Genomic DNA, 70,646 nt, shown 5'->3' with positions numbered 1-70,646 from the left:
AGAATTGATGACCCCTGGACCTTTAATCCATGAGCTTAGCAGGTCTCTGCAGAGGGCCTTGTAGGCAGAAGAGTATGAAACAGCCAAGTTGCTATGGATGGAACCTGGGCTTCTGGGCCAAACACGGCTTAGGAAAGAAAGAAAGAAAGAAAGAAAGAAAGAAAGAAAGAAAGAAAGAAAGAAAGAAAGAAAGAAAGAAAGAAAGAAAGAAAGAAAGAAAGAAAAATCCCCCAGGGAGGGGTAATCTCTTCCCTGCTGGAGGGAAGGATCCAAGCCTGCAGCTTGTTCCATCTCCACTACCCCACCCTTAAATCTGGAGCTCCAGCGAATCAAGGGAGTAGGGACCAAGGACTACTCTGGAAGAGGAGGAGGATGGAGGAGGAGGTACCTGGATGCCGGTGGAGTCCTTCTCCGTGCCTAGGGTGAAGACGGAGTGAAGGGCAGCTCGCAAGAGGTGGGTCTCTAGGGCTGGCTCCAGGGCAGGTTTCATGGTGCTGGCAAGAGAGAGGAGCTGGTATTAGACTGTGCAGTACTGGGTGGGACTGTCGCCAAGACAGACACCAAGCCACAGGGATAGAGGCACAGTCTGGCGAGAATGGAAACTGAGGCACTTCGCTAGGGAATGACAAGGCCAAGGTGTCCCAGACAGACAGTGGCAGGACAGGAATAGCTGCTGTTCCCTGGAGCCTGCTGCCCCTCCTGTATCGGAGCCCGGGAATGAGCCCCTCCCCAAGGCCCCTGTCATGTTATGGGAGTGAAAAGAAGAGCCCTGCCAGGAGAGAGTGACCCTCACCACCCCACCATCTCTGCCAGAGGCGCCACTCTTGGGAGGTGACTTGGGAGGGACAGTGATGGTGACTCCCAGCCTTGGGCCTGAGCAGCACTGGGGTGAGGGGAGCCGGCAGGGTTGTGGGGTGGGGCTGTCTCAGTACCAGAGGTAGCCCACTGCAGCCAGGGAGTGGGCGAGGACGGCGCTGGGTGACGAGTCATCGGGAAGCTCCTCGATGAGCTCCTGTGAGACGTGAAAGAGACAAAGAAGCGTGTGAGATTCAGGCCCGACTGACGCCTCCCAGTGAGGAGATGACACAGCCAGTGCCCCACATGGCCAGCAGGATCCCCCACCACCTCCCGCTCCTCCAATTCCTTCCTGCCCATCCGACTTGTCCCCCTTCTCGGATTCCTGCCCAGCTCACTCCCAATCCCCTTCTCTCCTCCTCCCTGTCAAAACTGCCCCCATTCAGCCCCATCCCGACGACTGAGCTGGGACCATGAGATTCCTTGTCCCCCACTCTCAGCTGCCCCCCAGCCCCACAATTCTCCCCCTCCCTCCAGCTGCCGTATGGCGTGTCTCACTCACCACGATCCTCTTCACCACAGCCGCCTTGCAGCAGCGCGGCTCCAGCGTGTCCTCCCCTCTCTCCCGTGCAGCCAGACATGCGGGGTAGATGGCCTGAAGGAACAGGAGCTGCTGCCCCTCATCCTGTACCCACCGGGAGTGGGGTATAGCGAGAGAGAACCTGTTAATGAGGGACCTTCCTGCCCCACCCACACCAGCTCCAGGGCTCAGGCCTCAATGGGGGATTGTGGGGACCCACCTATTGTCCAAATCCCGCACCACTCCTACACAAGCAGGATCAGGAACTGGGACAGTGCCTGTGGGGGGAGATGACTTTGGCTGTTGTGGGACACCCCCATCTTGGGGGTCCCACATCATGGATGTAAAAGGGTCCCATTGGGGGTGGTGGATCAGGAGGCACAAGATCCTCGGCAGGGGTGGGGATGCTGGGAAGGGACAGGGCAATCTTGGTTCCAGCCCAGTGGGGAACATTTGTACCTTATCTCTGCACTGGAGCTGCTCTCGGATGACCTTGAGAGCAGCTTCATCTTTGGCCACGTCCACCCCTTCCTCCTGCTCCGAATCCAGGGGGGTCCCTGCACCAGGGAGGGAAGGACAGGGGCGTGGTGGGCAGAGCAGGATTCAAGACCCCCCTTCCCACCTCAGGCACCCAGGGCAGATGGGGCCCCAAACCTCCCTCTCAGGGATGCCTTCAGCCCCCAACAGCTGCAGAAGCCCAGAGAAGAACCCCCCCTCCACTGGCCAGGACTCCAGGGGAGGTGCCGATTCCCCCGGCCCTGGAGCAGCAAGGACCAAAGTGGCAGCAGCTCTTCATGCCCCCACCCCCAGGTCCCCGTGCGGAAGGGGCAGCTGTGTGATGGCTGCTGCTGTCCGTGGGGTTCGCGGGGCTCAGGCCAGACACCTGGGTTGGGGACCTCCCCCCCGGCCCCGTATCGCAGGGAGAGCGTCTGGACCCAGGGTGTTCACATCCCGTCCTCACCCCTCCCTCAGCCCAGCCCGGCTCCTCACCTGGAACAAAGCAGTGGCCTCCATCGGCCTGGCTGCCGCCAGAGGCCCAGGTGCTGCTACTGTCCCATGCTGAGCTGCCGGTGCTGGGACAGGGACCTTCCCCCTCCTGGCCAGCGGGGGCTGGAAGGTCCTCAGAGACCGGGCAGGGCGATGCCTCCTGATGGGAACGAGGTCTGGGCTCCTGGGGCCGCTGCTGCCCACACAACAAGCCCCAGAGCCACCCTGCCCGGCGCCCCTCCTGGGCTGGGTCCTGTCTGCGAAACCGCAGCCTGGGCCAGCTCCATTGGGGCCTAGTCGGGGCCTCTCCCAGCTCGGCGCCGGAGCCGGGGTCCTTTTCCAGAAGGCCGGGCACTTCCGCCGTCTGGCCTGGATGGGACCTGCTTCCCCGCCAGCAGGGATGCAGGGGTTGCTCTGCCCCTTGGGAAGACGGCAGCTGCTTCCCTCAGGCTCTGGGGCCACCTGCAGAGCCTTCCTCCGCAACATCCGCAGGAGCCTGGCCATCCTGGAACCGAGCGGGGAGCAGGGGTGAGACTGGGCTCAAGGCAGCCTTTCACTCCTGGGCCTTTTCCGTCCCTCCTCCTCCCTGCTCCAGCCACAGCCGCCCCCACTGCCCGCACAGGAGTGCAGGGAGTGCCATCTACACACACGGGCAGGAGTTCATTGCATGATCCGCTCCCAACGTTCCCCCTCGTAATCCCTGCTGCTGCAATAGCCAGGAAGTCTCATCCTTTTCCAGCAATGAGGTCAGTCCCAAAGACCATCGGTTACTCTGGAGAAGCAGTCCCCTCCTGTCGTCCCAGGCCACTCTCCCACCCAGGCTAGAGAAGGAACAGAAGCCAGGAGTCCGGACTTCTCCTGGGAAATCATTCCTCACATCAAAGTCACAAAGGCCCTCGGCACAGGAAGCACAGAGCCCTCCTCATTCCCCATTGATTTCCAGGCTCAGCAGCTCACAGGGTCTGGTTCACCTCAGAGACTCTCAGCCTGGGGAAGGGTTGGGAGGGAAGGGCTGGGAGGGGAAGGGCTGGGAAGCCCCATTCTGGAACCTTTCCAAACACACTGGAGACGGCTCTGGAGAAGCCCCTGCCTGGCCTAAGAGTGAGGGGCTCTTGGGGGCTGTTTGCAAATGAAATCCCCCTTTGGAGATAGTCTCTCCCCCAGACAGAGAGGGGAACACACCGAGGAACCCGAATGCCACTCACGTGCTCTCAGGGATGGTACAATGGATGGCGGATGTTCAGGGTCAGCAGACGTCCCTCACCCTCCTCCTCACTCTCCAAGCCCAAGGCAGGCTGGAGAGGGTGGTGACCTCAGGAGTTACCCTGCCCAGCCAGCAGGCAGGGTGATGACACGAGGGCGATCGACTGGCTGTGAAAACAAGAGTCTGTCTGATTGCCAAGGGACGGAGAAACTCAGCCAGCAGCAGGGGGTGCAGAACACGGCCCTAGGGCGGAGGTGACAGCGCCTCCGGGATCCTGACATCCCAGCACTTTACTCACCTTCCTGGAGCCTCCCAAACCCACTGGGCTGTAGCCATGGGACCCCAACCCTACTGACGGCAAACGGGCCTCAGCTGCGACCACAGGGTCACACCGAGTGTCAGAGCCATGGATGGACCCCTTCACTGACCACTGCCGCACACTCCCTCCCACAGCTGGCAATTGCAACCAGGCCCTAATGTCTGGTCCCCCTGCCTTTGAGAGAGAGTGTCACTCCTGCTTCCATTGCTGCATCTTGATCTGTGGGACTTTGGGCAAGTTGCTCCCCCTCTCTATGGCTCTCTGGGACTCACATTCCTGAATGGGCTTTATAGAAGACAATGGTTAAAGTTTGGCCCCAACTAGTTCTTGTTTCTCGAGACTATCCATTTTAGCAAAGTTTAGAGTTCTTGACATTCAACACCTGGAAACATCCCTTTCTCCTTCGCAGATGGCCTTAACATCCCTTATCTCACCCAGGCTTCCTGCTGCCTGGAGTTAGAGAATTGACCCTGTTCCCATTGGACCTACCCAAGGTGTCACACAGCGAAGCGGTGACGGAGCCAGAAAGAGAAGACAACTGTCCTGATTCCTGTTCTAACTAACAGACAACAACCCCCCAGAGGCGGATAAGGCCCAGGAAATAAGGGGTGAACATTTTCATGGAAACCTTTTTCTGTCAGAAAATCCATTCAAACGAAACCACTTTGTTTCTTGAAATCATAACAAGTAGGATGAAAATTCTTTGCAAAAATATCTGTTTGCAAAACAAGAGCATCTCCTGTCCGTCACAGTGCATTCAACTGTCTCGTCATACACAAAGGGGAGACACTATGCTCTAGAAAATTGGATGAGATGCTTCACTCTGAGCTAAGTAGTTGCTGCTTTTCACAATTTCAAAACAATAAAATACAAATCAAATTGAATATTAGGTTATAATCTGATATGGCTCAGTGTGATAGGACACCCCCTAGTCTGCACTGCTCCGAGTGACACTGTTCAGTGGATCCCCAGCATCCACCCATGGTGAGGTAGGTGGGAGAGGATTGTTATTCATTCTTGACAGAAGGAGAAACGAAGGCTGAGAAAGGAGCAGGGACTTGTCTTAGCTGATGCAGCCAGTCAGTAGCAGAATTACTCTCAAATGAGCTACAGACCAACAATTGTTCATAGTAATTATTCAGCAATTATTTCAGAAGAACTGGAATGTTCGAGAAGATCATGAACTGCTCCGAGACAATGAATGGAGAGCAGCATCCACATTGGTCAAACGTATAACTGATTGCGACTTATTTGCTTGGTCATAAAAGAGAACAACAAAGACCAGAGTTTCCTCCCTGTCAATAGCCCCCTCCTCAGCCAATCAAGGTTGAGACTTTGAGGGGTGGGAGGCTAAGGGTTCTCATTAAATAGCCCAAAGAATGGCCCCGGTCACCACCGAGGGGATCACTCTCGGAGCACTAGTCCAGTCTCACCTCTCTGTGAGGGCCTCCCACAACCCCCCCAGACCCCGCTCCACACACAGAGCTCCTGGTGGTGGGAGGAGAGCAGAGGAAAAGGACAAAGGAAGCAAGAAGAAAAAGGTAGGAGGGACAGAGGAAAAGGGAAAACAAAAAGGAGAAACCCCAATGTCCCCAGTAATTCTAAGGGACAAAATCCTAGGTCGGAAATAAAATACTGCCCCCACAATCTAATGTTTTCCTTTCCTAAAAATCAGCCAGCACCTGATGGATCAGACTGAACAGGTTCCAAACCTCTCCGAGGCTCTTACCTTCTATACAGGGACGTCTGTTTTCGAGCAAATCCACTAAAAGAAAAGGAGAAAACTCCAAAGAGGGTCCTCCTTGCGCTCACGTACGTGCAAGTGAATGCTCTCTCAGTCCTCCAGGAGAGACCTCGAGAAGGAGACGTGCTGAAGCAAAGCCACAGGGATCTCCGAGGTTGCCCCTGTCCTGCACCCCTGTCCTGCCTGGCTGATGTCAAGTTCTCTCTGTGAGGTCATCGCCTCCCCACCACCTTTGTCCAATAGGCTGAGGTCCTGCCAAAGGCTCTTGTGATGTCACTGCCACACCCACCACTCCCCTGCAGTGCTGATGTCCTGCCCCTGTCCAGCCACATTGGATGTTTCAGCCGCTTCCCCTGGATCACCCCACTCAATGTCACTTCCTTGTAGGGTGACACCGACTACATAGTAGAACACAGAAGTTCTTCCCCAGGCCGCAATTAGGTTTTCACAAGTTAGTTGACTTTATGGCCAGAAGGAACCATTCGAGCATTTAATCTGATCCCCTGCGTATCCTAAGGCCTCCTGTATGTCAGAAGAGCTGGGCTTTTCTTTTACTCAAACATTTTCCAGAAAGGCATCTAGTCTTTATTCGAAGAGATCAAGAGATGGAGAAGCCATCATTTCTCTTGGTACTTTGTGCCAATGACAAACCACCTGTTAGGATATAGATATTCAGGCCTGTCTGAAAAGGCCTATACTCTAAGAATTTAGGTGTATTCTTATCACTTGGCTAGTGATAGAGGTATAAAAGAAAGAATCAAAATCACTGTCTGCTGGTGTAAGGGCCTTCTCTTACTGTGACAGTCTGAGGCCCTGTTCTTAGGCTAAGGCCTTTGGCTAAGCAGCAGAGGCAGCCATAAGCTGGGAAGCGAACGGTCACATCCTCACATTCCAAACTAGTCACATTGAAATAAGGTGCTATTGGGCTGTTAGGCAGTATCAGGACAGGATTGTATTCCTATCACCTCCAGAGAAAGGGAAGTGCCTAGAAAATGTGAAAGGAAACTTAGTTTGATAGCATCCTGTCTGGCAAGAACTCACTTATCAATAGCTGGGATGTGAAATCCTCACTTCTGTATTGTTTTGTCATTATAGTTCCCACTTTGCTGTTGTTTGTCTGTATAATCTCTGTCTGGTTCTGTGATTGTTCCTGTCTGCTGTATAATTAATTTTGCTAGGTGTAAACTAATTGAGGTGGTGGGATATAATTGGTTACATAATCATGTTACAATATGTTAGGATTGGTTAGTTAAATTTCAGGAAAATGATTGGTTAAGGTATAGCTAAGCAGAACTCAAGTTTTACTATATAATCTGTAGTCAATGGGGGGTGGGGGGTGGGTGGGGGTGGGCATGTGGGTGTGTGAGATGGGAACAGGGAATGGGGGTAAGAAAATTGGAATCATGTTTTGCTAAAGGGGGAGATGGGAACAGGGAATGGGGGTAAGAAAATTGGAATCATGTTTTGCTAAAGGGGGAAATGGGAACAGGGAATGGGAGTAAGGAAGTTGGAATCATGCTTGGCTAAGGGCAGGAATCGGAACAGGGACATAGGTGTAAGGCTCTGTGGTATCAGAGCTGGGAAGGAGGATACTAAGGAAGGAAACTGGAATCATGCTTGCTGGAAGTTCACCCCAATAAACATCGAATTGTTTGCCCCTTTGGACTTCGGGTATTGTTGCTCTCTGTTCATGTGAGAAGGACCAGGGAAGTAAGTGGGTGAAGGAATAAGCCCCCTAACACCACCCTCTTACAAATCTGGGTCTTATTGTCATTATCCTTTTTCTGATTTCTGCTTCCATCCATGGGGTTTTGGCATGCCTTTCTCTGAGACATAAAAGAGCCCTTTTATACTCAACATTTTCTCTCCATGAAGTCAAGCAACTCACTTCTCATTCTTCTCTTGTATATACTAAGCAGATTGAGCTTTTTCAATGTCTCATAATAGGGCATCATCCCCATCACTCAGTTATGAATCTTTTCTGCACCCTCTCCAATTGTTTTAACATAATATTCAAAATGTGGACACAAGAACTGGATTCAACATTCCAACATCAGTCTCACCAATGCTCTTTCACTTCCCTTTCCATCCTCACTACTCTATCCAGCCAAGAATGGCTTTAACCTTTTTTAACACAGTTTCACATTGACAGCTCATGTTGAACAGCTTGTCCACTATGACCCCAAAATCCTTTTCAGGGTCACTGCTTTCCAGCGGATTGTCCCCAATTCTGTAGGGTGCCGCCTGACTCCTTTGTTACTGGAGGTATGGGGTTGCATTTGGCTTTATTAAAACCTAATTCTTTAGTAAGTATTTTAGAAGAACTAGCCCATTAGAGAGAGAATCGTGAATTACTCCAAGACAATGAATGGAGAAAAGCGGCAAGAGCAATCAAATACATGTTTGGTTACGCCCTATTTCCTTGGTCTTAAAAGAGGGTCACAAGGACCTGAGCCTCCTCCCTCACAATAGCCCCAAACTCCCCCAATCAGCATTGAGACTCTGAGAAGCAGAAAGTTGAGAGTTCTCACCAGATGTCCCGGGTCACCACCGGAGGGAGTCACTCTTAGAGCACTATTCCAGCCACATGTCTTTGGGAGGGCCTCCCGCAATGAGAGTTGGAGTGCAACCCCCCCTCCCCCCCTCCGTCCCCAACTCCACACGCACAGACAGGTCCTGGTGGTGAAAGGAAAGCAGGGGAAAAGGACAAAGATGCAAGAGAAGACGAGAAAGGAGGGAGAGACAGGAAAAGGGAAAACAAAAAGGAGAAACCCCAATGTCCCCAGTAATTCTAAGGGACAAAGTCTTAGGTCGGAAATAAAATGCTGCCCCCGCAATCTAGTGTTTTCCATTCCTAAAAATCAGCCGACACCTGATGGATCAGACTGAACAGGTTCCAAACCTCTCCGAGGCTCTTACCTTCTATACAGGGACGTCTGTTTTCGAGCAAAACCACTAAAAGAAAAGGAGAAAACTCCGAAGAGGGTCCTCCTTGCGCTCACGAATGTGAAAGTGAATGCTCTCTCAGTCCTCTAGGAGAGACCTCGAGAAGGAGACGTGCTGAAGCAAAGCCACAGGGATCTCCGAGGTGGCCCCTGTCCTGCACCCCTGTCCTGCCTGGCTGATGTCAAGATCTCTCTGTGAGGTCATCGCCTCCCTACCACCTTTGTCCAATAGGCTGAGGTCCTGCCAAAGGCCCTTGTGATGTCACTGCCACACCCACCCCTCCCCTGCAGTGCTGATGTCCTGCCCCTGTCCAGCCACATTGGATGTTTGAGCTGCTTCCCCTAGATCACCCCTCTCAATGAGCGTTCATTGTGGGCTCAAGCCGAACACAGTAAAACATCAGAGGCTTCTCCCCATGCTAGGCTCATTTTTCATCAATTAGCAGACTTTATGGACAGAAGAGACCATTAGAGCGTGTCATCTGACCCCCTGCATATCACATGCTTTCTGTAGAGCATAGGAGCTAATTTTTGACTACACACGTTCCAGAAAGGCATCTAGTCTTCATTAGAAGACATCAAGAGGTGGGGAATTCCCACCACTTCCCTTTCTAGTTTCTTCCTTTGGTGATTCGTCCTCACTGTTGAATATGTGTGCCCTCTTTCTAATACGAATTGGTCTCTTTTGAGTTTCCAGCCACTGGGTCTTGTTATGCTTTTCTCTGATAGATTAATGAGCCCTTTAATACCCAATATTTTCTCTCCATGAAGTCACTTCAACACTTCTATGATGTCACCACCCAATCTTTTTTATAATCTAAACAGGCTGAGCTCTTTCAATAGCTCACTAGCATCTGCCAGGAAGGGAGTCCCCACAGAGGGACACCATAATCTCCCAGGGAGGGAAAAGGCTCTCACTGCCATTTCTTAACCTCATGGGGTGTTCTCCTGCTCTGACAACCCCACCCCTTTTTCAGTATCTCCAGGTGCCTGAGGGAGCAGGAACCAGAGGCCATCCTGCAGCTGGGACAGAGATGGAGGTTGATGACCTACCTGCCCGTGGTGACCATGGTGCAGGACAGCCCTCAGGACATGCGAATGCAGCTCCAGATCTGGGAGCAGCTTCCCTTTGCTGGCATGAGACCTTGCAGGTTGCGATGGGTGAGACAGGCACTAACTTTTGGAAACCCTCAGTGGGATCAGAGGGTAATGGTTTGTAGAAAGTGGTGTTGGAGAGCTTTACAAAAACTAGACAAGAACGGTGCATGTTCCAGGGCAGCTCCAGCCCCGGTGCTGTCAGTGAGACGTGTCCTCCCAGCCCTGCCTGACGGGTCTTTCTGTTTCAGACCCTCCTTGGAACTGCAAGAAAAGTCCAACCTGTAGAGTTGTGGTTGCAGTGATAGTTGTATGGTCTGCGTTGATTGCTGCCATCATTGCTCTGGCAGGTGAGTTCCCAGCTTCCGCCCCGCTCCCTTCCCCTCCATCTACGATCTCCGCGCATCCCATTCTCCCGTGACCTGCCACACTCACTCTCTCCTCCCGGCCTGTCCGGCTTCTGCCCCTGGGGCAGAGGATTCCTGGGGGATCTTCCTCCCAGACCCCTGCACCTGGGCACTCTCTGTGTCAGGACGATCTGACTGACATTAGCCCCCCCAGCCCATCTCTGAGCACTTTGGACCCAAGTCACCTTTGCCACGCGCCATGAAGCAGTCCCTGACCAGGGTGTCCAGTGGGACAGGATGCAGTGCAACCCTGAGCCCTTTGCCTTCCCTGTGTTACTCTGAGGTTACCAGCTTGGCCTTCCTGGATCTTCAGGTCATGCCTGTGGCCGGGCGGCAGGTGCTGCCGTGTTATTGAAATGAGCCATAGAATTAAGTCAAGACCCCTCCACCAGCGCAGTGTGGAAACCCCCCAATCGCTAAGCTTGGCCAGGAAGGGTCCCTTAGCACCATTCACTCCCCCGGGCTGCCCAGACAGCGTGTGCTCATGCAGAGGGCGTCTGTTTGCGGTGAACATGAACCCTGTTGTATCCCCCCGTTGTCTGGGGCAGGGCGTGCTGGGGAATGTCGGGGGTGGGATTTCTCTATTGCCCTGGGATCTGATCACTGGGCCCCAGGAGGGTTTAGCAGCTGGCAGAGGGGATTGAATCCAGGTCCGTCTGCATTAGGAATCCTCTGTGCCGATGTCATGACGTCCGTGTAGTTGAATTGGTGCAAACCGCTAAAGCAGACGCACTGCACTGGTGCACAAAGGAGCTTGCCTTGGTGCAGTTTGCTGCAGGAAGTTACCAGAGCGAGCCGCACTGCTCCAGCGCATCTCCAGGAGGTGCTTGCCCGGATGTCACTGCAACACTGTGATTATACTGGTGCAGATTGCTCGGATACAGATGCGCCCTGAATCCCAGCTCCCTGCTGTAATGGCAGGCTGTTGCAATGGGCAGCATTGGTTCTCGCTGTGTAAGGTGGGATTCTGTGAGCTTAAGGTTGGTTACACACCTGCAGGTGCAGGGAGCTCTGCAGAACATGTGGCATCTGAGCTGGAGATGGATGGTGGAGACAGCCTGTGCCATCAACTGTTAGTCACTGACTTCTCTGCTCAGTTCAGTAGGGCAGGGGTGTGGGCTACCGTGCACTGGACAGTGAAATCTACAGGGTCAGACATGCCTTGTGAGTGAGGTGAACACATGCTCGCTTTCTGATCACCGCTGCCACGTTTCCTAACTCTTCCCAACTTAGAGTGTCTGTTCCTCGCTGAGCGCCAGCCACATGGGAAGGCTTGAAAACCAGCTACCGAGTTACTGTGGTGCAAACAAAAGTGACGTGCTCGAAAACATCTGGAGGGGTTTGAGTCCAACTCCTCTCAACTAGACAGGCCTTTCAAATCCTCTTTGGTGTCACTTATGGGTGACCCCACTGCTGCTCTTTCATGGCTCTGAAAGGGTTACACTGTCATGAGGGCTTCCAGAAAGTGCCTTTCTTGCTGCTGTGTTTGGGGAGAGAAAAGTCTGCAGGTAGGAGGTGAATTAAGTTCCATCATTCCTGGCCCACAGTGCAACAGGTCACTTCCCGTGGCTGTGGTTTCTGGCGCCCCCTTGTGGTTTTCATGTCCCTGAGTGAAAGTTCCCACATTCTTCTCAGTTGTTCACCTGCTGTTTGTTGCTAGGTTGAACGTCCAGCTGTCGATCTTGTGCCTGGGGTGAAATGCTCTGAGCTGTGTCAGTCCCTCCCAGGCTGGGAGTGTCCCTGGAATCCTTCTTGCCAGGCAAATTTACAGTGACAAACGTCTCCGTCCCCCTGCATCTGATTGCAGTGGACCAGCCCCAGCTGGGGGTCCCAATGGGCTTGGCAAGCCGGTCAATTGACTGCCTGTTTGGCCGCAGTCAAATGCTCCAGCGAGAGCCCTGGGGGTAGGAGGCAGCCTGCCTTTCGGATTGCGTCTTGGAGCCTCACTGGTGTTTTCCAGAACTTGGTTTCATTGTTTTGCCTTTTTTTTCTGAGCTAAAATAACTCAGTGAAGTACATTTTTTAAAAAATTAGGTAGATCCATATCTATCAAAAGCTAAACCTACTGGAGACAATGACGTCTTGCTCTTTTTTCTTCCTGGCGGGAGGTAACCAATTCTGATAAATTGGTATTTTAAAATATCTGACCACTCTTTGACAGATTTGACTGGTCAGTTGACCAATTTTTGTACCAGTCAAATGCCCAATTCTCGTTGCAATTCTTACCCTCCATGTGACTGTCTCATTCTCAGCGCTGACCTCTCAGCTTTCATCAGCTGATCTGTGCCCCCCTGCGAGCCCCTCGTGCCCGGACGGCTGGATGGGATACCGAGGGAAATGCTACTATTTCTCAGAGACGGAAGGGAGCTGGACCGACAGCCGAAGCCGCTGCTCTGCCCCGGGTGCCTCCCTGGCTGGGATCGACAGTGAGCAGGAAACGGTGAGAGACTCTCGAGTTGCCAGACACTAATCTGGGCACAGGGATGGCTGCTGCAGCAGGACCTGGGCTCTGCCCCGTGGGGTGAGGAGCAGCTGTGAGCCCTCCCGTGCTGGGAGGCCGGAGTGAATGAACTTCCAGCCGCTGAACGCCAGCCCTGGCTGGGCCCAGGGCCCTACTATCTGTGTGTGATCACAGGGATTGCCCATTCTCCGCTGCCCCCCTCCCCAAATAGGGAGACAGCTTCTGTCTAGGGCAGGGCTGGCTCAAGCATCTCCTGGCCTGCTGGCTGCTGGAGTGGGACTGAGAACCCAGCAAGTGCTCCTGTTGTGGGGATGGGAAAGGAGCAGGCAACTGAGGAGGCGGGGGAGGAGGGGATCCTTTCACATTGACCCCTCCCACTTCAGCTTGCCTCCCTCCCTCCTCCTGCCTTGCTGGGGTGAGCGGTGGCTGCTCTGTGAGAAGAGACGTCTCTGCAGAGAGCTCAGACCCAACAGCTGCCCCCAGCTCAGGGGGACTTGGGGTGTGGGTGACTGGGAGCACTGGGGTAGGGCTGCTGTGTGCGGTGGGAGGGTTAAGACTGCCCGGGAGATCTTGTGCTTTGCAAGAGGGAGGGGAAAATCCCCCCTGAAAATAAACTGAGCACCCTTCAATATGTGACTGGGATTCTCTGCAGCACAGAGCCCTGGAGGGGCGGTGGGGGGGAGCATGGGAGGTGGGGCTGATACCTGCTGTCCCTCAGCTTTCTTTAAGGCGTTCCTGCTGCGCCATAAGGGTGTCTATGACCACTGGATCGGCCTCTGGAGGGAGCAGGGTCAGCCCTGGAAATGGGCCAATGGCACCAAATTCAACCACCTGTGAGTCTCTCTCACCCCTCTGGACTAATTCCCTGGGCTTGGGGATTCTGGTGTCTGAGCGGTTTGAGCTCAGGTAGATCCACCATTCAGTGCTAGTGAAACCACCAGACACGACCCTGGTCCGTTCGCGTCCTGCGTGTATCGGAGACCGATGGGAGCCGGCGTGTCCCTGAACTCTCAGCTCCTCCCCGCAGCATGGTGCTGGGCCGGAGACAGAGCCCGCCATAGCCAGAGATGCCCTCGCAGCGTGCTGGGATTTCAGCTGGGACACTCGCTGTTCTCCCCCAGCCCTCTTCAGCAAGGTCCCTGGGGTGTCTGACCCCCCCTGGGGAAAGGAGGCAGCAGGGAGCTCAGGTTAACAGTGGCTGCTAGAGAGGGCAGCATGCCGAGCACTGCATGGCAGGTGCAGGTCCCGCTGGGGATTGCAGCCGGCAGGTTTGAGTGACTTGGCTGGTGAGGCCTCTGAATCCGCAACAAGGCACCGATGTTAAAGGAGCCTGCGGTTCACAGGTGCTGGACGCCTGGGGCTCCCACGGGAACGGGGTACAGTAGTGATGGCTGCCCAACACCCCGCGATGGGTTTCAGTGGGCTCCAAGTGTGATCACAAAACCAGCGCTGCTTGAACCCTGGGACTTCAGCAGTAGAAGCATGAGCCTCTGCCATAGGAGCGAAAGAATCCACTTCTTTAACTGAAACTCCCCCCCGGTTGATAAAGCTCTTTTGCAGGCCAGCCATTAGAGGGGGATGGAGACCCCCCCCCACTTCTCTGGTCTGGGTTACTTCAGTACTTTGAAAAATCAGGCTCTTTTGGCGCTGGGTCAGGGCTCCCCAATGGACAGTCCCCATTCTGCTGTATTGGACCCAACCTTTGGATCCCACCTGCTTCCAGCCTCACTGGGTCTGAAGAGCTACCAGACACTGTCCTGAGTTCGAGCCTCTGTGGCATTCTCCTGGGGTACAGACTCCCTGTCTGGTATGCTCCTTAGGATGTGGGACCCTGCAGATCAGCTGCTGTAGGATCCAAAACCAGTGCTGAACCCTCCCAAATCTCCCGAGAGGCATGTTGTCCCTAGAGCTCCACCCTCCACACCAGATGAACTCTGGGAGACTTACGTGAGGGTTACAAACAAGGAACACATGCTTTCACAAAGGAACTTCTTCAACACTCTCTTTTTCCCCCATGCCCAATGGAAAGCTCAAGAGTTATAGATCAACGGAGAAGGAAACCCCTGAATGCAATTTCTTCTTTCAGTGTCATCTTGGTTCTGCTCCATGTGTTTCAAGGAGGCGAGATCCTTCCTGTCCCCCGCTTTTCCTGCTCAGTCGTCTGGTTCTGGTGATGGTCTGCCCCTCTTGTTAGAGGGCCGGTCCCTTTTGACAATCAGTCTAACAAATTCTCTCTGTCCTGCTGGGGACTGTCCATTCTTCAGCACCCCTGTGGGCTGCTCAGCATAGAGGGTCAGGAACAGTCAGCGGTTCTGCAAAGCCCCTGCTGTCCTGAGCTCTGCTCCTGAGGGGCTGGGAGAGTAGCTGCTCCACACTCAGGCCTGCACTGTGGAGAACGGCTCCCCTGGCTGGGACTGGTGTGAAATGCCCAGCCTCTGCCTGACTGCAGCTCCCTGGCTTCTGTGTGGCAGGTTTCACTTAAGAGGAGGAGGTGACTGTGCGTATCTGAACGACGAGAAAGGGGTCAGCAGCTCACGGTGCTACATGGGAAGACGGTGGATCTGTAGCAAACCTGAGATGTATGTGATGGTGTCATAAATATAAAGGGAAGGGTACACACCTTTAAAATCCCTCCTGGCCAGAGGAAAAATCCTTTCACCTGTAAAGGGTTAAGAAGCTAGGATAACCTCGCTGGCACCTGACCAAAATGACCAATGAGGAGACAAGATATTTTCAAAAGCTGGAAAGAGGGAGAACATCAAAGGGGTCTGTGTCTGTCTGGGTGAGGCTTTTGCCAGGGACAGAACAGGAATGGAGTCTTAGAACTTAGTAAGTAATCTAGCTAGATATGCGTTAGCTTATGATTTCTTTAAATGGCTGATAAAATATGTTGAGCTGAATAGAATGAATATTCCTGTCCGTGTGTCTTTTTGTAACCTAAGGTTTTGCCTAGAGGGATTCTCTATGTTTTGAATCTAATTACCCTGTAAGGTATTTACCGTCCTGATCTTACAGAGGTGATCCTTTTCTTTTTACTGTTTCTTCTATTAAAATGTTTCTTTTCAAGAACTGAATGCTTTTGTCATTGTTCTAAGATCCAAGGGCTTGGGTCTGTGGTCACCTATGCAAATTGGTGAGGATTTTTACCAAACGTTCCCCAGGAAGTGGGGTGCAAGGTTTTGGGGAGGATTTTGGGGGGAAAGACGTTTCCAAACAACACTTTCCCAGAAAGCCGGTTAAACGTTTGGTGGTGGCAGTGGAAGTCCAAGGGTCAAATAGTTTGTACCTTGGGGAAGTTTTAACCTAAGCTGGTAAAGTAAGCTTAGGAGGTTTTCATGCAGGTCCCCACATTTGTACCTTAGAGTTCAAAGTGGGGAAGAAACCTTGACAGATGGGAAAAGAGACCGCACTCGAAAGGGGCTCAAAATGAGACTCCTAGAAGTGACACTTATACAACTCACACCTACTTGAACAAGCCAAGATCTCAAAATCAGGCAGTGGGGCCCTCAAGCAATAAGTGTGTCTCGTTTAAACTCCGTATGTGCCATCTGCTTTTGAACCTTTTAAACTCAGGGTTACGTTGTCAAGCTTTTCTCTGCAGCTGAGAGGGAGTGATCTCATGAGAAGGAGTCTTACCTCATTTCCCCAGCATGTGGCTAAGGGAAGGCCTTGTTCATTTAGACTCCACAACAGCATTTCTCAAATGCAGCCAGCAGCTGATTGTTTTGCAGCCACAAGAGCCTCCAAAGTGCCCCAACAATCGCTCAGATGTTAAGTATTAAAGGTGTCTTCTAAATGCCATAAATCCTCATGCGTGCTCCCTTTTAAATAGTACCATGCCGGCAGAGCTGAGCTACATAGGTGTGGTTTTCTTTCAAGTCACAAAGTGTATTCTTTGGCTAAGAACATAAGAACGGCCATACTGGGTCAGAGCAAAGATCCATCCAGCCCAGTATCCTGTCTGCCAACAGCGGCCAACGCCAGGTGCCCCAGAGGGAGTGAACCTAACAGGCAATGATCAAGTGATCTGTCTCCCGCCATCCATCTCCACCCTCTGACAAACAGAGGCTAGGGACACCATTCCTTACCCATCCTAGCTAATAGCCATTCATGGACTTAACTTCCATGAGTTTATCCAGTTCTCTTTTAAACCCTGTTATAGTCCTAGCCTTCACAACCTCCTCAGGCAAGGAGTTCCAGAGGTTGACTGTGCGCTGTGTGAAGAAGAACTTCCTTTTATTTGTTTTAAACCAGGTGCCCATTAATTTCATTTGGTGGCCCCTAATTCTTGTGTTATGGGAACAAGTAAATAGCTTTTCCTTAGTCACTTTCTCTGCACTACTCATGATTTTATAGACCTCTAACCACTGTGTTTACATCTCCTGTTATTGTAGCTCTGTAAGTGGCTATGGGCCATCTCACTGCATGGTGTTTGGGCAGGTTGCGATTGTTCATGGGGCTGGGGGGGGAGAGGTGAAAGAGTTATAAATGTGACTGGGTATCAGAAAGTATTTCAGGTAATCTAGTGCCAGAAAATGACCTTGAATGTGACAGCAGGTGGCTCCTCTGGGACCTTCTGCTAAGAAAAGCAAAACATAGAAAGAAAAAGAAACACTTCAGCACCAGGGGGAAAGGCAGTTTCCTGTGTTTCCGAAGCCATCTGATTCCATTTCTGAACAAGTTGCAGTGTGAGAGAGAAATTCATCAAATTGAAATGTATGTCATGCAACGTCCCTTCAGCACTTGTGCAAGGGAAGTTGAACCAAATTACTACGGTGAGCTTCAGAGGCGCAAGCTGTTAAATGATGCAAAAACCAAGCTGAAAAGACAACAGCAACGGCTCAGATTTTGTTGTTACTGTTATCATTATTATTACTGGGCTATGTTGACTATGGTTTTTTTTGTGTGAAAGAAACTTTGGACATATTGGCAGATACATTCTTTCGTTATTAGTCATTATCCTTTCTATTATGTAAAGCATTTTTAAATTTAGTTCAGAATTGTTGTACAGCCGTCCACCTTTGACCAAAAAAGCAAAAGAACAACAAAAAAGACAAGACTGTGCAAAGCACTGGTTTGTTCTGTGTTTAGGTCCAGTAAAGATAAGACATAACTGTACCTTATATTTATAATTGAGTATGCAAAAAATCCCTATGTAAATATGCACATGTAATTTATTTGTTTGTTTTTCCTACAGTTAGTTAAGTATTGTCAGAGCCTCATTCTGAGGCTGCCAAAAATTTGTGAGAACCCCGGCTCTAGAAAGTGTTAGAAAACAAAATCCTATGTTACCATTACTTTCCAGTATTTGCAAAAAGAAAAGGAGGACTTGTGGCACCTTAGAGACTAACCAATTTATTTGAGCATAAGCTTTCGTGAGCTCCAGCTCACTTCATCGGATGCATTCAGTGGAAAATACAATGGGGAGATTTATATACACACAGAACATGAAACAATGGGTGTTACCAGTATTTATTCACTCTCGCTTGCATCTCTGTTCTTTGATAATAAACTCATTCCTGTTTTCTGTATATCTAATTGCTGTGTTCTCAATAGAGTGGTTGGCCTGAATTGAATCTTACAAGCTGCTGTGGACCGCGCCTGTGGGATTAGAGTCACAGTTCTGCATGTGCTCCGGGGAACGGGCTGAGCACTCCCGAGGGACGCTCAGAGGTTTTGGGAGTGTCGATCGCTAACCTGTACACAGAGAGCGAGGCCTGCAGGGGGCTGGAAGGTCAGGCTTGCGCTGCCAGGGGTGGTGGTTTGAGAGAGCTGACCCATGGCAGGCCTGGACAAGGCTCCCCCAAAAGTGCCTCGTATGCCTGCTATGGATCACTCAAACGGGCAGACGTCCCCGGCTCATTCCACCCCTGCACCCCCCAGGTACAACCCACACAAGGCATTCGACCAGGGTGAGGAGAACACCTGCAATGCCCTGTCACCTGACGTGCTGAATTTGCCTCTGAGCCCATTTTCCCTTCCAGCTTGGGACTCCAGAACCCTGCCTTGTTGAGCCAGACATGCTTGCCAGCTGCAAACACAGACCCAGGTCTGGGCCACACCCCCAACGCTGCAGACTTTAACCCAAAACTGCTCAACAGGTCACCTGTCTCCAGCAACTAGCTCCCAATGGGATCCAAACCCCAAATAAATCCGTTTTACTCTGTATAAAGTTTATACAGGGTAAACTCAAATTGTCCACCCTCTATAACACTGATAGGGAGAGATGCCCAGCTGTTTGCTCCCCCAGGTATTAATCACTTACTCTGGGTTAATTAATAAACAAAAGTGATTTCATTAAATATAAAAAGTAGGATTTAAATGGTTTCAAGTAATAACAGACAGAACAAATAAGTTACCAGGAAAAATAAAACAAAACACGTAAGTCTAAGCCTAATACATTAAGAAACGGAATACTGATAAATCTCACCCTGAGAGATGTTCCAATAAGCTTCTTTCCCAGACTGGACTCCCTCCAGTCTGGGCCCAATCCTTTCCCCTGGTACAGCCTTGTTCCAGCTCAGGTGGTAACTCGGGGATTTCTTATGACTGGCAGCCCCCTTTGTTCTGTTCCACTCCCTTTGATATCTTTGGCACAAGGCGGGAATCCTCTCACGGTCTCTCTGGGTTTCCACTCCTCCTTCTAAATGGAAAAGCACCAGGTTAAAGACGGATTCAAGTATCATGTGACATGTTCACATGTCCTGTGAGCCCCCCTCCATTCTTTCAGGACTGGCCCGCACGTATGCGGTGAAGGCTTGCAGGTGAACAGAGCCATCTACAGTCAGTTGTCCTAGCTAATGGGAGCCATCAAGATTCTAAGCCACCATTAATGGCCCACACTTTGCATAACTACAGTAGGACCTCAGAGTGATATCTCATATTCCTAATTTCAGATACAAGAATGACACATTCATCCAAATAGGATGAACACACTCAGTAGATTTGTAAGGTCTCATTACAAAACTTATAGAGACCTTTTGCATAAAGCATATTCCAGTTACATCGTATTCACACTTAAACATTTTTATAAAGCTTATGAAGTGCAATGTCACAGGGTCAATACCCTCAGAGGATACCTGCAGATAGAGGCTTCCCTGGCTGGTGGAAAGGCCTCAACTGCCCTGCTTCCCATGGCCAGAAGGCATTGTAGTACAGCTATTCTCAGCTTACCCGGGCCTATGTGGAGCAGAATGTACATTAGAGCAGCCCCAAGGCTGCTCTGACTTAGACCTGGTCAGCACAAAGCCTGACGATCATTTGTCTACTCTGCGATCAGCACTGGCTGCCAGTGAGTTGGCCACCCAGGAAGCCTAGCCCTTGGCCCTTCCCCTTGTGCCTGAGGTCCCGCCACTCCCCTTCTGCCCGCCTCCCTCCCCTTCTACCTACCTCTCCCCCGCAGGAGCCCAAAGCACCCTCACCACAGCCCACAGCCCCAGCACTGGATGGCAGAGGTCGGGGGGCGAGACCCCAGCCCCGGGGCACTGCAACCTCCGTGCCCACAGCCCCATGACACCTGCTGCCCATGCTGATCACGCTGTCTGGATTGAAGAGATTTGATGCACGTTACCCTACTGTTCCCGTATCGTGTCCGAATCCCAGAGCTGTTGGCACCACTGGAAACGGAACATTTATTCATTCCTAAATCTGCTCAAAGTGTGTAAGTGCAAAGAAGAAAGGAATAATAAAATATATATAAGAGAACCCCTGAGATGCCTAGCTCTCTAAACAGTGAGAGGTGAGGAAGCCCCTCTCGTGTGGGTGCATCGTATGGTGCCATATGCACACCCAGCACTTCTCAAATCCGAGATGTTCTAATCCACATCCATCTCCTCGCCCTCCCATTCTCCCATCTCCTCCACCTCCATCTCCTCCATGTCGCTGCTGTCAGGGTCGTGTTGGGGCTCCGTCGGAGCCCTGGCTTTTGGGCTATCTGCTGCTCCATAGAAATCCCTGGCAGCATCTCCCATTGGCAGCTGCAATGTGATATTCACAGCAAAGTACGAAGCATGGTTGAAATCTACAAGCACAGAGCCCTGCGGCTGGGTTAGAGGCCAAGTGCACAGAGGTTTGTGCTGCTCATGCAGGTGGAGGGATGAAGGCAAAAACATCAAACTAGGAACCGAATTGGACAACCATTTCACTGTAGACAAAGATCTCATGCCCCTCATCCCGACCAGCAGCTCCCTGCTAGCCCAGTTTTGTCAATATTCCTTTGCCACCCCAGAGCCCCCTGCGGTTCTGGCCTTAGGTCACCCCAGACAGCTCTCTTGATTCTCTTCACTCCTTCTGTGGCAGATACAGGATACACAGCGGGGCGGTGTGCGGGTTTCCTTGGCACTCACTTCGAGTGAGCTCCATAACTCAAGGCTTCACCGTTCATTAGTAACACGCCAATTGCAACCCCACACCAGCCAAACCCATTCGCAGCTCCAGCAGGGCTTCCTTTCTGTTTCTTACCCGCCTTACACACACTCCGCCGAACCCAGAATACACTGGCGAGGAACATCTCTTCCTGACCCCTGCATGTGACCAGCTGAAGCAAGAGACTTGGGACCATAAGACATATACCAGACAAGACCCTCAGGGTTGCCCAGTCCACCCCCATCCCACAAGCAACCCTCTCATACAGTCACACTCAAATGTGTCCAATGCTCTCTTACAACTAATAAAGTTTGCCCCTATTGGGAGGCTGTTCCAGAACCTCCCTCCTCAAATGGTTAGAAACTTTCTAATCTCCCAGCCTGAACTTGTTCTTGGCCAGTTGATTCGCCTTTGTTCTTGGGCCTACATTGTCCTTTAGCTAGAACAGCTCTCCACCCTCCCTGGTCTTTACCCCGATGTATTTATGGAGAGCCATCAGATCCCCTCTCAGCCTTTGTTTTGCTAGACTAAACCAGCCCAGCTCTCCCAGCCTTCTCTCGTGAGACAGGCCCTCCATTCCCTGATCATCCTGAGAACTCTTCTCTGTACCTGTTTCACTCTGAATTCATCTTTCTCGAATGATCAGAATCATACACAGGATTCTAGAGGAGGGCTCTCCAGGGCCATGTACTTTCGTACTTCTCTGTCTCGACTGGAAGTGCCTCAGCTGATGTATCCTAGCATCACATTTGCCTTTTTCATGGCCACATCACATGGGTGGCTCAGTCACCGTATAATCGACCAACACATCAAGGTCTCGCCCCTCCTCTGTCGCCTCCAACTGATGAGCCCCAGCATCAAGAAGAAATTCTTCTTATTAGACCCTAAGTGCAGGATTTTGCACCTGGTACCTTTAAATGTCATCCTTCTTCTGGTACTCCAGTCTTCAAGGTCATCCAGATCTTCCTGTATAATATTCTACCCCCTCTGGACAGACCATGTTTCCCAGCTTTTTAATCATCAGTAAGTTTTGTTATCACTCTCCTACTTTTTGGGTTAACACCATTAATAAAGAGATTAATGAAGATGGATCCCAAAACAGATCCTTGAAGAACTCCATTAGGAACTTCCCTCCGATCCCATAGTTGAGTTTCCAGACTTCTCCCCTTTAATTGGTTCCTTACCCGCCTTACAATTCTTGTACTGATCCCCGTCTTCTCTAATTTAGCTAAGAATTTCCCACGTGATACCGTATCAAATGCTTTACTGAAGTCCAAGTATATTAGATCTGCTGCATTTCCCTTCTCTAAACAACCAGTTCTCAGCTCAAAGAAAGAGCTCAGGTTAGTCTGGCCCCATCTACCTTTGGTTACATCCCCTTTTCCATTTACCTCTGTTGGAGACCCCAGGGCATAGCCACTAGTTAAGTTGAGGAGATGGAAGGCCATAAGGGTCGAAGAGGTCTCCCTGCTAAAGGCCTAAGGGCTTCTTCTCAACCCCCCTTAATAGAATTCAGGCCTGGCTGGTTTGAGTAAGCTCTTTTGCTCTTAAAACAATGTTGCAGATGCAGACAATGCCCCATAGTGTAAGGTTTGCTGACGCCAAGTTAAAGATAATAGGAGAGAGAGCTACAAGGCCAGACAGGATGTGCTGGTTCTTTAAGTTGCTAGGAATGCTTGTTAGAGGTTGCAGGAAATAAACATTGTCCTAACCCATATAAGAAAGGCAGAGTATTTGTGCAAAGTTTTGATTGGCTGATGTGTAGTGCAGTAGCATTGAGGAATATAAATGTGTGTAATGACCTGCTCTGATGTGCAGGATTTGAGATTCTATTCTCCCTGTACCTTGTTTGCAGCTGCAAATAAACTTTTCTGCTTCCCCACCCCATTGTGATTATTGAGTGACGCACACCGGGTAACGAACCCCCCCCCCCGCTGTTGTTCGCCTCTGGCACTGGGTGCCGGCAACAGCTTTTGGAGTCCCAACGTGGGGTGACGAGGATGCAATTTAGCCTTGCCCAGATCCCTTCTGGAAGTCGAGGATTGCAGCAACAACCGACGCCCAGCACACACCGGTGAGTTCATTGGGGGCCTCAGAGGAGAAGGAGTTTGATCAACCCCGGAGGGAACGACGGTGCAAGACACTCACATAGTGGAGAAGCAGCTGTGGGAGACGGTGAGGAACCTGTTCCTTGGATATAGGGGAGGAGCAGCTGCGGGCGATGTTGGGGAACCGGTCCCTTGGATAAGGTAGGAACCTTTTGAAATCCGGATTATATGCTCTGTTGGAACCTGGGGACGCCCACAGTTACCCTGTAGGTATCGGACAGGAACAGAGCACGGGAGGTACGGTACGATGCACGCCCCTAGAGTGTATTTTAGTAAATTGGAAGATATTTGGATCAGATCCAATGACTAAGGGTAAATTAAAGCGATTTTGTACAGTTGACTGGCCTCAGTACCAATTAGAGGACCAAGAACAGTGGCCTCCCGGAGGATCACTAAATCATAATACAATCCTCCAGTTACTCCTGTTCTGTCAGCGAACGGGGAAGTAGAATAAGCATTCGTATGCTTACTTGTTTATAACCTTATAGTCTCGTACTGATATTTTACAATGCTGTAATTTAACCCCGATTGGCCCTGTAGCAATTAATGTCAGTCCCCGGATCCCCACCCCAAATGTAATGGCAGATCCGGTGTCTCCTTCGGCCCCTACACCCACACAGAGCGAGGCTCAAAGTAAGATTCTTAGTGAAGCTCATAGTGGGGTTCAGGCTCCATCTGCTGGATTATACCCGTTACTTACCACGACTAAAATCGCCCCTAATGCAATAGAAAGGACAAGCTCTTACCATGCAGGTCTATACTCATGCATCTTTTAATCCTATGGACCTCTGGACCTATGGACCTCTGGCCGCTTTCAAAGCACAGGATGGAGAATTTTCTATCAACCCAAGCAAGTTGGTATCGGTCTTTGAGGGATGTCTTAGCAGCTACAAGCCAGGCTGGGATGATTGTAATGTCCTTCAGCAAACATTATTGACTGAGGTTAAACAAGAACAGGTCATAGCTAAAGCAAGGAAAAAAGCGAAAAGGTGATATGACCAAGACCGTAACAATGTCCCGATCCCAGATAATCAAGTTCCTATAAAAAATCCTAGGTGGGACCCAAATGACAATCAGGCTATGACCCACCACACCTTCTATAAGGAGCTGCTACTGTATAGACTCCGTCATGCAGCTGTCAGACAGAATAATTAAACTAAACCATAGAAGGTAGTGCAGGATCCAAAGGAAAGCCCTGGAGCTTTTTTGCAGCACATTCGAAACACGATCCAACAGTATACCAATGCAGATCCTAATAATCCACAAACTGAGGCAATTATTAAAAAACTATTTACAAGCAGGGCAGCCCCCGACATTAAGAGAAAGCTACAGAAAAAGGAGGATTTGATAAGTATGACCATGGCACAGATTTTAGAAGCAGCAAATCAAGTGCATAGTTTAAAAGAAGTAAAAAAAAAAAAGCAAGTAAAATTAATGGTAGCGGCAGTGCAGGCAGGCACGAAGAAAAGTAAACAAAAAAAAGGGGGCCGTGGCCACAGACGTCCAGGCCCGCGAAAAAGACGATTGGGGCGCAATCAGTGTGCCCTGTGTCGGCAAGAGGGACACTAAAAAAATAAGTGCCCAAACAAAAAGAAAAGGGGAAGTACCTCTATGATGGCGATAAAAAAACAAAAATAAGGGTGTCAGGGGAAACAGATCATCCTACCCCCGGAACCCCGAGTAAAAATGCGGGTGGGAAATGAAGAAATAAATTTTTTAGTCTCCTGAATTTTGTGGGACTCCAAGGATATCGGGTAGCACGAAGTAAGGCTCAGATTGCTCTCCCGCAGGTACAGTACCTCGGGTTCTACATACAGCAGGGGGAACGCCAGCTTTCAAATAAAAAAATAAAAGCCATATGCCAAGTTCCTATCCCGAGTAATCGCAAGCGGCTCAGAGCATTTCTGGGGATGGCAGGCTTCTGTAGAATATAAATCCCAGAGTTTGAACTATAGGCTAGACCCCTGTACGACTGTGTAAAAGGAGCAGACCATGACCCCTTTCATTGGACCCCAGAGGCTGACAGGGCATTTAAAATCCTAAAAAAAAAGCTAATGGAAGCCCCGGCTCTAGGTCTGCCAGATCTCTCCAAGCCATTTCAGTTGTATGTACATGAACGAAAGGAGGTGGCCCTGGAAGTACTCACACAGCTGCTAGGAGCATGAAAACGTCCGGTGGCATATTTTTCGAAATAACTGGACCAAGTAGCCAAGGGCTGGCCAGCGTGCCTGCGGGCAGTGGCAGCCACCGCCCTGACCCTGGCAGAAGCAGAGAAACTGACACTAGGGGGAACAATACAGGTTTTTACACCAAACATGGTACGCGCTTTACTGGATGTTAAGGGCGGCCTCTGGCTCACACAAGCGCGTATGGCAAGATACCAAGCAAAGCTCTTAGAGAACCCTGAGGTCACGCTGCAGCCTTGTCCATCCCTTAACCCTGCCACCCTCTTACCAAAAACTGAGAAACAGAAACATGACTGTTTAAAAATCATAGATGCCCAATATTCTAGCCGCCCGGACTTGAAGGATGTGCCCCTCCCAAATGCAGATTATGAGTGGTACACTGATAGTAGCAGCGTGGTAATAAATGAGCAAAAAACGGCGGGTTATGCTATTGTAACCCTCAGTGACACCGTGGAAGCTGAAAGTTTGCCCGCTGGGACCTCTGCCCAGTTGGCTGAGCTAGTGGCCCTGACCCGTGCACTCGAACTGTTCAAAAAAAAACAGGTCAATATTTTCACTGATTCCAAATATGCTTTTGGGGTGCTGCATGCTCCTGCTGGCCTGTGGAAGCAGAGGGGAATGCTGACAGCCCAAGGCTCCCCAGTCAAGTACGGGCCCCAAATCCTCCGGCTTCTAGAGGCAGTGCAACTCCCTTTGGAAGTGGCAGTGGGACACTATAAAGCCCATCAGAGGGAGGATCAAGATGTGACCAGGGGTAATGCCAGGGCAGATAAAGAGGCAAAGCATGCTGCCACCCTGCTGTTCCCTCAGACTAAAAACACCTATATGCATGCCCTTATCCCATCAGTGGGGAAGCTCCCGACCCCTCAGTATTCTGGGGAGGAGAAACAGCTAGCTGACAAACTTGGTCTCCAGGAAAAGGAGGGATGGCTTCATTCCCCAGAAGGGAAAGTCCTCTTACCAAAGGGCCTAATTCTGCCAGTATTACAAAAATTACATCAAACCACTCATGCTGGCAGGGAGGCACTTATCCAAGTAATAAAAAAGTACTTCATAACCTCCAGACTCGGAGCCCTAGCTGCCCAAGTACAAACAAAATGCCTAGTCTGTCAAAAGAATAACCCCCAATCAGGACACCCAGTACCACCAGCGGCCCTGGAACCCACTCCAGGCCCCGGACGGGTGTGGCAAATAGACTTTGCTAAGTTTCCCCGGACCCAAAAGTTCAAGTATCTCCTTGTCATAGTAAATGGATTCAGCAGATGGTCAGAAACCTTTCCATGTCTCAATTGCACTGCCAGGACAGTGGCTCTCAAGTTTGTTAAAAAGATTATTCCTCCCTTTGGACTTCCCCAGTGAATAAAATCTGACAATAAAACACACTTCACGTCAAAAATCGTCCAAAGCATCTCAGACACCGTACAGATTCCCTGAAAACTCCATACACCCTGGAGACCTCAAGCCAGTGGGGTAGTGAAGTGGATCAATCAGACCCTTAAGCAACATCTCTCGAAAGTATGCCAGGAGGCCTCCCTACTGTGGCCTGATGCCCTGCCCCTAGTTCTGCTCCGCAGCCGTGCTCTTCCAAAGGGTAAATTAAAGCTCAGTCCCTTTAAAATTATGTTTAAAAAAACACGGCCTATAAATAGTACACCGCTTATGTCAAAAAAAAAAGTAAAAATTAAAAAACAAGTTTCTCTCTCAGTATATGTGTTCCCTGTCTGCTGTTCTTTGTCTCTTCACAGGTATGCTAAGGATTCCCAGCCTCTACCCTTGGACTCACCCATCCACTCCCTGCAGCCTGGTGATTCAGTGCTTGTACGTACCTGGAAAGACGAGCCCCTCCAGAAAAAGTGGAAGGGTCCTGTTGGTCTCCCACACGGCAGCAAATGCCGAGGGACACAAGAATTAGATTCATTATACCCAGCTGAAAGACGTGTCAACCGCCCCCCCCTCCCGCCCCCCGGCTGAAAGGTAGACCGTGCATTCAGCCCCCTCCAGTGAAGATCTTAGACTAAAATTACTATTTAAACAGCAGCCCACCAAAAAAGCAAAAAAATAAATAAAAAAGTATATTTTATTCCCCCTCTTAGCCATGTGCCTAACCGGTACTGCTGTTTCAAGCATTGTACCCGTAGATACCTGGCTGGCACTGGCCCAGAGTGCAGTGAACGCAACGTCGTTCTCAGAGAACCTTATTCTCAGAGACTAAGGCAGCAGCTCTGGCCTTTTCTTTCGTTAGTATCCCTGGGCTTGTGGTGCATAATTACCACGCAGTAGAGCACCTTGCCTGCACAGTGGCAAAGGCCATTAATTTAACCTCAGCCGTCCTGGCCCAACTCTCACATGAGTTGGGGGAAGTACGTCAGGGCATGCTACAGAACAGGCTGGCTGTAGACTATTTACTTCTACGCCATGGTCACCTATGCCAGGAGTTTGCAAGCATGTGTTGCTTTAATATAACAGATGCAGAGCCGTCCGTAAAAGCTGATTTCCAACGCCTAAAGCAGCTAGCAAAGAGCATTCATCAGCAAACCAGAGAAAATTAGCTAAGCTCTCTATTTTCTAGTTGAAGCCTTTCCCTGTAGCTAAATAAGTTATTTAGCCTATTATTTAAGTTTTTTTTCCTGTATGAATCATGTTGTATTTACTATGTTATATATAGTCCTGGTAAAAATGCTTATTTTGCATAGTTTTAAAAATCTTAATTTTATGCATAGCCCGCTAGTAAGTAAATAAAAATAAAAAAACTCAAGCAATAAAAATAAATAGTCTCAAAAAAAAAATGTTAAAAACCCCAGGACATGGCCACTAGTTAAAGTAAAAAAATAAAAGGCCATAAAGGTCAAAAAAGTCTCCCTGCTAAAGCCCTAAGAGCTTCTTCTCAATCCCCCTTAATAAAATTCAGGCCTGGCTGGTTTGAGTAAGCTCTTTTGCTCTTAAAACAATGTAGCAGCCGCATATAATGCCTCATAGTGTAAAGTTTGCTAACGCCAAGTTAAAAATAATAAAAAAAACAGCTACAAGGCCAAACAAGATGTGCTGGTCGTTTAAGTTGCTAAAAATGCTTGTTAAAAGTTGCAAAAAATAAACATTGTTGTAAACCATATAAAAAAAGCAAAATATTTGTGCAAAGTTTTAATTACCTAATGTGTAGTGCAGTCGCATTAAGGAATATAAAAGTGTGTGTAATGACCTGCTCTAATGTGCAAAATTTAAAATTCTATTCCCCCTGTACCTTGTTTGCAGCTGCAAATAAACTTTTCTGCTTCTCCACCCCGTTGTGATTATTAAGTGACGCATACCGGGTAACAAACCCCCCCTGCTGTTGTTCGCCTCTGGCACTGGGTGCCGGCAACACCTCCATGAATTTAATTCTCCTCCCCTCACAGTGTCTTCTACAGCGCCTTGCCTACTGCTGAGCTCACTGACAGAAAAGCAAGAGGGAGCGAAAAGCTGGGATGTGGCCACTAGATGGGGACAAAGAGCTGCATCCGCTGGCCAAGAGCAGCTGGGGGAAGCCTGGGAGCAACAGGTATCAGAATAAGCAGGTCAATCTCAGACCGTGGCCTAGTTTCCAGACATCTCTGGGCCGATTCTTGGAGGACACAGCTCCTGGCAAAGCCACCCCCCAGAGTCAGGCCCTCAATGGTTCTCCCAGCGCAGTGGGCCCTGGGTGCAGCAATGGTGCAGAGATCGGTGTGAAATAGGAAACCCTGCAAGATGCTGGCTCTCCCTGCGGTCCCTGACCCCTCCAGGGGCTCCAGTGCAGCTCCCCCATACGCAGGCAGAGCTCAGAGCAGAGTCCGCAGCAGCCCCACCCCAGCGAGAGCTCCCAGTGAAGGCAGAGGCCTGGCAGAGAGAGGAGAGGGGCACAGGCAGGTCAGCGGAGAGCTGGAAGGTGGCTTCCACCCCAGGAGGATTAACAGAGAAAGAAGAGCGGAGCTGGGAGAGCACAAAACAGAGACACCCCCCAGCAAATCCCCCCCGCCCCCAGACACCGAGATCCCGGCCTGGGAGAGCCCTAGCAGAGGGGTTCATTCCCCGATACTTACTCATGACAGTTGCAGCAAGGGGTCGTTGTGGGGTGGGAGGAGGTGCCACCCCGCTCTGGCTGGCTGGCTTTGGAGAGATACAAGGGTGAAGAGCGCGGTGAGGAGTTGGTGCCCTGGGAAAGAGGTGGAACAAGAGTAGGGGCTAAGGGCCGAACAGGGGTGGAGCATCTACGGGGAAAAATAAGTCAGTGCCCGTGGAGGGGAAGGCCGGGGGCTCTGTTCCACGAGGGCTGAGCATGTCAGAGCAAAACTCCTGAGCAGCGTCATTGTGGCCTCCCCCTGAGTGTCCCTGATTCCTCAGGGTATACTGCATTTCCCCGGCTCCTTCCCTTGCTAGGTGTAATTTCAGAAAATCACTCTCCTGTCCCTAACTCCCACAGCCGCTGTGTATGAGCCACTGCCAGGCCTCTCTAGATGGGCTAACATCTGGATCCTGCCCAAGCTGGTTCTATCCCACGTGGCCAATTGCAAGTGACCAAAAAAAAAAAAATCACAAGTCAGAGCCCCCCTGAAAAACGATTGTTTTTAAAGTCTCGTTGGTTTTAAGCCAACAAGTTTGGGTTCTGTTCTCCAGCTCCTGGTGTTGGAGCCTTTTGGGGGGGGGGTCACCTTTTCAAGCTTTTCTCCCCATCCAGGAGAGCAAGATCATGAAAAACTTCTGCCAAGAATGGCCAACCCCGCCAAAACCTTCTACCAGCACCGGAAAACAGTTAGTCCCAAATTGGGGAAGAAACAAAACAAAAAACCCCACATCATCCAAACCATTTTTGGTTTTTGAATTTTCCAACAAAAAATTGATTTTTTCCTGTTAAAATGACACTTTCCACAAAAAATTGTCTTTAATCGAACACCCAATTTTCCCTAGCACAAAATGTTGATGGAAACATTTCAGTGTATTAGTTAAAGTTGCTGTGAAATCCCCACCTCCCCATACCTCCCTACCAGCACCAGCCCTAGCACCTATGGGGCGTGCAGCTATGCAGCCTGCCTGGCTGTAGGGCCCCTTCCCTGCCTCCCAAACAGCAGCTGGAGCCAGGGAGCCATCGGGGATCCCCACAGGGACTGGCTGCACTTGCTGCTGCTCAGCTCAGCCCCACAGGGTCAGCATCAGCCTCTCCCCATCCCTTTCCTGGGCAGAGAAGCGGCAGTACCTGGAGCTCCGCTGCCCTGAAGATGCCCCACGGGCTGCGGTGCCTTGGCGCAGGGAGAAGCTGCTGGATGCGGCTGGGCTGGGGGTGAGCGCTGGGCTCGGGAACCTCTGGGACAGCCGGGCGGTCGGTTTGCGGGGCTGGTCCTGCTCCTGTGAACACAGCGCGCTTCTCTCCAAGGGGAGCTTGAACAGGGCCTCCAGCCCCAGCAGGAGGAAGCGTCTGCAACAGCCCCGGGGACCCAGCACAGAGACACCCCCGACCCCAGTGAGCTCCCCTGGGGCAGCAGCAGCCTGGCCTGAGGGGAGAGAGGGAGAGAGACACAGCAGGGGAGAGTAATGGGATAGTTCTGGTTTTGCACCAGGCAGCTAGGGAGAGCTCAGCTGAGCACCCAGGGCAGGCAGGGTGTTAGGGCAAGGGGCTGACAAAGGAGGAACTAGAGAGTGCCTGAATCCTGTACAATCCTCTGGTAAAGCTCAAATCTTGACCGCCTCAGGAAGCAAAGCATGGCTCGGAAAACTCTCCTCCCATTGCAAAGCCATTCCGGAGTTGTTAAATGAATCTCTAACCGGCTCTGTTGATCGTCTGGTGGAACTGCCCATGCCCCGTTTACACCACCAGCTTACTGCGCTTTCGTAGAGTCAGGTGACGGGGGGCTGGCCTTAGCTTTTGGTGAAGTTGCCGCCGATCTCGCCCGTTCCTTTTGCGCCTCTGCCATGCCGTGGGTCGGGGTGTTTCTGGGGCTCTTCCTTCCAGCCCGCCCCTCTGGGTTTTTGGATGGCACTTCAGGGAAGAGATTCCATCTCCCGTCTGGACCGTTCAGTGGGGCTGGAGTCCGAAGCAGAAAAGGGGAGGGGGAGGTGTGTTGTCTGGGGGTTAGAGAAGGTAGAGCTGGGGCGGGCGGGGGGGGGGGCATGGCGGGGGGGGCAGCTGCAGGGCCCATGTGTTCCCAACACCTCCGCATGCCCCTTTCTTCAGGCCCTGTCCCGCCCAGGGGCGCTGGAACCATTTGTACAGTGAGGGGGCAGAGAGCCACTGAGCCAAACTGTAAACCCTGGATAAGATGGAAACCGCTTCAAGCTGGGGCGGGGGGGCGGCCCCGCTAGGTCCAGCACTGGTGGTCCTGCCCATGTCGATTTTACAGAAAATATTTGGGGCTTTTTTGTCCAGTTTTTTTATTTTTATTTATTGATTTGCAAATCCCCAGCTGCTGGCTGAGCAGGCGAGACTGAGAGGCGCAGAGAATAGGGACGGAGGGAAGAGCGCATGGAAAGAACACACAGAGGAGGGGGGAGGGATTATTTTGTAAACTTTCTTTGAATGCAGTTTAGCAGCTGGAGACAGAGAGGATTGGCCAGCGCCTTGCATCCAGCCAGCCCCACTTGATCACAAGCAGAGAATCCCCTGGCAAGCCCCAGGTTAGGGAACTGGGGCTGCGGGGTGGGGCAGGGTTGAAGCGTGTCTTCTCGAGCAGGGGGAGTCGACCTTGGGTTTTAAGGTCTTGGGGCTGGGGGGAGCATGTCCTCACTGCAGAGTTAACTGGAGTTATGGACCCTGGGGGTTATAATCTGCTTGCAGAGATGTGCTGTGTAAATGCATGAGATGAAATCAGATCTGGTGCCGGCGTGAGAGGTGTGCATGGCGTGATGGGGGGTGTGTGTGTGAGTATGAGAAGCAGCCCTTGTTAATTGCACGCTGCCCACTCATGGCAGGGAAACCCCAGCACTCACCTCTAGATCTTTCTGTGATCTACCTACAGGAAGGAGCAGGTGGATGTGACACCCCTTCATTCCCTGTCTCAGGATCTTCCCAGGCCTTCCTCACCTCTGACTCCGCTCTCCCGGTTGATTGTTAGGGCTGAGCTCTGGCTCTTTGTCCGGACAAGCCCCAGCAGAAAATGCACAAGCCCCATGCCTGTAGAACGAATTGTAAGAAGCTTGGGGTCACATTCTTTTAGATCAAAACCCCCTTTGTTCTGCCACAGCAAATATCTCAAACTTTTTGGTAGCAAGTTGTTCGTTTAAAATCTTTTTGTTTAAGAAGAGTCCTACCTCTCTTCGAGCCAGCATTGTTGATGTTCCTGGAGATGTTTTGCTCAGTCATGGAATGTCGGGGGTTTAAAAAACGCCATGGTTTGCTACGAAAAAGCTCTAAAAGTCTTGAGCAGGTTTTGCAAAATAATGCCCAGAGTTCGGCTCCTAAATCCAGGTATAAATGGGCAGCGCCCTGCAAATCTGCAGAGATCCGCTTCGTAGCCGTGGATCGTGTGCAGAAACAAATGTTGTACTCGCACAGGGCTCTATAAACGTGGCCTGATGCACAAGAGTGTGAGACCCTCTCACTCTCACTGCAGCTGCTGAAGGCCTGGCACTTCAGTGTCCTTACAGGACCAAGAATGGACGGAAGGACATGAGAATAATTGCATTGCACGCTTCCCGTTGTGCTGCCCTGCAGCAGAATTGCATGAAGTGCAATGGGTGGGGAGTGAAGGGTTGTCAAGGGGAGAGGTACCTTCAGGAACAAGACCACCTGAAGGGGGAACCGGCACCTATAACTGAGCTCCTCCTGGTTAGCAGAGCTCTGTGGTTCGTTTTCCGCTGTAGTGCTAAGATTCTTTCCTAGTGTTACATGGGGAAGATCTCAGCTGAGCATTTCCTGGTTTTCTAACAGCTGAGTTTGGGGCAGTGACACCCCGGAAGGGCCTGGGGAGCAGAACTGCCTGTTGGTCAGCAAAAACAGGGTGGATTTGATTTTAAATCAAATTGATTTAAATCACTAGTCAGGACGACTCGATTTAATCATGGATTTCTACATAAAAGTGTATTCTTGTTGGTTGTTATAACCTTAATACATGTTCTTCACAACTCAGAGATAGATGTAGGTTTCATTTTTAGAAGGTACACACTATACATTTTTAAAGGGTGATTTATTCTGAAAACTTTTCAGATGAGTTTTACAGCTATCTCAGAAAATGAATGATTGTTTGGTTATTTCATTTACCCAAGGTTATTGAAGCAGATAGTTCCCCTCCCAATGACTTCATAAATATCTCCAATTCAACAGGTTAATCGTTAATATTTGGAGGATTTTCTTGCCAGGCTGTATATCACCTCTCCATATTTATTTATTTATTTATTTGAAAACATTTTTGCTGTTAACAAGCATGTTACCTCTGGAGACACAAATCCACAGTTTGAGAACTGCAAAACTAAACATCTCTGATGGTATCTTCTAGACTGAGCACTGAATCCCATTGGGTAGATAGAAAGATTAACCTACACAATCTATACAGAAGCCTGTGGAACCCCATAAGATTGGGTCCTTCATCCATGAAGTATTGGAACTCATTTACAAAACTTTTCTTAAACATTACATGAATATATTGTCTCATACTATAGAATTAGAATTTATCATCCCTATTCCATGATGAGAGATCTTGGAGCTAGAATGTATCTTAATTAAAACTATCTTTAAATAGCTTTTTGAGGGGCAAAAACCATTTTATCAAAAAAATCCAATTTTTTTGATTTTTTTTTTAAATCATTGATTTTTATCCACCCTGGTTGCAAGTGAGTAGCAAAGGTGGTCCCAGCAGGGAGCCAGAGCGTCCAAATTCTTCGCTGGTGGGAGAGCCTGTCTGTGAGCATCTGTAAAGCATCTCACTTCAACAGTGACTGGTTGAACGATTTATTGTAAGGGACGCCCTTTCTCAGACCCTTTCCCTTTATTGTCTCCCAACCCCTCACGTCAGTCCCTGACCCAGGATTGCCAAGCCAAACTCAAACACAACTTGTTTGAAATCTCACAGCTCGCCAAGATTACCTAATTGTCCAGGTGGCTGAGCCCGTTTTCCACAGGGTCAGTCTGAGTTCAAGTCAATGCCGCAGGGCATTTCAGGCTGCTGTCCTGTCTGGTCCAGCCCAGGGGACAATATCTGATGCTTCAAGGAAAAGCAAGAACCCGCTGTAACATACATGGCTAGTTTTACCATGCTGTAAATGCAGGTGGGGAATTAATTACTGACCTCGGTGGCGTTCAGACTATGTCCTGAAGCATGGGATTGGGCCAGAGGGACAGCTAGCGCTGGACACAGTGTGTAGGGTCTCGGAGTGGGAAGTTCCTTGGAGAATTCCACTGGGTGGGAGACTCAGCTGTGAAGGGAGGGGGCGGGCAGGAGCATCTCATAAACCCAAGATTGGAATAACTGAAGTATAGTTCCTTTTACATGGAGCCTCAGCTCTCTGGAAACTCTGCAAACACTTTAACCACATGTTCAACTCCATCTGTAGGAGTAGCCTTGGATCGCAGTGGGAGGGCTCAGGTGCGTAAGTGTTTGCAGGGTGGGCGCTCAGGGCAGTCCCTGACACCAGGGCAAAGCGGATGTGACGTGCCACTGTCTGGATTTGGGAGCCTGCCTGCACACCAAATTCACTAGGTGGTGGGTGCATGACTGCAAGGTGCTGGGCTGGGGAAAATCAGCCCCGAGTGGTTATTTTGAGTAGAAAACCAGAGCCACTTCTGGGGTCTTTCAGCTTCTAATGCCCTTTCTCTTCTGCAGCTGGATGTAAGCCTATGATAAAATCCTTCTCAATGCCAAGTCAGTGCCATAAATCACTGGACTGGGTGCAGGAATCAGTAGGCGACGTTCTCTGGCCTGGGTTATGCCAGGGCTCAGACTAAATTATTCTTCCCAAAACTTTTAAAAGCTGAGACCCTCAAGGCAAAGAAACCAATCGTGCCCCTCACCCATCAGCAATGTGTTAGTGACCCCAGCCCCCATTTTCCTGTATACATCTTCAAACCCCACCCTTCCCACCATGGCTAGCCCTTCCCCATGCTTCAGGAGACGCTGGAGGAGATGATCCTAACCGTCCCCTCTAACCTTAAGAACCTGAGGGACCCCATCTTGGAGCATCTTAAAAATCCCAGTTCCCAGACTCTGGAACAGGGGCTGCTTTGCCTGGCTCACCTTTCTCCCTCCGTCAGGTTGGCCGATGGGGATAATGAGCCTGGAGATCTCATTCCCGCTGCTCTGAGTGCTGCCCATGTGCACTCGACCCAACTCAGCTCTTACTGTACCCCAGGAACGTCTTCATCTTCTGGGATCCTCATGGCAGCAGTGGGATGATTTAACGGAGTCCCTTAGTCATGGGGCCTTTCTCTCTCTTTTGTTTCAGAGCCAGCGTCCTGGAATCGTCGCATGGTGCGTGGAGTGGTGGGGGTGGTGGGGGTGCTGGTCTCACTATACCTATGTGGGTTTTGGAAAGGTAGAGGGAAAGTGTTTGCCTATTCGCAACTTGTCCTCAGGAAGCTGCTGACTCATCCCTCCCAGTAGCCTGGAAGTCCGCAGGATTCCCAGGAATCTGAGCTCCCCGCAGTGTGTGACAGGGACGGGGACCAGGCCCAGGGAACCAGAAACAGGAATCGAGACCCAGCCCTGGAGAATGGGGAAGGAGACCTGTTTGCGATTTCGTATCCAGTCTCCTGAATTGTTCACGTCCAGACCCTCCCCCTAGTTCTTAAAAAGTCGAAGCATTTCATTTAGACACTTTCCAAACAAACCATTTTGATTTTTCAGTTTGAAACTATTTTTTATTTAAAAATGTCCTTCACTTTTATTTTAAAAATTCAAAAAGTTATAACCCTTGAAATGTTCCTGGGTCTTTTTCTTTTTTTTAAAGCTTTTTGGTTCATCAAAAATTTGGAAAAATGTTAGTTTTGTTCAACCTGAAACCGTTTTTTTTCCATCTCTTTTTTGGAATTGCCAGTGACCAAAAAATTCTGTTGCCCAGCTCGAGGGGCGGGTGAGCATTTTGGCGGTTATATGGTGGGTCTCTAAGTCCCCTTGTTGCTCAAAGTTTTCTTACTGCAACAAATTAATTTGGGATGAGGGCAGGATGGGCAAAAGCTTCCTAAAAGTGGTGGTGGGGGGCTGCTGGCACAAAAACTGTGGCCCACCCCCTGTGCCACCCTTTCTCCTCGAGGTCCTGCCCCCTCAAACTGCCCTTTTCCTTGAGGCCCTCCCTCACACCGCCTTTCTCCCTGAGCTCCCACTTCATGCCGCCCCTTGCCCCCAAAACACTGCCCTCCCCACTCCCTTCTCTCCCCCATCATCCAGTCGCTCACACTTATGGCCAGTAAAAAGTGGTGGGCCCTGGTCTCCCCTGTTCTGGCACCCCTGGATGAGAGTGGGAGAGGATGAAGAACTCCTTTCAAATATAACTCCCCGCCACCCTCAGAAAAGCACAATTTGCCAGCAACAGCAAAACATGCACCTAACCAACACGGGCCAGTCGAGCTGTGTTGTGTGTGACATTCCCGTCTTGGGGCGGTTTATGTCTTGGAGAATGTGAACCCTGCCGGCCTGGGTGTTTCTCTGCGTAATGTGACCTCAGTGCTCCTGATGAGAGCCATTGTTTGTAAATGTTTCAGTAGCAGACATATTTATCATTCATGTACAGACAGACATTTATTCACAATTAGAACTGGTCAAAAATAGGGAGGGTGGAGAGGGTCATGAAAATTGAAGAAGAAACCACTCCCCCCCCATATTCTTCCAAACTTATTTGGAAATGTTTTTAATGATCAAATTTTTGTTTCGTTTTGGTGGGAAAAACTCCATGTTCTCTCTCAAGTGGGCAGAGAAATCCAAAATGTTTTTTTTAAAGAGGTAACTTTTTTCAAATGATCAATGTAATCCAAAGTGGCATTTTTAGTTCAAAGGTTGCATTGTCAGTGTAAAACCCTTTTGAACCAGCTCTGTTACTGTATAACAAGATGAGTTTATTTTTCATGATGCATTGTTTGGGCCAGGTTCCAAGTGGCATTTCAGTTTTTGCACAGCTCTTCTCTTCTTGCATCTGCACCTCTCATAAGCTGTGGCCTTAATCTTGGGCCTGGAAACACTTATGTGCATGTTTAACTTTAATTACTGCTGTGAATAATTCCATTTCAATGGGACAACTCTGAGATCGGCTTTACACTACGGCCCTATATCGGTGTACCTATGTCATTTATTTAATTTTCTTTCTTTTATATGTGAAAGTTCTTGAGAGGTTAAAGCAGGTAAAATACATGAACAGGTTCTGACAGTCCGAGTTTGTCCGTGCAAAGTGACAGCAGAGATGTGGGATCTGCTAGTTTTCCATAAGTCTCTCAGGGTTACCCAGGATAACTTTGGGGATCTCTGTCTTGCATCGGGAATGTTCCCTGAAAGTGTCCAAACAGCTCAGAGCTACAGAACCATTCCCTGGATCCATTCTTCTGTCTTCCCCAGAAAGCAGTCTGGCAATTGTTCCTGTCAGCTCATTGCTAAGTTATCTGTCAAAACACTAGAGTTTTCAGGTGCCTAAGTAGCCCCTGGAATCATGGTGAAATTATCCTCCCCGCCACCACCAAAATTGGAAATGGTGCCCCGGAGTGCACGGTACCCTACCGTGCTTCCCCCATAGGAACTGCATGAACAGGCAACTCTGCAAGTTCTCTGCATGCCTCTGCAAGTGACCCCCATGCCTCTCCATTTCCTTGGCCACATGTATCCTGTCCCCATGCCGGCGGTGAATCCAGAAAAAGAGGGAAAAGCTCACCACTGCGACCACCTGAGGGCGGTGTTGGGTTGAGATCAGCTGGTCAAAGCAGGCAATAGGGACAGAATCTGAGACTTGAAGCTCCTCGAGCGACCTCTGAACTTTCTAGACCTGCCCTTCAATCAGACACAGCGATTGTAAAGTTGAATGTGATAGTAACTAGACCCATTTTAAACCCTTCACCACACAAGACAAAGCCCGTAGGATTCATCATGAACTATTTATTTCTCCTCCCCTGGCTCCATGCAGCCACCAGCCACCTTGAAGCTTTCTCTCGTCTCTCCCAGGCTGGGCTCACTTGATTGCAGGAGATCAGCGGAGGGTCCAGCTTTGCTCTTTCGCTTCCATTCTTCACGTCTTTGGGTGGCTGCATTGGCAACTGAGCAGCCTAATGGAAACACTGAGTCCTCTGTCTCGGCAGGCAGGCCCAGCCGCCAAAGCCAAAGCCTCCCTGAGAACAGGGGGAGGTTCGCCTGAACTCTCAGGAGTGGAGGCTGGGCCCATAGGGTAGGGATACCATATTTGAACTTTCAAAAAAGAGGACACTCCGGGGGGGGGGGAATGGTAGCCCTGCCACCTATCTACTCCCTCCCACTTCCTGCCCCCTGACTGCCCCCCACACAATTGCCAACCCATCCAACCCCCCTGCTCCTTGTCCCCTGATCGCCCCCTCCCAGGACCCTGCCCTCTATCTAAGCCTTCCTACTCCCTGTCTCCAACTGCCCCCTCCTTAGACCCCTCCACCCTAACTGCCCCCCTAGAACTCCAGCCCCTACCTTTCCACTGTCTGCCCTGCCCCCTATCCGCACCCCCACCCCCTGACAGACCCCCGGCTCTCCCACACCCATCCAACCACTCCCTGTCCCCTGACTGCCCCCGCAGAACCCCCAACCCATCTAATCCCCCCTGCTCCCTGCCCCTGACTCCCCCCCGAACCTCTGCCCCGTCCAACCCCTCCCGCTCCCTGTCCCTTGACTCCCCCGACACCCTTTTCATATGCCCACCCCCTGACAGGCTCCCCCCAGAACCCCTCATCCATCCAACCCCTCCTGCTCCCTGTCTCCTGACTGTCCCTTGGGACCCCATGCCCCTTCTCCAGCCCCCCCGGCCCCCGTACCCTGCTGCTCAGAGCAGTGTGTCTGGGGTGCGGAGCCAGACACAGTGCCGTGCTCCCCCACAGAGCGCGCAGCTCCCCCTCCGCCCCCAGAGTGCTGCACTGGGAGGGAAATCCCGGCCCTTTGGAGAGTTTTACCAATTCCTCCCTGAGGGCAATTTAAAACCCAAAAAGCCGGACATGTCCGGGAAACTCCGGACGCATGGTAACCCGACCACAGGGACTTCAGGATCTGCAGCTGCTGCCACCTGTATGGTGAATCCTCGGACTCGTCACCAAACAGCTCTTCCCCATTCTGCAACCTGGCCCCATGGTCTGACCGTGCAGGAGAACAGAAACCCTTTGGGACAGCAGGAGAGTCTCCTCAATGCCGCACTCTTCGCATGACTTCCCGCGGTCATCGTGAAACACGACTACCCTGCCCCCAGGAGTCTCTCAAGGAGCTGCCGGCACAGTCACTGGGCACCCACTCGTAATGGTCTCGGGCAGTGGCATTGCAGAGAGAGCTGAGCAGACCATCCCTCTGTGACTTCCTGAATTGCTGCCAGGACGGATTCTCCTCTGAGCTAGGGAGAGTCCCCGAGGACAAGCAGCTGTGGTGGGGAAGGGGGCAAGACAAACACTCCCCATGAGCCCTTGACTAGCAGGTAAGCAGGACTCTAGGAGCCAAGGCATCGGTGTGTCTTGCTGGGAGAGCAGAGCTGGAGAGCAGAAAAGGGCATTGGAGGAATTGTAGAAAAGTCATTGTCATGGCCGGGTCATGGGCAGCCAGACCTAGTGGTCAGAGGCAGAGTCCACACTCACAAGACAGGAGTCGAGAGTCAGCTGGGTCAGGACACTGGAAGAGCAGAAGCAAAAGAACAAATTGTGTTCAGAACCTCAAGTCAGGTGAGTCACCCTGAGTCCAGATACCAGGAAATCAAGCCTGGGGAGTGGGAGCAGGAACAGCCAACACACGGTCCAGAGCCGGGGAGGTTCTCGGCTGTTCAGACAGCTTCTTGTTCCTGCTGCTGGTTTAAGGAGGTCCCGGGGGCCGATTAGCTGCTCTGGGACTCTGCCAATAGGAGCTTCAAACTGGGTCTGGACTTCGTCAGTCCTAGGTAAGCAGTTTTTCGTAGGCTTCCAGGTGGCGTGCTGGAGGGTGGCTGCTCCCAGGAACCCTGCAGACCCGGGTTAATGACCCATGGGTCAGGACAGTGAGTGATCTCTCCCTGCTCAAACCTCCTTCACGAAACAGTCTCCAGGGTCCCGGGCGCATCCTCTGAGAAGAAAAAAACACAGTCATGAGGACAAATAGGCTATGGAACAGGAGCCCCCTCTTTGTTGCAACAGCCCCAAGTGCCCAGAAGAGTGGACGGTTCTTACCTCCAGGAGATGCCTGGGATCTTCCATCTAAGCCTCAATGGGACCCCTGTTGCTTGGTCTGACAGGAGGAGATCATCTGTCCCCACTGCTCCCTGCGCTGGGCTGGCTGCAGCACACATCTGTGTAAGAGGCTGGGCCAGAGAGATGTTACAATCAGGGTCCAGGCACCCCAGAAGGATAACAGAGGGTCTGAAACCAGAAGACGAAGCAATCAAATCAGCGGATTCGACAGAGAAGTTTTCTACCCTACAGGGACATCAAAGAAGGTCTGTTAGGAAAGCTGAGATGTTAGTCTGGAAACTGCTAAGGCAAAGAGTGTGACTTGTTAAGATTCAGTTTTAGTCACTACAAAGTGTGTTGTGTTTTGTTTCTCTCTTTGAAATTTGTCTCCTTCTCTTGCTTAGTATCACTTAAATCTCTTCTTTGTTACTATACTTCCCAAACCACCTCAGTGTTGTGTGTTCGAGTGAAGTGTGATTCTCCAGCCTACCCAACAGGCTGAGCTGTGCCCTGTCTCTCTGAAGGTAGCGAATAATTTCTGAGCGGTGCTGGGCCCAGAGTCCAAGGGCAGTTCACCAGACATCTTGTGGGAAGCACAAAGAAACCAAAGGAGCAGGAGAGATTCCGGCCCCACTGACCCATGGGAAATTCCCACAGAAGAGCCTACACAGGGCTCTAGACACGGCCACTTTGGGTGTGTACCAGAGTTCACTCACTGCTAGATGCTGGCCAGGCCTTGTGTCATTGCTTTCTCGCTGGGCTAGCAACCCCGCTCATACTCACTCTTGCAGTTTGTTGGCTGGGAACTCAGCCCTCCAACCAGGTGACTGTCCTTTACTCCACTCCTTCCTGGGTCGTGCTCTTTGCAAACAAAGTCCCAAAATGTCTTGAACAGAAACAAGGCCTTCCAACCTCGTGGGGAGTTCTTCCTCAGCCTGATTTCGGTTCGGCCTGCCCTTCTTGGGTTTCTATGGTCTTCTATGTCCCCTTCCTTAGGGACAGTGAGAGAAGCCAGTCCTACCCTGGACTCCAGGGTTTGGCCCAAGGCCATCTCCTGAACAGCTCGCTCTGCTTCTGGACTTTTGCTGCTGTTTTCCCTTGTTTCCCCTCAGGTGGGGCTCACTTGGTCATCAATTTGGCCTAGCCCCAGGCTAGGCAGCCATAGGCCAAGCCACCCTGTTAGATACCCTCCTCCTTCAAATCCGGTCCAGCCCGGCTGACAGGTTTGCTGAGGGGATGGGGAAACCCCATTGCTGATCAGAAGGAGGTCAGAGTCTGTTCCCTACGAGCTGAAGGTCCGTTTGTCCTGCTGCGGCAAGTGGAGCTGGAGAGCGGAGATGTTAGGTGAAAGAGACTGCATGATGGAGTTGGAGACTGAGGGACGGGAGCCTCCTCCCAGAAACGCTCCCAGGAGAACAGGTTTGAGGAGGAGTTCTCTGGGGAGCCTCCTGCTTGGAAAAAAAAAGGGTGGCACACTGATGAAGATGTCTCTGTCCCAGGGATGGGGGAAGCTCCCAGCCAGGCTATGCAGCAGGGATCCCATTTCTCCCCCAAGAAACCCATTTTGCCCAAAGAAGTCAATGGCTCTTACCTCCAAGAGGGAGTGGGCTCTTCCCTCTAGGCCTCTTTGAGAACTACTACTGCTTGCACCCATCTGGGAGGCTGTCACACACCCCAGGACCTAGAAGACACGGGGGGAGGAGGCTCCTCTTCATGTCAGACTCGGAGAGCCCAGAGAAGGGCCAAAGGAAGAATAAAGGGCAGGAGATGAAGCTAGCCCGGAGCCTCTGTCCCATCCTCACCTCCTCAAAGGTGGAGCTTCCTGAGCTTCAATTGGGCAGACAGTCTGTAGCCCTGACGCAAAGGTCCTTCTGCGCCATATGGGGCAGGAAGATCTCTGCCTGGGAGCATGGGAAATGGGATGGGGGTGAGATCAAGGAAAGAGGGGAGGGATATGGGTGTGAGGGAAAGAGCTCCTGCCCCAGATGAAGGTATCTGGGGGGCCGTGGGAAGGACACAGCTCCATAGAGATGGGAGAGAGTTCCTGTGAGTGCCAGGGGCCTCCATTTCTGCTTCCACTAGTCCCCCATTTATAGTGAGACACAGCAGTACCTGCAGCAGGGAGCGGGACTTGCTGAACAGGGAGGGGAACCTTGAAGAGCATCAGATGAGCCACAGCCCTTGCAGCGCCTCGGGCATCTGGTGCAAGTGCCGAATCATGTGAAGCTGGCCCATGACCTTGGCTGTGACATCCTCATGCTGCAGGGGAACGAGAACATGTCAGAGACTGAGACACTCCCCAGGAATCAGGGAGGATTAAGGGCACCTGGAACCAGCACCATCATTTCCACCCAGCAGCTGCTCATGTCTGAGTGGTAGATTCACCCTCCTGACCCCCAGGATGGAGGCTTGCTGTCCTCTCTAGTGACCTTCAGTGCCAACCCCCCTCCTTGTAGGGTGAGCTCCTGCCACTTCCCCATCAGTGCCCGTGACAGCTGTTCCACCTCCAACCCACCTGGGGACACCGCTCAAGTTCGGAGGACCCTCTCTTCCACCCCTACCTCCATCCACACCCAGGTAGGGCAGGGAGGGGGCTCTAGAAGGGTGGCGGGGGGTGGGAGGGATTCTGGCAGCAGTGAAGTGGAATGGGGAGAGCTTGAGACCTTTCCCCAAGACACCCCAGTGACAAAACCTGAAACCACAGGATGGCAGCCCTGGTGAATGGGGCAGGTCAGCAGCCCCTGACGACTGAATCCTCCCAATCTCTCGAGAGCGGGTCAGGCCCTACCAGCAGCAAGACCAGCTTTCCACACCCATGTGCCTCAGTCAGTCACCATCACCAGTCAGTCCTTGGCCTCCCAGGATGCCAGGGATGGGAGCAACTCTCGATGGTGGCTGGGGTGACATGGACACTAGGCCATGGGGAAATGGGTGCAGCTCTGTGGGGCAGGAAAGGTTCCCAGAGGGCACTTAGGGGACTCTCCTGTCCTTCCCAGGAGTGATAGCAGAGCACCACATCCTAAGAACAGAAGTCCATGAAGGCCAGAAGTCCCCACTAGGCTCCTTGCTACCAGGCCAGCAAATGGCGAGAGGATGGGAATGAGGCCCTGGGTCCCACCCCAAGCTTCTGAGTCAATTGCAGCTGCTTACCGTGTCCCCCATCAGTTGCTGGGCTTCCCCGAGGAGGGAGTAGACCAGCACCAGCCCAGCCTGGCTGACACGCAGCAGGGGGTCGTGGATGGCCAGCAATGCTGTCTGTACGAAGGATCTTCTCTGCCCGACGGAGAAGAATTTTTCAAAGACCTAAAACCAAGAGGACATGAGGCTCGAGTAGATTGCCCAGAGCCAGCCTCCAAGTCCTGGCGGTACAATGGCGTCTAGTGCCCCAAAGGGCGGGGAAGAGAGCTGCTGTGGCCAAGGCAGTTCATTCCCCAGGAGGCTTTCAGGGTCCCAGGGCTCATGGAAGCCCCTTTTTTAAAAGGTCGCAGATGCTGAGGGACCAAAGCCTCCAGTGGCTCTTTCGGGAAGGCAATTTATGGCAGGGGCCAGGATGGGCTGGAAATGGATCTCTAATGTGTGTGAGCAGGCCCACTCTGCGGTGCAGGGCACAGAGACGACAGGGGACTCTGTCTTGCTTCCAGCAGAGAGATCTCCTGCACCTCAGCGGCTAGAGGAGTGTGCGTGTGTTGTTGAGGGGAGGAGGGGGTTGGAGCTGACAGACCAAAGGTCTCTTCCCCGCAGCTTAGTGATTTCTCTCCTCGCTGGGAATGGCCTCTGCAGCTCCTTGGTTTCTTCAAGGGGAATCCAACCTGCAGCCTGACAAGAACAAGGAGACTCCTGGCCCAGTCCCAGTGTGGGACCTTTGGCACCAGCGTGTCCCACTGGTTGCTGGATGAGGAACTGTGAGCTGGAAATAAGGAGCAGGCTCTTTTCCTGTCTTCAGGAGGCCTCCACTGCAGGGAACCCAGCCAGCTACACTCCCTGAGCTGTGTCATGCCCTGGCACAGTGCCCTTACCTCCCCCACTCTGGCTGTATTCTTGTAGCCTAAGAGCCTTCTGTCCTGGTGCCAGTCATAGCACCAGAGATCCTCCACGTCATGTATGGTCAGACCTGGAAGAGAGAGAGAGAGAGAGAGCGACTTTTCTCCTCATTCTGGTTGCAGTTTCTGTGTCCTTCCAATCCCATTGGTGGCTGCACAGTGGAATGGAGAAGAACAGAGGCAGAGAGAGACTTGTCCTCCGGCTGGGGTCAGTCTGAGAGAAATGGTCTAGGGTCCCATTATCAACATATGGTCACTCTCAGTCCCCTATTGGGTTCCGTGTCCCAGCTGGGTTCCTTACACTTCTGTTGGAGCAGCAGTTGGTAGAGCCGGTAAGTCCCCTCCCTGGCCTGCCGGCTGATGTCCTTGTCTGGATCGCTGACAAATAGAGCCAGCTGGGCCACATGGCGACCCATCTGAGGGAACTCGGCTGAGATCTAATGGAAGGGAGAGCAGAGGGGACTCCATCAGCATTTTCCTCTCAGCTCCCTGTCTGCCCTGGGCCAGAGGGCTCCTTCCCCTTAGCCCCTCTACAGGAGATGCTGGGGGAGAGGAGCTTGAGATCGAACCTTCATTTGCTCTGCTGCCAAGGGAGCCCGGGATGCCAAGCAGGGGCTGGAGCATGGTCCCCTTAAAGGCCCAGGGTCAACACTGAACCAGGACAAGAAGAACTTGACTCAAGCTAGCTCAGTCCTGCTCTGACTCTGCCTCCCCATGAAGAACCCTCCTAAGCCACAGCCCCGGCAGCAGCAGCAGATCCTGCAGCCCGCTGGAGCCAGCCCGCCTCCGCCTGGAGCCAGCAAGCTGGGCTCGGAGCTCACTTACGTCAAACTCAGGGAGAGTGACTGTGTATCTCAGCAGGGCTGTGCTGCTCCTGATGGCCCTGGCTCGCTCCTGCGACACCCTGGACACGACCCAGAGGTTGACATGCTGTGGGGAAAGGAGGCAGGTCAGACTCAGTGGCCAGCTGCTCCTGCTTTACAAATGAGCCCCCCACGCCTCCAGCCCCAGGGGCCTGAGACATTCTGCGCAGGGGGAAATAGCTGAGTCCTTGATGGCAGAGCTTTAGAAGGGGATTCTTTCCCCCAGGATGCAGCTTGTACCCTTCAGGTCACAACTTCTCCGCATCTCTCTAGATTGGGACAATCTAGGGGCTGGTCCCATCCTCCCAGAATTCCTGATTCCTGAACAGTTCACCAGAAAGAAGACTGAACCCTCGGCCCTTCCCTGCTATGCAAATCCTTGGGGGGAAGTAGGGAGTGACTGAGAGCACAATCCCCCCAGGAATTTCAGAGCAGATCAGAGGGAAGGGCTGATTCCCTGGGGCCCTCCTGTTTCTCTAGGAAGGAGCATGTGCCTCTTCTCTGAGAAGTAGCTCCCTAATCTCATGGGCTCTGTGTGTTGGAGGGGAGGGGGAAGGGTGGATTTTCAGACTCTCTCTCCCCAAGACAGCCAGGAGCCCTGTGCTTAGTGCTCAGCAGAACCAGGCAGAGCTCTGGCTTGGAGTCCCAGCTCCTTCCTCTGTTCCTCAAGAAGGAAGGACCTGACACTACATTGCACTGACCCACCAACCAAGGACGGCCCACTGGGGACCCAGCTAGGAGGACAGAGTAGAAAATGGATCTTCCAGTCTCTCCTTACCAGTCCCCCAAAGAGTTACGGTGAAATGGGGCTCACCTCCAAGATGAAGTGGAGCCTGTCTGTGTCTGGGGACTCTGCCAGCAGGTTCCCCAGCATGGCATCCAGGACCTCTGCGATGACTTTCTGCAGAGTCTGCAAAGCATGGGTCAGAGTTAGGGAACCTGGGCCTACACCTGCCACAGGATGGGAAGAGGGGTCTCTGGGAAGCACTGGGGAGACTCCCAAACACATCTCCTGGCCTCTCTCCTTCACATCCCACTGCAGGCAATTTGCAAGAATTGATGACCCCTGGACCTTTAATCCATGAGCTTAGCAGGTCTCTGCAGAGGGCCTTGTAGGCAGAAGAGTATGAAACAGCCAAGTTGCTATGGATGGAACCTGGGCTTCTGGGCCAAACACGGCTTAAGAAAGAAAGAAAGAAAGAAAGAAAGAAAGAAAGAAAGAAAGAAAGAAAGAAAGAAAGAAAGAAAGAAAGAAAGAAAAATCCCCCAGGGAGGGGTAATCTCTTCCCTGCTGGAGGGAAGGATCCAAGCCTGCAGCTTGTTCCATCTCCACTACCCCACCCCTAAATCTGGAGCTCCAGCGAATCAAGGGAGTAGGGACCAAGGACTACTCTGGAAGAGGAGGAGGATGGAGGAGGAGGTACCTGGATGCCGGTGGAGTCCTTCTCCGTGCCTAGGGTGAAGACGGAGTGAAGGGCAGCTCGCAAGAGGTGGGTCTCTAGGGCTGGCTCCAGGGCAGGTTTCATGGTGCTGGCAAGAGAGAGGAGCTGGTATTAGACTGTGCAGTACTGGGTGGGACTGTCGCCAAGACAGACACCAAGCCACAGGGATAGAGGCACAGTCTGGCGAGAATGGAAACTGAGGCACTTCGCTAGGGAATGACAAGGCCAAGGTGTCCCAGACAGACAGTGGCAGGACAGGAATAGCTGCTGTTCCCTGGAGCCTGCTGCCCCTCCTGTATCGGAGCCCGGGAATGAGCCCCTCCCCAAGGCCCCTGTCATGTTATGGGAGTGAAAAGAAGAGCCCTGCCAGGAGAGAGTGACCCTCACCACCCCACCATCTCTGCCAGAGGCGCCACTCTTGGGAGGTGACTTGGGAGGGACAGTGATGGTGACTCCCAGCCTTGGGCCTGAGCAGCACTGGGGTGAGGGGAGCCGGCAGGGTTGGGGGGTGGGGCTGTCTCAGTACCAGAGGTAGCCCACTGCAGCCAGGGAGTGGGCGAGGACGGCGCTGGGTGACGAGTCATCGGGAAGCTCCTCGATGAGCTCCTGTGAGACGTGAAAGAGACAAAGGAGCGTGTGAGATTCACGCCCGACTGACGCCTCCCAGTGAGGAGATGACACAGCCAGTGCCCCACATGGCCAGCAGGATCCCCCACCACCTCCCGCTCCTCCAATTCCTTCCTGCCCATCCGACTTGTCCCCCTTCTCGGATTCCTGCCCAGCTCACTCCCAATCCCCTTCTCTCCTCCTCCCTGTCAAAACTGCCCCCATTCAGCCCCATCCCGACGACTGAGCTGGGACCATGAGATTCCTTGTCCCCCACTCTCAGCTGCCCCCCAGCCCCACAATTCTCCCCCTCCCTCCAGCTGCCGTATGGCGTGTCTCACTCACCACGATCCTCTTCACCACAGCCGCCTTGCAGCAGCGCGGCTCCAGCGTGTCCTCCCCTCTCTCCCGTGCAGCCAGACATGCGGGGTAGATGGCCTGAAGGAACAGGAGCTGCTGCCCCTCATCCTGTACCCACCGGGAGTGGGGTATAGCGAGAGAGAACCTGTTAATGAGGGACCTTCCTGCCCCACCCACACCAGCTCCAGGGCTCAGGCCTCAATGGGGGATTGTGGGGACCCACCTATTGTCCAAATCCCCCACCACTCCTACACAAGCAGGATCAGGAACTGGGACAGTGCCTGTCGGGGGAGATGACTTTGGCTGTTGTGGGACACCCCCATCTTGGGGGTCCCACATCATGGATGTAAAAGGGTCCCATTGGGGGTGGTGGATCAGGAGGCACAAGACCCTCGGCAGGGGGTGGGGATCCTGGGAAGGGGCAGGGCAATCTTGGTTCCAGCCCAGTGGGGAACATTTGTACCTTATCTCTGCACTGGAGCTGCTCTCGGATGACCTTGAGAGCAGCTTCATCTTTGGCCACGTCCACCCCTTCCTCCTGCTCCGAATCCAGGGGGGTCCCTGCACCAGGGAGGGAAGGACAGGGGCGTGGTGGGCAGAGCAGGATTCAAGACCCCCCTTCCCACCTCAGGCACCCAGGGCAGATGGGGCCCCAAACCTCCCTCTCAGGGATGCCTTCAGCCCCCAACAGCTGCAGAAGCCCAGAGAAGAACCCCCCCTCCACTGGCCAGGACTCCAGGGGAGGTGCCGATTCCCCCGGCCCTGGAGCAGCAAGGACCAAAGTGGCAGCAGCTCTTCATGCCCCCACCCCCAGGTCCCCGTGCGGAAGGGGCAGCTGTGTGATGGCTGCTGCTGTCCGTGGGGTTCGCGGGGCTCAGGCCAGACACCTGGGCTGGGACCCCCCCCCCCCGTATCCCTGGGAGAGCATCTGGGCCCAGGGTGTTCACATCCCATCCTCAGCCCTCCCGGAGCCCAGCCCGGCTCCTCACCTGGAACAAAGCAGTGGCCTCCATCGGCCTGGCTGCTGCCAGATGCCCAGGTGCTGCCGCTGTCCCAGGCTGAGCTGCCGGTGCTGGGACAGGGACCTTCCCCCTCCTGGCCTGCAGGGGCTGGAAGGTCCTCAGAGACCGGGCAGGGCGATGCCTTCTGATGGGAACGAGGTCTGGGCTCCTGGGGCCGCTGCTGCCCACACAACAAGCCCCAGAGCCACCCTGCCCGGCGCCCCTCCTGGGCTGGGTCCTGTCTGCGAAACCGCAGCCTGGGCCAGCTCCATTGGGGCCTGGTCGGAGCCTCTCCCAGCTCGGCGCCTGCGCCGGGAGCCGGGGTCCTTTTCCAGAAGGCCGGGCACTTCCGCCGTCTGGCCTGGATGGGACCTGCTTCCCCGCCAGCAGGGACGCAGGGGTTGCTCTGCCCCTTGGGAAGACGGCAGCTGCTTCCCTCAGGCTCTGGGGCCACCTGCAGAGCCTTCCTCCGCAACATCCGCAGGAGCCTGGCCATCCTGGAACCGAGCGGGGAGCAGGGGTGAGACTGGGCTCAAGGCAGCCTTTCACTCCTGGGCCTTTTCCGTCCCTCCTCCTCCCTCCTCCAACCACAGCCGCCCCCTCTGCCCGCACAGGAGTGCAGGGAATGCCATCTACACACACGGGCAGGAGTTCATTGCATGATCCGCTCCCAACGTTCCCCCTCGTAATCCCTGCTGCTGCAATAGCCAGGAAGTCTCATCCTTTTCCAGCAATGAGGTCAGTCCCAAAGACCATCGGTTACTCTGGAGAAGCAGTCCCCTCCTGTCGTCCCAGGCCACTCTCCCACCCAGGCTAGAGAAGGAACAGAAGCCAGGAGTCCGGACTTCTCCTGGGAAATCATTCCTCACATCAAAGTCACAAAGGCCCTCGGCACAGGAAGCACAGAGCCCTCCTCATTCCCCATTGATTTCCAGGCTCAGCAGCTCACAGGGTCTGGCTCACCTCAGAGACTCTCAGCCTGGGGAAGGGTTGGGAGGGAAGGGCTGGGAGGGGAAGGGCTGGGAAGCCCCATTGCTGGAACCTTTCCAAACACACTGGAGACGGCTCTGGAGAAGCCCCTGCCTGGCCTAAGAGTGAGGGGCTCTTGGGGGCTGTTTGCAAATGAAATCCCCCTTTGGAGATAGTCTCTCCCCCAGACAGAGAGGGGAAGACACCGAGGAACCCGAATGCCACTCACGTGCTCTCAGTGATGGTACAATGGATGGCGGATGTTCAGGGTCAGCAGACGTCCCTCACCCTCCTCCTCACTCTCCAAGCCCAAGGCAGGCTGGAGAGGGTGGTGACCTCAGGAGTTACCCTGCCCAGCCAGCAGGCAGGGTGATGACACGAGGGCGATCGACTGGCTGTGAAAACAAGAGTCTGTCTGATTGCCAAGGGACGGAGAAACTCAGCCAGCAGCAGGGGGTGCAGAACACGGCCCTAGGGCGGAGGTGACAGCGCCTCCGGGATCCTGACATCCCAGCACTTTACTCACCTTCCTGGAGCCTCCCAAACCCACTGGGCTGTAGCCATGGGACCCCAACCCTACTGACGGCAAACGGGCCTCAGCTGCGACCACAGGGTCACACCGAGTGTCAGAGCCATGGATGGACCCCTTCACTCACCACTGCCGCACACTCCCTCCCACAGCTGGCAATTGCAACCAGGCCCTAATGTCTGGTCCCCCTGCCTTTGAGAGAGAGTGTCACTCCTGTTTCCATTGCTGCCTCTTGATCTGTGGGACTTTGGGCAAGTTGCTCCCCCTCTCTATGGCTCTCTGGGACTCACATTCCTGAATGGGCTTTATAGAAGACAATGGTTAAAGTTTGGCCCCAACTAGTTCTTGTTTCTCGAGACTATCCATTTTAGCAAAGTTTAGAGTTCTTGACATTCAACACCTGGAAACATCCCTTTCTCCTTCGCAGATGGCCTTAACATCCCTTATCTCACCCAGGCTTCCTGCTGCCTGGAGTTAGAGAATTGACCCTGTTCCCATTGGACCTACCCAAGGTGTCACACAGCGAAGCGGTGACGGAGCCAGAAAGAGAAGACAACTGTCCTGATTCCTGTTCTAACTAACAGACAACAACCCCCCAGAGGCAGGGATAAGGCCCAGGAAATAAGGGGTGAACATTTTCATGGAAACCTTTTTCTGTCAGAAAATCCATTCAAACGAAACCACTTTGTTTCTTGAAATCATAACAAGTAGGATGAAAATTCTTTGCAAAAATATCTGTTTGCAAAACAAGAGCATCTCCTGTCCGTCACAGTGCATTCAACTGTCTCGTCATACACAAAGGGGAGACACTATGCTCTAGAAAATTGGATGAGATGCTTCACTCTGAGCTAAGTAGTTGCTGCTTTTCACAATTTCAAAACAATAAAATACAAATCAAATTGAATATTAGGTTATAATCTGATATGGCTCAGTGTGATAGGACACCCCCTAGTCTGCACTGCTCCGAGTGACACTGTTCAGTGGATCCCCAGCATCCACCCATGGTGACGTAAGTGGGAGAGGATTGTTATTCATTCTTGACAGAAGGAGAAACGAAGGCTGAGAAAGGAGCAGGGACTTGTCTTAGCTGATGCAGCCAGTCAGTAGCAGAATTGCTCTCAAATGAGCTACAGACCAACAATTGTTCATAGTAATTATTCAGCAATTATTTCAGAAGAACTGGAATGTTCGAGAGGATCATGAACTGCTCCGAGACAATGAATGGAGAGCAGCATCCACATTGGTCAAACGTGTAACTGATTGCGACTTATTTGCTTGGTCATAAAAGAGAACAACAAAGACCAGAGTTTCCTCCCTGTCAATAGCCCCCTCCTCAGCCAATCAAGGTTGAGACTTTGAGGGGTGGGAGGCTAAGGGTTCTCATTAAATAGCCCAAAGAATGGCCCCGGTCACCACCGAGGGGATCACTCTCGGAGCACTAGTCCAGTCTCACCTCTCTGTGAGGGCCTCCCACAACCCCCCCGGACCCCGCTCCACACACAGAGCTCCTGGTGGTGGGAGGAGAGCAGAGGAAAAGGACAAAGGAAGCAAGAAGAGAAAGGTAGGAGGGACAGAGGAAAAGGGAAAACAAAAAGGAGAAACCCCAATGTCCCCAGTAATTCTAAGGGACAAAATCCTAGGTCGGAAATAAATTACTGCCCCCACAATCTAATGTTTTCCTTTCCTAAAAATCAGCCAGCACCTGATGGATCAGACTGAACAGGTTCCAAACCTCTCCGAGGCTCTTACCTTCTATACAGGGACGTCTGTTTTCGAGCAAATCCACTAAAAGAAAAGGAGAAAACTCCAAAGAGGGTCCTCCTTGCGCTCACGTACGTGCAAGTGAATGCTCTCTCAGTCCTCCAGGAGAGACCTCGAGAAGGAGACGTGCTGAAGCAAAGCCACAGGGATCTCCGAGCTTGCCCCTGTCCTGCACCCCTGTCCTGCCTGGCTGATGTCAAGTTCTCTCTGTGAGGTCATCGCCTCCCCACCACCTTTGTCCAATAGGCTGAGGTCCTGCCAAAGGCTCTTGTGATGTCACTGCCACACCCACCACTCCCCTGCAGTGCTGATGTCCTGCCCCTGTCCAGCGACATTGGATGTTTCAGCCGCTTCCCCTGGATCACCCCACTCAATGTCACTTTCTTGTGGGGTGACACCGACTACATAGTAGAACACAGAAGTTCTTCCCCAGGCCGCAATTAGGTTTTCACAAGTTAGTTGACTTTATGGCCAGAAGGAACCATTCGAGCATTTAATCTGATCCCCTGCGTATCCTAAGGCCTCCTGTATGTCAGAAGAGCTGGGCTTTTCTTTTACTCAAACATTTTCCAGAAAGGCATCTAGTCTTTATTCGAAGAGATCAAGAGATGGAGAAGCCATCATTTCTCTTGGTACTTTGTGCCAATGACAAACCACCTGTTAGGATATAGATATTCAGGCCTGTCTGTAAAGGCCTATACTCTAAGAATTTAGGTGTATTCTTATCACTTGGCTAGTGATAGAGGTATAAAAGAAAGAATCAAAATCACTGTCTGCTGGTGTAAGGGCCTTCTCTTACTGTGACAGTCTGAGGCCCTGTTCTTAGGCTAAGGCCTTTGGCTAAGCAGCAGAGGCAGCCATAAGCTGGGAAGCGAACGGTCACATCCTCACATTCCAAACTAGTCACATTGAAATAAGGTGCTATTGGGCTGTTAGGCAGTATCAGGACAGGATTGTATTCCTATCACCTCCAGAGAAAGGGAAGTGCCTAGAAAATGTGAAAGGAAACTTAGTTTGATAGCATCCTGTCTGGCAAGAACTCACTTATCAATAGCTGGGATGTGAAATCCTCACTTCTGTATTGTTTTGTCATTATAGTTCCCACTTTGCTGTTGTTTGTCTGTATAATCTCTGTCTGGTTCTGTGATTGTTCCTGTCTGCTGTATAATTAATTTTGCTAGGTGTAAACTAATTGAGGTGGTGGGATATAATTGGTTACATAATCATGTTACAATATGTTAGGATTGGTTAGTTAAATTTCAGGAAAATGATTGGTTAAGGTATAGCTAAGCAGAACTCAAGTTTTACTATATAATCTGTAGTCAATGGGGGGTGGGGGTGTGGGTGGGGGTGGGCATGTGGGTGTGTGAGATGGGAACAGGGAATGGGGGTAAGAAAGGGGGGTGGGGGTGTGGGTGGGGGTGGGCATGTGGGTGTGTGAGATGGGAACAGGGAATGGGGGTAAGAAAATTGGAATCATGTTTTGCTAAAGGGGGAGATGGGAACAGGGAATGGGGGTAAGAAAATTGGAATCATGTTTTGCTAAAGGGGGAAATGGGAACAGGGAATGGGAGTAAGGAAGTTGGAATCATGCTTGGCTAAGGGCAGGAATCGGAACAGGGACATAGGTGTAAGGCTCTGTGGTGTCAGAGCTGGGAAGGAGGATACTAAGGAAGGAAACTGGAATCATGCTTGCTGGAAGTTCACCCCAATAAACATCGAATTGTTTGCCCCTTTGGACTTCGGGTATTGTTGCTCTCTGTTCATGTGAGAAGGACCAGGGAAGTAAGTGGGTGAAGGAATAAGCCCCCTAACACCACCCTCTTACAAATCTGGGTCTTATTGTCATTATCCTTTTTCTGATTTCTGCTTCCATCCATGGGGTTTTGGCATGCCTTTCTCTGAGACATAAAAGAGCCCTTTTTTACTCAACATTTTCTCTCCATGAAGTCAAGCAACTCACTTCTCATTCTTCTCTTGTATATACTAAGCAGATTGAGCTTTTTCAATGTCTCATAATAGGGCATCATCCCCATCACTCAGTTATGAATCTTTTCTGCACCCTCTCCAATTGTTTTAACATAATATTCAAAATGTGGACACAAGAACTGGATTCAACATTCCAACATCAGTCTCACCAATGCTCTTTCACTTCCCTTTCCATCCTCACTACTCTATCCAGCCAAGAATGGCTTTAACCTTTTTTAACACAGTTTCACATTGACAGCTCATGTTGAACAGCTTGTCCACTATGACCCCAAAATCCTTTTCAGGGTCACTGCTTTCCAGCGGATTGTCCCCAATTCTGTAGGGTGCCGCCTGACTCCTTTGTTACTGGAGGTATGGGGTTGCATTTGGCTTTATTAAAACCTAATTCTTTAGTAAGTATTTTAGAAGAACTAGCCCATTAGAGAGAGAATCGTGAATTACTCCAAGACAATGAATGGAGAAAAGCGGCAAGAGCAATCAAATACATGTTTGGTTACGCCCTATTTCCTTGGTCTTAAAAGAGGGTCACAAGGACCTGAGCCTCCTCCCTCACAATAGCCCCAAACTCCCCCAATCAGCATTGAGACTCTGAGAAGCAGAAAGCTGAGAGTTCTCACCAGATGTCCCGGGTCACCACCGGAGGGAGTCACTCTTAGAGCACTATTCCAGCCACATGTCTTTGGGAGGGCCTCCCGCAATGAGAGTTGGAGTGCAACCCCCCCTCCCCCCCTCCGTCCCCAACTCCACACGCACAGACAGGTCCTGGTGGTGAAAGGAAAGCAGGGGAAAAGGACAAAGATGCAAGAGAAGACGAGAAAGGAGGGAGAGACAGGAAAAGGGAAAACAAAAAGGAGAAACCCCAATGTCCCCAGTAATTCTAAGGGACAAAGTCTTAGGTCGGAAATAAAATGCTGCCCCCGCAATCTAGTGTTTTCCATTCCTAAAAATCAGCCGACACCTGATGGATCAGACTGAACAGGTTCCAAACCTCTCCGAGGCTCTTACCTTCTATACAGGGACGTCTGTTTTCGAGCAAAACCACTAAAAGAAAAGGAGAAAACTCCGAAGAGGGTCCTCCTTGCGCTCACGAATGTGAAAGTGAATGCTCTCTCAGTCCTCTAGGAGAGACCTCGAGAAGGAGACGTGCTGAAGCAAAGCCACAGGGATCTCCGAGGTGGCCCCTGTCCTGCACCCCTGTCCTGCCTGGCTGATGTCAAGATCTCTCTGTGAGGTCATCGCCTCCCTACCACCTTTGTCCAATAGGCTGAGGTCCTGCCAAAGGCCCTTGTGATGTCACTGCCACACCCACCCCTCCCCTGCAGTGCTGATGTCCTGCCCCTGTCCAGCCACATTGGATGTTTGAGCTGCTTCCCCTGGATCACCCCTCTCAATGAGCGTTCATTGTGGGCTCAAGCCGAACACAGTAAAACATCAGAGGCTTCTCCCCATGCTAGGCTCATTTTTCATCAATTAGCAGACTTTATGGACAGAAGAGACCATTAGAGCGTGTCATCTGACCCCCTGCATATCACATGCTTTCTGTAGAGCATAGGAGCTAATTTTTGACTACACACGTTCCAGAAAGGCATCTAGTCTTCATTAGAAGACATCAAGAGGTGGGGAATTCCCACCACTTCCCTTTCTAGTTTCTTCCTTTGGTGATTCGTCCTCACTGTTGAATATGTGTGCCCTCTTTCTAATACGAATTGGTCTCTTTTGAGTTTCCAGCCACTGGGTCTTGTTATGCTTTTCTCTGATAGATTAATGAGCCCTTTAATACCCAATATTTTCTCTCCATGAAGTCACTTCAACACTTCTATGATGTCACCACCCAATCTTTTTTATAATCTAAACAGGCTGAGCTCTTTCAATAGCTCACTAGCATCTGCCAGGAAGGGAGTCCCCACAGAGGGACACCATAATCTCCCAGGGAGGGAAAAGGCTCTCACTGCCATTTCTTAACCTCATGGGGTGTTCTCCTGCTCTGACAACCCCACCCCTTTTTCAGTATCTCCAGGTGCCTGAGGGAGCAGGAACCAGAGGCCATCCTGCAGCTGGGACAGAGATGGAGGTTGATGACCTACCTGCCCGTGGTGACCATGGTGCAGGACAGCCCTCAGGACATGCGAATGCAGCTCCAGATCTGGGAGCAGCTTCCCTTTGCTGGCATGAGACCTTGCAGGTTGCGGTGGGTGAGACAGGCACTAACTTTTGGAAACCCTCAGTGGGATCAGAGGGTAATGGTTTGTAGAAAGTGGTGTTGGAGAGCTTTACAAAAACTAGACAAGAACGGTGCATGTTCCAGGGCAGCTCCAGCCCCGGTGCTGTCAGTGAGACGTGTCCTCCCAGCCCTGCCTGACGGGTCTTTCTGTTTCAGACCCTCCTTGGAACTGCAAGAAAAGTCCAACCTGTAGAGTTGTGGTTGCAGTGATAGTTGTATGGTCTGCGTTGATTGCTGCCATCATTGCTCTGGCAGGTGAGTTCCCAGCTTCCGCCCCGCTCCCTTCCCCTCCATCTACGATCTCCGCGCATCCCATTCTCCCGTGACCTGCCACACTCACTCTCTCCTCCCGGCCTGTCCGGCTTCTGCCCCTGGGGCAGAGGATTCCTGGGGGATCTTCCTCCCAGACCCCTGCACCTGGGCACTCTCTGTGTCAGGACGATCTGACTGACATTAGCCCCCCCAGCCCATCTCTGAGCACTTTGGACCCAAGTCACCTTTGCCACGCGCCATGAAGCAGTCCCTGACCAGGGTGTCCAGTGGGACAGGATGCAGTGCAACCCTGAGCCCTTTGCCTTCCCTGTGTTACTCTGAGGTTACCAGCTTGGCCTTCCTGGATCTTCAGGTCATGCCTGTGGCCGGGCGGCAGGTGCTGCCGTGTTATTGAAATGAGCCATAGAATTAAGTCAAGACCCCTCCACCAGCGCAGTGTGGAAACCCCCCAATCGCTAAGCTTGGCCAGGAAGGGTCCCTTAGCACCATTCACTCCCCCGGGCTGCCCAGACAGCGTGTGCTCATGCAGAGGGCGTCTGTTTGCGGTGAACATGAACCCTGTTGTATCCCCCCGTTGTCTGGGGCAGGGCGTGCTGGGGAATGTCGGGGGTGGGATTTCTCTATTGCCCTGGGATCTGATCACTGGGCCCCAGGAGGGTTTAGCAGCTGGCAGAGGGGATTGAATCCAGGTCCGTCTGCATTAGGAATCCTCTGTGCCGATGTCATGACGTCCGTGTAGTTGAATTGGTGCAAACCGCTAAAGCAGGCGCACTGCACTGGTGCACAAAGGAGCTTGCCTTGGTGCAGTTTGCTGCAGGAAGTCACCAGAGCGAGCCGCACTGCTCCAGCGCATCTCCAGGAGGTGCTTGCCCGGATGTCACTGCAACACTGTGATTATACTGGTGCAGATTGCTCGGATACAGATGCGCCCTGAATCCCAGCTCCCTGCTGTAATGGCAGGCTGTTGCAATGGGCAGCATTGGTTCTCGCTGTGTAAGGTGGGATTCTGTGAGCTTAAGGTTGGTTACACACCTGCAGGTGCAGGGAGCTCTGCAGAACATGTGGCATCTGAGCTGGAGATGGATGGTGGAGACAGCCTGTGCCATCAACTGTTAGTCACTGACTTCTCTGCTCAGTTCAGTAGGGCAGGGGTGTGGGCTACCGTGCACTGGACAGTGAAATCTACAGGGTCAGACATGCCTTGTGAGTGAGGTGAACACATGCTCGCTTTCTGATCACCGCTGCCACGTTTCCTAACTCTTCCCAACTTAGAGTGTCTGTTCCTCGCTAAGCGCCAGCCACATGGGAAGGCTTGAAAACCAGCTACCGAGTTACTGTGGTGCAAACAAAAGTGACGTGCTCGAAAACATCTGGAGGGGTTTGAGTCCAACTCCTCTCAACTAGACAGGCCTTTCAAATCCTCTTTGGTGTCACTTATGGGTGACCCCACTGCTGCTCTTTCATGGCTCTGAAAGTGTTACACTGCCATGAGGGCTTCCAGAAAGTGCCTTTCTTGCTGCTGTGTTTGGGGAGAGAAAAGTCTGCAGGTAGGAGGTGAATTAAGTTCCATCATTCCTGGCCCACAGTGCAACAGGTCACTTCCCGTGGCTGTGGTTTCTGGCGCCCCCTTGTGGCTTTCATGTCCCTGAGTGAAAGTTCCCACATTCTTCTCAGTTGTTCACCTGCTGTTTGTTGCTAGGTTGAACGTCCAGCTGTCGATCTTGTGCCTGGGGTGAAATGCTCTGAGCTGTGTCAGTCCCTCCCAGGCTGGGAGTGTCCCTGGAATCCTTCTTGCCAGGCAAATTTACAGTGACAAACGTCTCCGTCCCCCTGCATCTGATTGCAGTGGACCAGCCCCAGCTGGGGGTCCCAATGGGCTTGGCAAGCCGGTCAATTGACTGCCTGTTTGGCCGCAGTCAAATGCTCCAGCGAGAGCCCTGGGGGTAGGAGGCAGCCTGCCTTTCGGATTGCGTCTTGGAGCCTCACTGGTGTTTTCCAGAACTTGGTTTCATTGTTTTGCCTTTTTTTTCTGAGCTAAAATAACTCAGTGAAGTACATTTTTTAAAAAATTAGGTAGATCCATATCTATCAAAAGCTAAACCTACTGGAGACAATGACGTCTTGCTCTTTTTTCTTCCTGGCGGGAGGTAACCAATTCTGATAAATTGGTATTTTAAAATATCTGACCACTCTTTGACAGATTTGACTGGTCAGTTGACCAATTTTTGTACCAGTCAAATGCCCAATTCTCGTTGCAATTCTTACCCTCCATGTGACTGTCTCATTCTCAGCGCTGACCTCTCAGCTTTCATCAGCTGATCTGTGCCCCCCTGCGAGCCCCTCGTGCCCGGACGGCTGGATGGGATACCGAGGGAAATGCTACTATTTCTCAGAGACGGAAGGGAGCTGGACCGACAGCCGAAGCCGCTGCTCTGCCCCGGGTGCCTCCCTGGCTGGGATCGACAGTGAGCAGGAAACGGTGAGAGACTCTCGAGTTGCCAGACACTAATCTGGGCACAGGGATGGCTGCTGCAGCAGGACCTGGGCTCTGCCCCGTGGGGTGAGGAGCAGCTGTGAGCCCTCCCGTGCTGGGAGGCCGGAGTGAATGAACTTCCAGCCGCTGAACGCCAGCCCTGGCTGGGCCCAGGGCCCTACTATCTGTGTGTGATCACAGGGATTGCCCATTCTCCGCTGCCCCCCTCCCCAAATAGGGAGACAGCTTCTGTCTAGGGCAGGGCTGGCTCAAGCATCTCCTGGCCTGCTGGCTGCTGGAGTGGGACTGAGAACCCAGCAAGTGCTCCTGTTGTGGGGATGGGAAAGGAGCAGGCAACTGAGGAGGCGGGGGAGGAGGGGATCCTTTCACATTGACCCCTCCCACTTCAGCTTGCCTCCCTCCCTCCTCCTCCCTTGCTGGGGTGAGCGGTGGCTGCTCTGTGAGAAGAGACGTCTCTGCAGAGAGCTCAGACCCAACAGCTGCCCCCAGCTCAGGGGGACTTGGGGTGTGGGTGACTGGGAGCACTGGGGTAGGGCTGCTGTGTGCGGTGGGAGGGTTAAGACTGCCCGGGAGATCTTGTGCTTTGCAAGAGGGAGGGGAAAATCCCCCCTGAAAATAAACTGAGCACCCTTCAATATGTGACTGGGATTCTCTGCAGCACAGAGCCCTGGAGGGGCGGTGGGGGGGAGCATGGGAGGTGGGGCTGATACCTGCTGTCCCTCAGCTTTCTTTAAGGCGTTCCTGCTGCGCCATAAGGGTGTCTATGACCACTGGATCGGCCTCTGGAGGGAGCAGGGTCAGCCCTGGAAATGGGCCAATGGCACCAAATTCAACCACCTGTGAGTCTCTCTCACCCCTCTGGACTAATTCCCTGGGCTTGGGGATTCTGGTGTCTGAGCGGTTTGAGCTCAGGTAGATCCACCATTCAGTGCTAGTGAAACCACCAGACACGACCCTGGTCCGTTCGCGTCCTGCGTGTATCGGAGACCGATGGGAGCCGGCGTGTCCCTGAACTCTCGGCTCCTCCCCGCAGCACGATGCTGGGCCGGAGACAGAGCCCGCCATAGCCAGAGATGCCCTCGCAGCGCGCTGGGATTTCAGCTGGGACACTCGCTGTTCTCCCCCAGCCCTCTTCAGCAAGGTCCCTGGGGTGTCTGACCCCCCCTGGGGAAAGGAGGCAGCAGGGAGCTCAGGTTAACAGTGGCTGCTAGAGAGGGCAGCATGCCGAGCACTGCATGGCAGGTGCAGGTCCCGCTGGGGATTACAGCCGGCAGGTTTGAGTGACTTGGCTGGTGAGGCCTCTGAATCCGCAACAAGGCACCGATGTTAAAGGAGCCTGCGGTTCACAGGTGCTGGACGCCTGGGGCTCCCACGGGAACGGGGTACAGTAGTGATGGCTGCCCAACACCCCGCGATGGGTTTCAGTGGGCTCCAAGTGTGATCACAAAACCAGCGCTGCTTGAACCCTGGGACTTCAGCAGTAGAAGCATGAGCCTCTGCCATAGGAGCGAAAGAATCCACTTCTTTAACTGAAACTCCCCCCCGGTTGATAAAGCTCTTTTGCAGGCCAGCCATTAGAGGGGGATGGAGACCCCCCCCCCACTTCTCTGGTCTGGGTTACTTCAGTACTTTGAAAAATCAGGCTCTTTTGGCGCTGGGTCAGGGCTCCCCAATGGACAGTCCCCATTCTGCTGTATTGGACCCAACCTTTGGATCCCACCTGCTTCCAGCCTCACTGGGTCTGAAGAGCTACCAGACACTGTCCTGAGTTCGAGCCTCTGTGGCATTCTCCTGGGGTACAGACTCCCTGTCTGGTATGCTCCTTAGGATGTGGGACCCTGCAGATCAGCTGCTGTAGGATCCAAAACCAGTGCTGAACCCTCCCAAATCTCCCGAGAGGCATGTTGTCCCTAGAGCTCCACCCTCCACACCAGATGAACTCTGGGAGACTTATGTGAGGGTTACAAACAAGGAACACATGCTTTCACAAAGGAACTTCTTCAACACTCTCTTTTTCCCCCATGCCCAATGGAAAGCTCAAGAGTTATAGATCAACGGAGAAGGAAACCCCTGAATGCAATTTCTTCTTTCAGTGTCATCTTGGTTCTGCTCCATGTGTTTCAAGGAGGCGAGATCCTTCCTGTCCCCCGCTTTTCCTGCTCAGTCGTCTGGTTCTGGTGATGGTCTGCCCCTCTTGTTAGAGGGCCGGTCCCTTTTGACAATCAGTCTAACAAATTCTCTCTGTCCTGCTGGGGACTGTCCATTCTTCAGCACCCCTGTGGGCTGCTCAGCATAGAGGGTCAGGAACAGTCAGCGGTTCTGCAAAGCCCCTGCTGTCCTGAGCTCTGCTCCTGAGGGGCTGGGAGAGTAGCTGCTCCACACTCAGGCCTGCACTGTGGAGAACGGCTCCCCTGGCTGGGACTGGTGTGAAATGCCCAGCCTCTGCCTGACTGCAGCTCCCTGGCTTCTGTGTGGCAGGTTTCACTTAAGAGGAGGAGGTGACTGTGCGTATCTGAACGACGAGAAAGGGGTCAGCAGCTCACGGTGCTACATGGGAAGACGGTGGATCTGTAGCAAACCTGAGATGTATGTGATGGTGTCATAAATATAAAGGGAAGGGTACACACCTTTAAAATCCCTCCTGGCCAGAGGAAAAATCCTTTCACCTGTAAAGGGTTAAGAAGCTAGGATAACCTCGCTGGCACCTGACCAAAATGACCAATGAGGAGACAAGATATTTTCAAAAGCTGGAAAGAGGGAGAACATCAAAGGGGTCTGTGTCTGTCTGGGTGAGGCTTTTGCCAGGGACAGAACAGGAATGGAGTCTTAGAACTTAGTAAGTAATCTAGCTAGATATGCGTTAGCTTATGATTTCTTTAAATGGCTGATAAAATATGTTGAGCTGAATAGAATGAATATTCCTGTCCGTGTGTCTTTTTGTAACCTAAGGTTTTGCCTAGAGGGATTCTCTATGTTTTGAATCTAATTACCCTGTAAGGTATTTACCGTCCTGATCTTACAGAGGTGATCCTTTTCTTTTTACTGTTTCTTCTATTAAAATGTTTCTTTTCAAGAACTGAATGCTTTTGTCATTGTTCTAAGATCCAAGGGCTTGGGTCTGTGGTCACCTATGCAAATTGGTGAGGATTTTTACCAAACGTTCCCCAGGAAGTGGGGTGCAAGGTTTTGGGGAGGATTTTGGGGGGAAAGACGTTTCCAAACAACACTTTCCCAGAAAGCCGGTTAAACGTTTGGTGGTGGCAGTGGAAGTCCAAGGGTCAAATAGTTTGTACCTTGGGGAAGTTTTAACCTAAGCTGGTAAAGTAAGCTTAGGAGGTTTTCATGCAGGTCCCCACATTTGTACCTTAGAGTTCAAAGTGGGGAAGAAACCTTGACAGATGGGAAAAGAGACCGCACTCGAAAGGGGCTCAAAATGAGACTCCTAGAAGTGACACTTATACAACTCACACCTACTTGAACAAGCCAAGATCTCAAAATCAGGCAGTGGGGCCCTCAAGCAATAAGTGTGTCTCGTTTAAACTCCGTATGTGCCATCTGCTTTTGAACCTTTTAAACTCAGGGTTACGTTGTCAAGCTTTTCTCTGCAGCTGAGAGGGAGTGATCTCATGAGAAGGAGTCTTACCTCATTTCCCCAGCATGTGGCTAAGGGAAGGCCTTGTTCATTTAGACTCCACAACAGCATTTCTCAAATGCAGCCAGCAGCTGATTGTTTTGCAGCCACAAGAGCCTCCAAAGTGCCCCAACAATCGCTCAGATGTTAAGTATTAAAGGTGTCTTCTAAATGCCATAAATCCTCATGCGTGCTCCCTTTTAAATAGTACCATGCCGGCAGAGCTGAGCTACATAGGTGTGGTTTTCTTTCAAGTCACAAAGTGTATTCTTTGGCTAAGAACATAAGAACGGCCATACTGGGTCAGAGCAAAGGTCCATCCAGCCCAGTATCCTGTCTGCCAACAGCGGCCAACGCCAGGTGCCCCAGAGGGAGTGAACCTAACAGGCAATGATCAAGTGATCTGTCTCCCGCCATCCATCTCCACCCTCTGACAAACAGAGGCTAGGGACACCATTCCTTACCCATCCTAGCTAATAGCCATTCATGGACTTAACTTCCATGAGTTTATCCAGTTCTCTTTTAAACCCTGTTATAGTCCTAGCCTTCACAACCTCCTCAGGCAAGGAGTTCCAGAGGTTGACTGTGCGCTGTGTGAAGAAGAACTTCCTTTTATTTGTTTTAAACCAGGTGCCCATTAATTTCATTTGGTGGCCCCTAATTCTTGTGTTATGGGAACAAGTAAATAGCTTTTCCTTAGTCACTTTCTCTGCACTACTCATGATTTTATAGACCTCTAACCACTGTGTTTACATCTCCTGTTATTGTAGCTCTGTAAGTGGCTATGGGCCATCTCACTGCATGGTGTTTGGGCAGGTTGCGATTGTTCATGGGGCTGGGGGGGGAGAGGTGAAAGAGTTATAAATGTGACTGGGTATCAGAAAGTATTTCAGGTAATCTAGTGCCAGAAAATGACCTTGAATGTGACAGCAGGTGGCTCCTCTGGGACCTTCTGCTAAGAAAAGCAAAACATAGAAAGAAAAAGAAACACTTCAGCACCAGGGGGAAAGGCAGTTTCCTGTGTTTCCGAAGCCATCTGATTCCATTTCTGAACAAGTTGCAGTGTGAGAGAGAAATTCATCAAATTGAAATGTATGTCATGCAACGTCCCTTCAGCACTTCTGCAAGGGAAGTTGAACCAAATTACTACGGTGAGCTTCAGAGGCGCAAGCTGTTAAATGATGCAAAAACCAAGCTGAAAAGACAACAGCAACGGCTCAGATTTTGTTGTTACTGTTATCATTATTATTACTGGGCTATGTTGACTATGGTTTTTTTTGTGTGAAAGAAACTTTGGACATATTGGCAGATACATTCTTTCGTTATTAGTCATTATCCTTTCTATTATGTAAAGCATTTTTAAATTTAGTTCAGAATTGTTGTACAGCCGTCCACCTTTGACCAAAAAAGCAAAAGAACAACAAAAAAGACAAGACTGTGCAAAGCACTGGTTTGTTCTGTGTTTAGGTCCAGTAAAGATAAGACATAACTGTACCTTATATTTATAATTGAGTATGCAAAAAATCCCTATGTAAATATGCACATGTAATTTATTTGTTTGTTTTTCCTACAGTTAGTTAAGTATTGTCAGAGCCTCATTCTGAGGCTGCCAAAAATTTGTGAGAACCCCGGCTCTAGAAAGTGTTAGAAAACAAAATCCTATGTTACCATTACTTTCCAGTATTTGCAAAAAGAAAAGGAGGACTTGTGGCACCTTAGAGACTAACCAATTTATTTGAGCATAAGCTTTCGTGAGCTCCAGCTCACTTCATCGGATGCATTCAGTGGAAAATACAATGGGGAGATTTATATACACACAGAACATGAAACAATGGGTGTTACCAGTATTTATTCACTCTCGCTTGCATCTCTGTTCTTTGATAATAAACTCATTCCTGTTTTCTGTATATCTAATTGCTGTGTTCTCAATAGAGTGGTTGGCCTGAATTGAATCTTACAAGCTGCTGTGGACCGCGCCTGTGGGATTAGAGTCACAGTTCTGCATGTGCTCCGGGGAACGGGCTGAGCACTCCCGAGGGACGCTCAGAGGTTTTGGGAGTGTCGATCGCTAACCTGTACACAGAGAGCGAGGCCTGCAGGGGGCTGGAAGGTCAGGCTTGCGCTGCCAGGGGTGGTGGTTTGAGAGAGCTGACCCATGGCAGGCCTGGACAAGGCTCCCCCAAAAGTGCCTCGTATGCCTGCTATGGATCACTCAAACGGGCAGACGTCCCCGGCTCATTCCACCCCTGCACCCCCCAGGTACAACCCACACAAGGCATTCGACCAGGGTGAGGAGAACACCTGCAATGCCCTGTCACCTGACGTGCTGAATTTGCCTCTGAGCCCATTTTCCCTTCCAGCTTGGGACTCCAGAACCCTGCCTTGTTGAGCCAGACATGCTTGCCAGCTGCAAACACAGACCCAGGTCTGGGCCACACCCCCAACGCTGCAGACTTTAACCCAAAACTGCTCAACAGGTCACCTGTCTCCAGCAACTAGCTCCCAATGGGATCCAAACCCCAAATAAATCCGTTTTACTCTGTATAAAGTTTATACAGGGTAAACTCAAATTGTCCACCCTCTATAACACTGATAGGGAGAGATGCCCAGCTGTTTGCTCCCCCAGGTATTAATCACTTACTCTGGGTTAATTAATAAACAAAAGTGATTTCATTAAATATAAAAAGTAGGATTTAAATGGTTTCAAGTAATAACAGACAGAACAAATAAGTTACCAGGAAAAATAAAACAAAACACGTAAGTCTAAGCCTAATACATTAAGAAACGGAATACTGATAAATCTCACCCTGAGAGATGTTCCAATAAGCTTCTTTCCCAGACTGGACTCCCTCCAGTCTGGGCCCAATCCTTTCCCCTGGTACAGCCTTGTTCCAGCTCAGGTGGTAACTCGGGGATTTCTTATGACTGGCAGCCCCCTTTGTTCTGTTCCACTCCCTTTGATATCTTTGGCACAAGGCGGGAATCCTCTCACGGTCTCTCTGGGTTTCCACTCCTCCTTCTAAATGGAAAAGCACCAGGTTAAAGACGGATTCAAGTATCATGTGACATGTTCACATGTCCTGTGAGCCCCCCTCCATTCTTTCAGGACTGGCCCGCACATATGCGGTGAAGGCTTGCAGGTGAACAGAGCCATCTACAGTCAGTTGTCCTAGCTAATGGGAGCCATCAAGATTCTAAGCCACCATTAATGGCCCACACTTTGCATAACTACAGTAGGACCTCAGAGTGATATCTCATATTCCTAATTTCAGATACAAGAATGACACATTCATCCAAATAGGATGAACACACTCAGTAGATTTGTAAGGTCTCATTACAAAACTTATAGAGACCTTTTGCATAAAGCATATTCCAGTTACATCGTATTCACACTTAAACATTTTTATAAAGCTTATGAAGTGCAATGTCACAGGGTCAATACCCTCAGAGGATACCTGCAGATAGAGGCTTCCCTGGCTGGTGGAAAGGCCTCAACTGCCCTGCTTCCCATGGCCAGAAGGCATTGTAGTACAGCTATTCTCAGCTTACCCGGGCCTATGTGGAGCAGAATGTACATTAGAGCAGCCCCAAGGCTGCTCTGACTTAGACCTGGTCAGCACAAAGCCTGACGATCATTTGTCTACTCTGCGATCAGCACTGGCTGCCAGTGAGTTGGCCACCCAGGAAGCCTAGCCCTTGGCCCTTCCCCTTGTGCCTGAGGTCCCGCCACTCCCCTTCTGCCCGCCTCCCTCCCCTTCTACCTACCTCTCCCCCGCAGGAGCCCAAAGCACCCTCACCACAGCCCACAGCCCCAGCACTGGATGGCAGAGGTCGGGGGGCGAGACCCCAGCCCCGGGGCACTGCAACCTCCGTGCCCACAGCCCCATGACACCTGCTGCCCATGCTGATCACGCTGTCTGGATTGAAGAGATTTGATGCACGTTACCCTACTGTTCCCGTATCGTGTCCGAATCCCAGAGCTGTTGGCACCACTGGAAACGGAACATTTATTCATTCCTAAATCTGCTCAAAGTGTGTAAGTGCAAAGAAGAAAGGAATAATAAAATATATATAAGAGAACCCCTGAGATGCCTAGCTCTCTAAACAGTGAGAGGTGAGGAAGCCCCTCTCGTGTGGGTGCATCGTATGGTGCCATATGCACACCCAGCACTTCTCAAATCCGAGATGTTCTAATCCACATCCATCTCCTCGCCCTCCCATTCTCCCATCTCCTCCACCTCCATGTCGCTGCTGTCAGGGTCGTGTTGGGGCTCCGTCGGAGCCCTGGCTTTTGGGCTATCTGCTGCTCCATAGAAATCCCTGGCAGCATCTCCCATTGGCAGCTGCAATGTGATATTCACAGCAAAGTACGAAGCATGGTTGAAATCTACAAGCACAGAGCCCTGCGGCTGGGTTAGAGGCCAAGTGCACAGAGGTTTGTGCTGCTCATGCAGGTGGAGGGATGAAGGCAAAAACATCAAACTAGGAACCGAATTGGACAACCATTTCACTGTAGACAACGATCTCATGCCCCTCATCCCGACCAGCAGCTCCCTGCTAGCCCAGTTTTGTCAATATTCCTTTGCCACCCCAGAGCCCCCTGCAGTTCTGGCCTTAGGTCACCCCAGACAGCTCTCTTGATTCTCTTCACTCCTTCTGTGGCAGATACAGGATACACAGCGGGGCGGTGTGCGGGTTTCCTTGGCACTCACTTCGAGTGAGCTCCATAACTCAAGGCTTCACCGTTCATTAGTAACACGCCAATTGCAACCCCACACCAGCCAAACCCATTCGCAGCTCCAGCAGGGCTTCCTTTCTGTTTCTTACCCGCCTTACACACACTCCGCCGAACCCAGAATACACTGGCGAGGAACATCTCTTCCTGACCCCTGCATGTGACCAGCTGAAGCAAGAGACTTGGGACCATAAGACATATACCAGACAAGACCCTCAGGGTTGCCCAGTCCACCCCCATCCCACAAGCAACCCTCTCATACAGTCACACTCAAATGTGTCCAATGCTCTCTTACAACTAATAAAGTTTGCCCCTATTAGGAGGCTGTTCCAGAACCTCCCTCCTCAAATGGTTAGAAACTTTCTAATCTCCCAGCCTGAACTTGTTCTTGGCCAGTTGATTCGCCTTTGTTCTTGGGCCTACATTGTCCTTTAGCTAGAACAGCTCTCCACCCTCCCTGGTCTTTACCCCGATGTATTTATGGAGAGCCATCAGATCCCCTCTCAGCCTTTGTTTTGCTAGACTAAACCAGCCCAGCTCTCCCAGCCTTCTCTCGTGAGACAGGCCCTCCATTCCCTGATCATCCTGAGAACTCTTCTCTGTACCTGTTTCACTCTGAATTCATCTTTCTCGAATGATCAGAATCATACACAGGATTCTAGAGGAGGGCTCTCCAGGGCCATGTACTTTCGTACTTCTCTGTCTCGACTGGAAGTGCCTCAGCTGATGTATCCTAGCATCACATTTGCCTTTTTCATGGCCACATCACATGGGTGGCTCAGTCACCGTATAATCGACCAACACATCAAGGTCTCGCCCCTCCTCTGTCGCCTCCAACTGATGAGCCCCAGCATCAAGAAGAAATTCTTCTTATTAGACCCTAAGTGCAGGATTTTGCACCTGGTACCTTTAAATGTCATCCTTCTTCTGGTACTCCAGTCTTCAAGGTCATCCAGATCTTCCTGTATAATATTCTACCCCCTCTGGACAGACCATGTTTCCCAGCTTTTTAATCATCAGTAAGTTTTGTTATCACTCTCCTACTTTTTGGGTTAACACCATTAATAAAGAGATTAATGAAGATGGATCCCAAAACAGATCCTTGAAGAACTCCATTAGGAACTTCCCTCCGATCCCATAGTTGAGTTTCCAGACTTCTCCCCTTTAATTGGTTCCTTACCCGCCTTACAATTCTTGTACTGATCCCCGTCTTCTCTAATTTAGCTAAGAATTTCCCACGTGATACCGTATCAAATGCTTTACTGAAGTCCAAGTATATTAGATCTGCTGCATTTCCCTTCTCTAAACAACCAGTTCTCAGCTCAAAGAAAGAGCTCAGGTTAGTCTGGCCCCATCTACCTTTGGTTACATCCCCTTTTCCATTTACCTCTGTTGGAGACCCCAGGGCATAGCCACTAGTTAAGTTGAGGAGATGGAAGGCCATAAGGGTCGAAGAGGTCTCCCTGCTAAAGGCCTAAGGGCTTCTTCTCAACCCCCCTTAATAGAATTCAGGCCTGGCTGGTTTGAGTAAGCTCTTTTGCTCTTAAAACAATGTTGCAGATGCAGACAATGCCCCATAGTGTAAGGTTTGCTGACGCCAAGTTAAAGATAATAGGAGAGAGAGCTACAAGGCCAGACAGGATGTGCTGGTTCTTTAAGTTGCTAGGAATGCTTGTTAGAGGTTGCAGGAAATAAACATTGTCCTAACCCATATAAGAAAGGCAGAGTATTTGTGCAAAGTTTTGATTGGCTGATGTGTAGTGCAGTAGCATTGAGGAATATAAATGTGTGTAATGACCTGCTCTGATGTGCAGGATTTGAGATTCTATTCTCCCTGTACCTTGTTTGCAGCTGCAAATAAACTTTTCTGCTTCCCCACCCCGTTGTGATTATTGAGTGACGCACACCGGGTAACGAACCCCCCCCCCCGCTGTTGTTCGCCTCTGGCACTGGGTGCCGGCAACAGCTTTTGGAGTCCCAACGTGGGGTGACGAGGATGCAATTTAGCCTTGCCCAGATCCCTTCTGGAAGTCGAGGATTGCAGCAACAACCGACGCCCAGCACACACCGGTGAGTTCATTGGGGGCCTCAGAGGAGAAGGAGTTTGATCAACCCCGGAGGGAACGACGGTGCAAGACACTCACATAGTGGAGAAGCAGCTGTGGGAGACGGTGAGGAACCTGTTCCTTGGATATAGGGGAGGAGCAGCTGCGGGCGATGTTGGGGAACCGGTCCCTTGGATAAGGTAGGAACCTTTTGAAATCCGGATTATATGCTCTGTTGGAACTTGGGGATGCCCACAGTTACCCTGTAGGTATGGGACAGGAACAGAGCACGGGAGGTACGGTACGATGCACGCCCCTAGAGTGTATTTTAGTAAATTGGAAGATATTTGGATCAGATCCAATGACTAAGGGTAAATTAAAGCGATTTTGTACAGTTGACTGGCCTCAGTACCAATTAGAGGACCAAGAACAGTGGCCTCCCGGAGGATCACTAAATCATAATACAATCCTCCAGTTACTCCTGTTCTGTCAGCGAACGGGGAAGTAGAATAAGCATTCGTATGCTTACTTGTTTATAACCTTATAGTCTCGTACTGATATTTTACAATGCTGTAATTTAACCCCGATTGGCCCTGTAGCAATTAATGTCAGTCCCCGGATCCCCACCCCAAATGTAATGGCAGATCCGGTGTCTCCTTCGGCCCCTACACCCACACAGAGCGAGGCTCAAAGTAAGATTCTTAGTGAAGCTCATAGTGGGGTTCAGGCTCCATCTGCTGGATTATACCCGTTACTTACCACGACTAAAATCGCCCCTAATGCAATAGAAAGGACAAGCTCTTACCATGCAGGTCTATACTCATGCATCTTTTAATCCTATGGACCTCTGGACCTATGGACCTCTGGCCGCTTTCAAAGCACAGGATGGAGAATTTTCTATCAACCCAAGCAAGTTGGTATCGGTCTTTGAGGGATGTCTTAGCAGCTACAAGCCAGGCTGGGATGATTGTAATGTCCTTCAGCAAACATTATTGACTGAGGTTAAACAAGAACAGGTCATAGCTAAAGCAAGGAAAAAAGCGAAAAGGTGATATGACCAAGACCGTAACAATGTCCCGATCCCAGATAATCAAGTTCCTATAAAAAATCCTAGGTGGGACCCAAATGACAATCAGGCTATGACCCACCACACCTTCTATAAGGAGCTGCTACTGTATAGACTCCGTCATGCAGCTGTCAGACAGAATAATTAAACTAAACCAT

At 51.3% G+C, this 70,646-nt stretch overlaps 2 protein-coding genes across 2 annotated transcripts; both read left to right on the top strand.

Moving 5' to 3' along the window:
- Positions 1-3,591: 3,591 nt before the first annotated feature.
- On the top strand, positions 3,592-16,197 carry LOC311530252 (C-type lectin domain family 2 member D-like; the record flags this gene model as incomplete). Its single annotated transcript, XM_084646716.1, has 6 exons — positions 3,592-3,607; positions 9,921-10,019; positions 12,329-12,516; positions 13,267-13,370; positions 15,009-15,123; positions 15,929-16,197. 6 exons carry the CDS (start codon positions 3,592-3,594, stop codon positions 15,965-15,967), a joined length of 561 nt encoding a protein of 186 aa, XP_084502842.1. The 3' UTR covers positions 15,968-16,197.
- A 2,119-nt stretch (positions 16,198-18,316) lies between these two features.
- On the top strand, positions 18,317-63,790 carry LOC311530251 (C-type lectin domain family 2 member D-like; the record flags this gene model as incomplete). Its single annotated transcript, XM_084646715.1, has 6 exons — positions 18,317-18,449; positions 56,401-56,499; positions 58,809-58,996; positions 59,747-59,850; positions 61,490-61,604; positions 62,410-63,790. 6 exons carry the CDS (start codon positions 18,317-18,319, stop codon positions 62,446-62,448), a joined length of 678 nt encoding a protein of 225 aa, XP_084502841.1. The 3' UTR covers positions 62,449-63,790.
- Positions 63,791-70,646: the final 6,856 nt, after the last annotated feature.

The sequence above is a fragment of the Lepidochelys olivacea genome, assembly GCF_965140295.1.
Source record: "Lepidochelys olivacea isolate rLepOli2 genome assembly, chromosome: 14".
Classification (NCBI taxonomy): domain Eukaryota; kingdom Metazoa; phylum Chordata; order Testudines; family Cheloniidae; genus Lepidochelys; species Lepidochelys olivacea.
This window is presented reverse-complemented; position numbering and strand designations above follow the sequence as displayed.